The sequence below is a fragment of the Blastocystis hominis genome, assembly GCF_000151665.1.
Source record: "Blastocystis hominis, Singapore isolate B (sub-type 7) whole genome shotgun sequence assembly, scaffold_16".
NCBI lineage: Eukaryota > Bigyra > Opalinata > Blastocystidae > Blastocystis > Blastocystis hominis.
In genome coordinates this window covers 329,342-398,814 of record NW_013171823.1, presented here as the reverse complement: position 1 = coordinate 398,814, position 69,473 = coordinate 329,342, and the positions used below count along the sequence as shown (strand labels likewise).

General features: G+C 53.1%; 10 protein-coding genes; 6 read left to right on the top strand and 4 right to left on the bottom strand.

Annotated features, from left to right (window-relative positions):
* GSBLH_T00002136001 (uncharacterized protein) overlaps positions 1-2,018 on the top strand; it is a gene marked incomplete at both ends in the record, with an annotated part of 2,539 nt that extends 521 nt beyond the window's left edge. Inside the window, 5 exons of the mRNA XM_013040660.1 lie at positions 1-492; positions 522-790; positions 818-968; positions 1,026-1,565; positions 1,599-2,018. The exon at positions 1-492 is cut by the window's left edge and continues 447 nt beyond it. Of these exons, the coding sequence (XP_012896114.1) occupies positions 1-492; positions 522-790; positions 818-968; positions 1,026-1,565; positions 1,599-2,018 (1,872 nt within the window). The remainder of the gene's footprint in view (positions 493-521; positions 791-817; positions 969-1,025; positions 1,566-1,598) is intronic.
* A 3,114-nt stretch (positions 2,019-5,132) lies between these two features.
* GSBLH_T00002135001 (uncharacterized protein) lies at positions 5,133-5,561 on the top strand (the record flags this gene model as incomplete). The annotated part of the gene is made up of 1 exon (XM_013040659.1): positions 5,133-5,561. One exon carries the CDS (start codon positions 5,133-5,135, stop codon positions 5,559-5,561), a length of 429 nt encoding a protein of 142 aa, XP_012896113.1.
* Positions 5,562-9,612: 4,051 nt separating this feature from the next.
* GSBLH_T00002134001 (uncharacterized protein) lies at positions 9,613-16,665 on the bottom strand (the record flags this gene model as incomplete). XM_013040658.1 has 5 exons in its annotated part: positions 9,613-10,042; positions 10,074-10,358; positions 10,392-15,703; positions 15,733-16,304; positions 16,337-16,665. The coding sequence occupies 5 exons, from the start codon at positions 16,663-16,665 to the stop codon at positions 9,632-9,634; spliced, it is 6,909 nt and encodes a 2,302-aa protein (XP_012896112.1). The 3' UTR covers positions 9,613-9,631.
* Positions 16,666-18,284: 1,619 nt separating this feature from the next.
* On the top strand, positions 18,285-19,818 carry GSBLH_T00002133001 (uncharacterized protein; the record flags this gene model as incomplete). XM_013040657.1 has 9 exons in its annotated part: positions 18,285-18,338; positions 18,367-18,439; positions 18,471-18,620; positions 18,649-18,725; positions 18,756-18,952; positions 18,983-19,286; positions 19,317-19,574; positions 19,610-19,682; positions 19,715-19,818. The coding sequence occupies exons 2-9, from the start codon at positions 18,370-18,372 to the stop codon at positions 19,816-19,818; spliced, it is 1,233 nt and encodes a 410-aa protein (XP_012896111.1). The 5' UTR covers positions 18,285-18,338; positions 18,367-18,369.
* A 218-nt stretch (positions 19,819-20,036) lies between these two features.
* GSBLH_T00006389001 (uncharacterized protein) lies at positions 20,037-21,314 on the bottom strand (the record flags this gene model as incomplete). Its single annotated transcript, XM_013040656.1, has 7 exons — positions 20,037-20,359; positions 20,391-20,512; positions 20,541-20,782; positions 20,811-20,987; positions 21,018-21,137; positions 21,169-21,235; positions 21,256-21,314. 7 exons carry the CDS (start codon positions 21,312-21,314, stop codon positions 20,037-20,039), a joined length of 1,110 nt encoding a protein of 369 aa, XP_012896110.1.
* A 985-nt stretch (positions 21,315-22,299) lies between these two features.
* On the bottom strand, positions 22,300-22,941 carry GSBLH_T00002132001 (uncharacterized protein; the record flags this gene model as incomplete). Its single annotated transcript, XM_013040655.1, has 3 exons — positions 22,300-22,411; positions 22,443-22,651; positions 22,681-22,941. 3 exons carry the CDS (start codon positions 22,939-22,941, stop codon positions 22,300-22,302), a joined length of 582 nt encoding a protein of 193 aa, XP_012896109.1.
* Positions 22,942-25,537: 2,596 nt separating this feature from the next.
* On the top strand, positions 25,538-27,527 carry GSBLH_T00002130001 (uncharacterized protein; the record flags this gene model as incomplete). The annotated part of the gene is made up of 3 exons (XM_013040654.1): positions 25,538-26,680; positions 26,752-27,018; positions 27,051-27,527. 3 exons carry the CDS (start codon positions 25,538-25,540, stop codon positions 27,525-27,527), a joined length of 1,887 nt encoding a protein of 628 aa, XP_012896108.1.
* Positions 27,528-28,573: 1,046 nt separating this feature from the next.
* Positions 28,574-58,312, top strand: GSBLH_T00002129001 (uncharacterized protein; the record flags this gene model as incomplete). XM_013040653.1 has 1 exon in its annotated part: positions 28,574-58,312. The coding sequence occupies one exon, from the start codon at positions 28,574-28,576 to the stop codon at positions 58,247-58,249; it is 29,676 nt and encodes a 9,891-aa protein (XP_012896107.1). The 3' UTR covers positions 58,250-58,312.
* Positions 58,313-62,361: 4,049 nt separating this feature from the next.
* GSBLH_T00002128001 (uncharacterized protein) lies at positions 62,362-62,785 on the top strand (the record flags this gene model as incomplete). The annotated part of the gene is made up of 2 exons (XM_013040652.1): positions 62,362-62,591; positions 62,620-62,785. 2 exons carry the CDS (start codon positions 62,362-62,364, stop codon positions 62,783-62,785), a joined length of 396 nt encoding a protein of 131 aa, XP_012896106.1.
* Positions 62,786-66,294: 3,509 nt separating this feature from the next.
* GSBLH_T00002127001 (uncharacterized protein) lies at positions 66,295-68,124 on the bottom strand (the record flags this gene model as incomplete). The annotated part of the gene is made up of 1 exon (XM_013040651.1): positions 66,295-68,124. The coding sequence occupies one exon, from the start codon at positions 68,122-68,124 to the stop codon at positions 66,295-66,297; it is 1,830 nt and encodes a 609-aa protein (XP_012896105.1).
* Between the last annotated feature and the right edge of the window lie 1,349 nt (positions 68,125-69,473).

The following is a 69,473-nucleotide window of genomic DNA, read 5'->3' as shown; positions in this document are numbered from 1 at the left end:
CAGCTGCGCCCCTACCAAGTGGAAGGCGTGAACTGGATGCTGTGGAACTGGTTCAACAACCGAAACAGTATTCTCGCGGACGAAATGGGGCTCGGCAAAACCGTGCAGAGCACGTTGTTTATCCAGCAAATCCTGCATCGCTACAAGACGAAGCCTCCCTTCCTCATCGTGGCTCCGCTCTCCACCCTGCCGCACTGGGAGGCGGAGATCGCGCGCTGGACCGATCTGCACGTGGTCGTCTTCCACGGCCGCGTCGAATCGCGCCGAATCATCAAGCAGTACGAGTGGAAGTCGCAGGAGGGCGAGTTCGACATCCTCTTAACCACCTTCCAGATCTGCATCGCGGAGGCCGCAGCGCTCTCGTCGATTTCATGGGCAGGTTTGGTGGTGGACGAGGCGCATCGGCTGAAGGGGAAGAACAACAAGCTCGGCGACGTGCTCAAGAAAATCGACTTCGGCTGCAAGCTGCTGCTCACCGGCACGCCGCTGCAGGTAGGCGAGGAGGGCGGAGTCGAGCGCAGAACAACACGGAGGAGCTCTGGATCCTCCTCAACTTCCTCCAGCCGGAGCGGTTCCACGACGCCGAGCAGTTCCAGGCCGATTTCGGCGACATGAAGGTGGCGGCGCAGCTGGAGAAGCTGCACACGCTGCTGAAGCCGCTGATGCTGCGACGAATGAAGGAGGACGTGGAGAAGTCGCTGAAGCCGAAGGAGGAAACGGTGATCAACGTGGAGATGACGGCGATGCAGAAGAAGTTCTACCGCGCGGTGTACGACCACAACACGAGCGTGTTGTAGGAGCGCAGGAGCGGAGTGAGGCGTAGCGTCAGCACGGACAGCAAAAACCTGCCTTCGCTGATGAACATCACCATGGAGCTGCGGAAATGCTGCAATCACCCCTTCCTGATCCGCGGCGCGGAGTCCACCGTCATCGAGGAGATCTGTGCGGTGTACCCCTTTCGATCAAGCGTAGACGCGCTGGAGAAGATCGAGCGCCCTGCCGTGCTGCCGCTCTCTGTGCAGGAGCTCGCGCCCGAGCTCGCTTTGAAGTACATCACCTACGCGAGCGGGAAGATGGTGGTGCTGGACAAGCTGCTCCCCAAGCTGCGCGCCCAAGGCCACCGCGTGCTGCTGTTCAGCCAGATGGTGAACATGCTGAACATCATCCAGGACTATCTCTCCATGAAGGGCTATCCCTTCGAACGCATCGACGGCGGCGTTAAAATCAGCGATCGCCAGGCCGCCATCGATCGCTTCTCCACGCCGGGAAGCGACCGCTTCATCTTTCTGATCTGCACGCGCGCCGGCGGCGTGGGCATCAATTTAACCGCGGCGGACACGGTGATCATTTACGACTCGGACTGGAATCCGCAGAACGACATCCAGGCGCAGGCGCGGTGCCATCGCATCGGGCAGGACAAGGCAGTGAAGGTGTACCGCCTGATCACGAACCGGACGTACGAAATGGAGATGTTCCAGAAGGCGAACATGAAGCTGGGTCTGGACAAAGCCGTGTTGAACCCGCTGAAGCAGAACATCAAAACGGACGGGCAAGTGGAGATGAGCGTAGTGTGCAGCGGATGGATGGATAGGATGTAGAAACTGAGCAAGAAAGACGTCGAGACGTTGCTGAAGTACGGAGCGTATGATTTGTTCAAAGAGGAACGCGAAGGGCGATCCGAGGAGCGAAGCAATGCGTTCTGCGAGGCGGATATCGAGCAGATTCTGGAGAAGAACGCGAAGGTGATCACGATCGATTCGCAGGGCGGGTCATCGTTCAGCAAAGCGTCGTTCATCACGGACACGTCGGACGAGATCGATATCGATGACCCGAATTTCTGGACGAAGATCGTGGGGCTGAAGGACCATTCGCAGGACGTCATGGGTCCTCGCGTCCGAAAGAAGGTGGAATACAAGGAGGTGGGCGACGGAGAAGATCTAGTGGAGGGCGGATTTGAGGATGAGAACGAGTGGAACAAAACGGATCGCGATATGCTGGTGAAGCAGGTATCTCTTTGACGTTCTCTGCATTCGTAGCTCTTGGTGTTCGGTTGGGGCCACTGGGAGGCGATCAACGGCAACGAGCGGCTTCAGAAGCACTCGGTCGGGTCCATCCGACTGCTCGCTGCGGCCATCATCGGGCAGCTGGCGCGCCTCTGCGAGCTGGTGAAGACCGAGGATGTGAACAAGAAGCTGTTTCTATCGGCGGTGAAGAGCGCGCAGCAAGGGAAGGAAGCGGTCACGCGACTCGCGGAGACGTTTACGATCTGCAAAGTGCTGCTGGATGAGAGCGAAGAGGACGCCTGGCTGCTGCCCCACCGCTATCCGATGTTGGTTCGCGACAATACCTGGGTGCTGAAGATGATGCGCGTCTGCAGCCGCTATCTGAAGCATTTCTCGTTCCTCCTGCAGCTCTCGCGCAGCGTGGTGAACTTCAAGATCCAGCTGGGCCAGCCGGTCGCGTTCCCGAAGCTGCGGCGCGCGGTGCTGCCCGTGGCGTGGTGGGGAATGGAGGAGGACCGTGACGTGCTGCTGGGCGTGCTGCGGCATGGCTGGGGCAACTGGAAGGCGATCTGCGAGGACGCGGAGCTGTGCTTCCATCGCCAGGGCGTGGCCTATGCGGGACACGCGATGGAGGAGGAAGAAGGCTTCGGCGAAGAAGCCGACGGCGAAGCCATGGAGATCGAGCCCTCGCCCAAGGACTCCCAAGAGAAGTCCCCGACCACCCCCATCGAGAAGCCCTCCAGCGGGTCTGTTGACAAATCTCCTGGTGCATCTGTTGACAAATCCCTCCCTGCGTCTACCGACAAATCCCTCTCTGCATCACAGGAAAAGCTGTTTCCCTCGCCTTCCATCCTCATGAAGCGCGTTCGCCGGCTCGTCGACGCGATGGAGGTCGCTGTGTCCAAGGGTCTCCACCTCCAATCGCTCGACTACTCCCAGCCCGCGCCCGCTGCTTCGCCGAAACGCCCCAAGAAGACGGCGGCCACGTTCATGGGGCAGTGGATCGTGAAAGAGTCCAAAGCGCTACGCAACGCGATTCTCCGCTGGGGCCTTCCCGTGCCCCCCTTGCCCGCAGATTCAGGACTGCTCCTTCTTTCCTCCGGCACGGGCGTGACGCCCCAAATGGTCGAAGAGGAAAAGCAGTTCACGTTCATCGCCGACGTGGTCGATTCGCTCATTTCGGAGGTCATCACGCTCCTCGGCGAGCGTCCTTCGTCCTCTCCCTTCCCTTCTTCTTCTTCTTCTTGTTCTTGCTCCTCTCCTTCGCTTTCCCTGCCCTTACCGACCGACGCTTCCGCTTCTGCCCCGTCCAGCCGCTTAGTGGCGTCGCCCTTTCCGTACCACCACTGTCCTGCCTGCGCGCGCCGCGATCCCGCCGCGTACTGTCCCTTCTGCGACCTCTACATCGGCTACCGCGTGCTGAAGGTGGAGAGCCAGCTGCTCTACAAGACCTACGAGGAGGTCCAGCAGCTTGCGCGGTACTTGGAGACGCACGCCCGCACGATCTCGGACATCTCGAAGGAGGCGAAGAGCGCCGCCGACCCCGCGGGGAAGCCGGAGAAGCCCTCGAAAACGAACGAGAACGACGTGATCCTGCCCTCCACGATCTACGCGCAGCGCCTTCTCGGCCGCGTCCAGCTCTTCTACGACCTCGAGCAGCTCGTCTGGCGCAAGGACGCGGGCGTGCTGCGCGCGTTTCTGAAGCGCTGGCAGACCTCCGGGATGCACCACCAGGACAACGTTCCCCGCGGGTGGTCGCCGCCCATCCACGACGCGTACTTGTTCCTGGGCGTGTACCGCTGGGGCGTCGTGGACTGGGAGACCGTCTGGCGCGACCCGGAATTGCCCTTCTACATCGCCGACGCCGACGAGCACAAGCGAAAAACCAAGCGGAGGAAGAAGGACGAGGACGGTCCCGAGCCCGCCGCCGAGCTGCCGCCCGAACCCGCCGCCGAAAAGGGCGCTTCGCCGTACTCGCTGGAAGACGCGCAGCGGCTGAAAAGCGCGAACGTGTCGCGGCAGGAGCTGGTGTCGGGGCTGTCGTCGCTGTACGTGCTGAAGCGGATCAACGCGATGCTCCGGTTCTTCAAGCAGAACCAGTCCTACGCCGTGCTCACGTCCATCAACCAGCTGCCCACCGAGGTCGGCGTGCTCGTCTCCAACCAGTCGCGCCGCGTCGCCGTCACCTTCGCGCGCCGCCGCCGCCTTCTCCCCATCCGCGTCCACCTCGTCCAGGAAGTCTTCTGGAAGCGCAACCAGTACCTTCCCGTCAGTTCCCGCCTCCCTCACGCCGCGCCTCCGGTCGACTTCGTTCCCTACCCGCTGCCTCCGCCCTGGCTCGCCGCGCTCCGCCCCGGCTCCGCTCCCTTCCCGCCCGCCGCGCTCGTCTATCTCTCCGGCGCCTCTCCCGCGCCCTCCGCTTTCTCCGGGCTCGCCGAGCTCGTCGGACGCTCCGTCCCCTTCCCCGCCTTCCCCGCCGCGCGCACAGCCCCGCGGGACGCCGAGCCGCTCTTCGCGAAGAGCCGGGAGTTCCTGCGGTCGGTGCAGCTGCCGCTGCAGGTGCACGGCGCGACGGTGGTGAGCCTGGGCCGCATCGTGACGCAGTTCCCGACGTACCACAACAAGAACTACATCTGGCCGGTGGGGTTTAAGTAGGCGTGGCGCAGCCAGGCGACGCGTAGGTCCGTCAAGCTCTTCGCTTCCTTCAAGGATCCCTCGCGTCGCGTTCTCTACACCTCCGAGATCCTCGACGGCGGGCCCGAGGTCCGGTTCCACGGTTTTTCTCATCGCTAGGGTCCCATCTTCCGCGTCACCGCCGAGGACGCCCCCGAAACTCCGATCGCGACGCAGAGCGCGACGGCGAGCTGGCAGCAAGTGCTGGAACTGGTGCGGCAGGCGCAGCACGCGACGCGCGGCAGTTATTCGATCAGCGGACCGGATTGCTTCGGCCTGTCGGCGCTGGAAGTGGCGCGGTGCATCGAGGGGCTGGAGGGCGCGGAGCTCTGCACGGAGTACGTCAGTCGGAGGAGAAGCAAGGCCGGGAGAGGCGAGGCCGAGGCCACGTTCGGAAGGGACGGGCGCGCAGCGACGGCAGCCCCCGCGGGGACGGTGGTGCCCTTGGGATCGGTGATGCCCATGGCCCAAATGAATCAAATGAATCAAATGAACTCGATGAATCAAATGAATCAAATGAATCAAATGAATCAAATGAATCAAATGAATCAAATGAACCAAATGAATCAAATGAATCAAATGAACCAAATGAATCAAATGAATCAAATGAATCAAATGAATCAAATGAATCAAATGAGTCAAATGAGTCAAATGAGTCAAATGAATCAAATGAATCAAATGAACCATATAAACCATATAAATCAAATGAATCATATAAACCATATGACACAAATGGCACAAATGGCCTCAATGGTCCCCACTGCACAAATTCCCCAAATGGCTCCTATGCCTGCGGTAACCCCTCCAGTGCCAGTAGCCTCGGTAGCTTCGGTAACAGAAAGTCAGGGGAATGAGGAGGACCCTTATATTAACTTTTCTATTTGACCTGTTTGTTAGAATCATGCTGTCGCTCGTCCTTGCGCTTCGTTCCATTCTCGTGTTGTCTCTTCTCCTATTTATTGATGAGCTGATTATCTACATTGGAAACTTGCTCGAGGAGAACGACAACTGGAACTGGAATTTCAATCGGGGACTTCCCAGTACATATAGACCAGATTCTCACCATCAATTTCAGAATAAACAAAATAAAAGATTGCAAGTCTGTGATTTTTGCCTATTCTTCACTTTAGATTTCGATCGATGTGGCAACGGAGATTAAAGGGAGTAGTTCGTTTTCCGAATCAGGAGTAAACCCAATACCAGTGACTTTGACTGAAATCAGCGATAACGGCAATTATTCCAAGTCCTATTTTATTTCTATTCCAGACTTGGACCCTGGAAGAATTCCGTGTGCTCCAAATCAAAGAGGACAACTTTCACTCGGAGAAAGGAAGACAGCAGTGGTATTTCGACTTCAGTCCTATTCGGTGGAGCAAATCGAAGCCACTCTCGATAGCTTCGTCTCTGTTTTGCGCTCTCCCTCCTCTCGCGTCTACTTTCACTTGTGCCTTTTTGAATGGCCGCGTTCCAAACCCACTTTTCCCCTTTCCAAATGGAACTCCCAGCTAGAAACCCCCATCCAACTCTTCTCCTCATCCCTCTCTGAAGAGCTCTCGACCCACGCCATCGAGCAGGTCGTGTTCGTTTCGAATTCTTGCATTTTTTCGCCCGACGTTTTCGAATTCTTTGCGGCTGCTTCTTTTCTTCTTTGGAACGATTTGTCTGTGTACGTGGCGGAGGCCTGGACGCCTTTGGCTGCGTTCCGCTTTGCTCCTTCGTTATGTTTTGCAGTAAACACGTTTTTAATCACTAGACAAAGCGATGCGCGTCGATGTCCCTGCGGGTTCCGTTTTTCTGGTGGCAACGCGTTTGATTAGAGAAAACAGTCGCCTTTACAATGAATTGGGAGCAAGCGAATGGATTTCCCATCCCCAAGTTCGGATGGGGAGATACTGTATAACGCCTCAAGTATCGAGAGTCCGCCTGCTGCAGAGCAAACGACTTCCGTTTGGGATTCAAACAGTGCCGAATGTGCGTGTTTCGAATCAGTACGTGCCTTTTCTCGAAATGGACCTTCGATGTCTGTACCAGGTGAATTACGAGAACAAAATGGCGGATGAAATAAGAAGAGCTCGAACGATTGATAATGTTGCGGATATTATCGAAGGACCAGAGGGATCGATTTTCAAAGTCATCTACAACGCGCAGCAACCCCTTGAATTGTTGGTCCATCGTCTTGGAATTGAACCGCTGGCTATAGGAGGCAGTTTTCCATGGGTGTATAGGGGTGTGGCGCATTTTGAGATAGAAGGAATCAAATTGTATCTTACCTGTAAAAACTTATTTCCGTGTGACGATCATCTTTTTAGTATGTGAAGTCTGTTTGATTGTAAACAATTTTTCCACGGGAATTACAAAGAGAAAACTGCCTTTCTCTCCAACAACTAAATTCGAAAAGGACATTTTGCTATACGACTGTGAATACCTCAATTACTGAAGGCTAGATGAGTGTCAACTCGGGTTCAGAAAACGATCTGAGCTCAAATGATAGTTCCTCATCCGTTGAATCAAAAAAGCCGCTGAGAAATGGGAGTAGAATCGAATGAGATATTTAACGAATAGGTATTGAGATATCTGATGATGAAGTGCTAAAGTCTGAAAACTGGGTGTCATCTCTAGCATTTCCGATCTCTACAATGTATGGATCCCATTCCTATTTTACTTTAATAGGCGTGGTGCTAATTCCATAGCCAGCCCTTCTCTCCGCAATGCTATGATCATTCGTGGAATAATTGATAACGAGCCTGCATCTTCCGTGTGTATCCATTGCAAAGAAAACCCAGTCGAGCCAGGACATCGTATTATGTCTTTATATTCACTACTTTGTAGAAGTTTGCTTTGATTGTATGTATTCGGCATTCCGCCACGACAGTCTTCCCTATCCCTATCACTATTGTGGCTTTTGCCGCGACTTTCACTTCATTGGCTATTTTTTGAATTTTGAAACGCACACACTCAAACTCAATTGTGTTCGGAACACTTCCCACAACCCACACTTCCCCTTTTCCATCCACCCCGTTTCCCCCATTTCCCTCCCCACAGACGACATCCAAAAACACCCCCATTTCTTGCGGTATTCCACGTTTCCACGTTTCAAAATAGATTCAAACGCCCTTCGGCGCTTGCCCAGCTGAAAGAAAATGGAATTCTCTCCGAACGAAACGGTCGCTGCGCGCACTGCAGAGCGAAACTCCCGCCCAATCCCGAGAACTCCAGTAATTCCGGGGTTTTTCTGTCATTCCATTAGAATTCTGTCGACGATGTCGATCGATGTGGATTTTTTCGTGCCCTCAAAAACCGAATTCCCTGCCGAATTCGAAACGAATTCGACTTTCCAATAAAGCAAAAACCGCCAATCGAAACGCACCCTCCGATTTCTCCGATTCCAAAAATACCTCCGATTTCTCCGATTCCAAAAATACCTCCGATTTTTCGGACTCCACAAATACCTCCGATTATTCAGATTCCACAAATACCTCCGATTTTTCGGACTCCAAAAATCCCCCCTATTTCTATCGCTGGTGTCCCACGTGCGAGACGTTTCATTCATTGGATTGGTTTTTCAATCCGGATTTTCGCTGCTTTGACATCGAATGTTTTCGCCGCTCAGAACCGCGGGTCGGGCTGCGCTTTCGCGAGGTCCCTCAGGCATCGCTGCCCCGCGATTCTCGCGTTCTCTTCGCCCACATGCGCCAGTTCTATCATAAAAAATCGCGGTTTTTCTCCCGGTTGGTGCGGAACGAAATGCCCGGCGCTTCGTCCGCTGATTCCAATTGTTGTTGTTTGTGCCAAAAACCAATCGATCCACCCAATGACCCCACGCTAGACGCCTCGCCTCGTTCGCAATTGGGACCGCCATAATCAATAGGGACATGTCCCGATTGTTACAGTCGATGGATCCTAATTAAGTCCCTCCCGATCCCCATCAAGTTCTGTGCGTTTTGTCACATGTTCCACCCCTATTTGTACAAATCCCCGCGGAATCTTGAGCCGTAGCCACTTCTTCGATCTGGAAGCCAATCAATTTCAATCGCTGTGCACCGAATCTCTCGTGAATGAGGCGATGCGCCGAGGCATTCTCCCTTGTTTCGATCGAAGTTCGATTTCATGTAGGCTTCCCTCGCGTGGTTTCTCCCACGCCGCCCTCTTTTGAGGAATCCAAAGTGGTTTCCACGGAGAAATCGCTGAATCGCTGTCGAAGTCCCGAGGCGTTTCACATGCGGCTAAAATTCGAGAGAGGGAAATGCGCGCATTGCGGTCGATTGCTTCTGCAGGAGTTTGAAAAGGAGGGGAAAAGCGGCTGCGAGCGCTGGATTTGCGCGTTCTGCCGCTCGCAGTGGTTCGAAACGGATGAATCGAAGTGCTATCGATTCTGCAAGGCGTGCAACACGTTTCATTTGTCTCTGTAGGGAAGGGGAAGCGAGTGGAGCGTAGTTATTTCTATGATGCTGCGTTGAAAAAGTTCGAGGAACAGTGTTTGCCTTCGTTGTTCAACGAGGTGAAGCGCAGACAGAGAGAGCGCGACATCGAAAAGCCGATGTTGCTATCCGAGGAAAACGTGCAGAACCTGCCGTCTTCGGTTGGGATGGAGCGCGGTTGTGAGGTATAGGAATTGCTGTCGGTTGTCTGCTCGAAGCTTCGTATCGAGAATCCTCATGAACGTTGTTTGGCTGGAATTTTTATCTCGTGTATCATTGAACAAGTCTGGAGTTCGTTATAACTTGGGCGTTCGCTTTTGTTGGGTTGTTTGTTGAAGAATCGTGCGATGAGGCGAGGGGATAATGAAGAGTAGGAGAGATCGTGGCAACTGTTCTTTCCATTCCATTGCTCATTCCCCACATTCTCATCCAATTCTTTCCTTCCCACCACCCTCCTTTTTCTCCATTTCCTTTTCCTCCTTTTTCTCCCCTCGCTCCTTTCTTCCAACAAACAATCCACATGCTGCAATTCTCTTCTTAGACACTCGCCTTCTTGCTCTTTCGCTTCGGGCGATACTCCTCTTCGCTCTCTTCCTCCGACGAATACCTTCTCTGCTGCTGCTGCTGCTGCTGCCTCTTCTTCTTCGGACGATAATCGTCCTCGTCCTCATCGCTCTCTCCGTCCGACACCACCGGCGATCTCCGCTCCGTGTGATTGTACGACCCGTACGTCGTGCCCACGTTGCCCGCGGGGATGTAGCTCTCGCCGCGGAGCTGCTTGAGGCCTCCGGCCTTCTTGGGGGATCGTCGGATGTGGATGTAGAAGAAGGCGAGGGCTCCGAACATGCAGAGGAAGATGACCAGCAGGATGATCAGCACCACCACCACGGCGTTCATCGACGAATACTTCTTCACGCGGAACGAATTCACGTCCAGCGAGCAGCTCACCTACGCCTCACCGTCCCTCTGTGCGTCCCACGCTCGCGAACGAACCGCCCAGCTTCTTCAGCGCGTTGCCGTAGGTCTTCTTCGTGTTCACGTAGCTCTCCAGCTCGCTGCGCACCGTGTCCACGTTCGCCGACTCCGTTTCCACGCGGAACGACACGATCACGCCCGTCGCCAGCACCGACACTTCGCCTCCGCCCACCGACTGCACCACCACCTGCGCCGAGCCCACGCCCAGCGCCTGCACGCCCTCCACCAGCAGCACGCGCATCATTTCCTGCTCGTACGCGCCCACCGACGCGGCGGTGATTCCTGCGAACTACCATCATCAAGCCTCCTCGTCGACACCTACCTGAATCTCGAAGCGGATGAACGACTTGCCCTCGCCCGGCTTGGCCTTCTCGGGGTTCGCGATGCACATCGACGCGTCCGCATCCTTCCACGCGGGGTTCCGGTCCGTCTTCTCGCCGCACACGCGCGTCCGCACGCCGCTCTGTCCGTCGCACAGCAGATACGCGGTCTTCCCGCGCTCCGTCTCCGGCCAGCCGCCGTTGGCGCTGCACACCGGCATGATCACCACGATGCTGAGCGTCGTCTGGCCCTCCGCGTCCTGGTTCGTCGCGCGCACCGTGTACTGCGTCTGCGCGCTCGCTTCTGTGGGCGTGCCCGAGATGATACCCGTCGTCGCCGCCAGGGAGAGTCCCGCGGGGAGAGCGGGGGTGATGGAGAAGGAGTCGATGCGGTACTGGCGCGTGGGCTCCATGGGAGTGATGGCCTCGTCCTTGTACGCCGTGATGCTCGAGCGGTAGGAGATCACCGGCTGGCGGTACTTGCACGTGTCCTGCACCGCGCCCCACACCGCCGAGCTGCCCGACAGCGAGCACGTGCGCGTCCGCTTGCCCTCCATGTTGGTGGGGTCCGCGCAGGGCAGCTCCAGCGTGTTGCCCTGCTCCGTCTCGGTCCACTCGCCGTCCGTGGCGCACTTCAGCGTGTCCACGGTGATCGTGATCGTCGTCGTGCCCGAGTTGTCCTCGTTCGACGCCGTGATCGTGTACACCGTCACCGGCATCGACGCCGTCGGCGTGCCCGAGATCACGCCCGTCCCCGTGTTCAGCGTCACGCCGCTCGGCAGCGCCTTGTCCGCCGACCAGCTCGTCACACGGCCCTGCACCGTCGGCGTCTGCGACGCCATCGCCACGCCCTTGAAGAGGCTCAGCGCGGGGTTCGGGTAGGAAATCACCGGCGCCGCGTACACGCACGTGTTCACCGCGGTCTCCCAGGCGGGCGGGTTGGCGTTGGAGCACTGGCGGTACCACTCGCCCACCTTGTCCGCGCCGCAGCTCTTCCAGGCCTTCTCGCCGCGGTCGGTCTCGGGCCAGTCGCCGTCGACGGGGCAGGTGAGACTGGTGATGTAGATGGTGAGCTGCGTGGTGTCGGAGCCGGCCGGGTTCGTGATGGTGATGTTGTACACAGTGCCCTGAACGTTCTTCTCCGAGGGAGCGCCGCTGATGATACCCGTCGTCGGCTGGAAGTAGAGTCCGGCGGGCAGCGAGGGCGTGATCTGGATGCTCTGGATCTCCGCGCCGAAGAGCGTCGGCTTGATGATGCTCATCTCCACGTTCTTCTCCAGGGTCACGTTCGTCACGGGGTAGGTGATCGTGGGAGGCAGCAGCACGCAGTTGTTGATGACCGGGCCCCACGTGGGAGGCGAGGTCGCCAGGCACTCGCGCGTCATGTTACCCGTGTAGTACAGCGGGTTCGAGCAGTTCCGCGTTGCCGTGCTGCCCGCCACGATCGGCGTCCAGCCGCCCGCCACGTCCGCGGCGCACGTGGCGCCCGACGACACCACGGAGATGCTGATCGCCGTGGAGATCGAACCCGCCGTGTTGCGGCCCGTGATCGTGTAGTAGTAGGCGCGCGTCTCGTTGTGCGCCATGCCCGTGATCGCGCCCGTCGCGCTGTTCAGCGACAGACCGGAGGGCAGCTGCGGCGAGCTGGAGAACGTGCAGGCCACGCAGATCGCGGTGGGCTTCAGAGGCGAGGAGATCTCCAGGCCCACGGTCAGGTCGTAGGACATCTGCGGGTAGGCCAGGTACGACGGAGCCACCGGCGAGCAGAAGTTCTCGATCGGACCGAACTCCAGGCTCGACTGGCAGAGACGGCGGCGGTAGCCCGTGTAGCCCGACGGGCAGGAGCCGAACGAGTAGCTGTTGACCAGCGCGGGCTCGAAGACCAGGTCGCCCTCGCAGACCTTCGAGTAGTCCAGAGGCGTGTGGAACAGACTGAACTCGTTGAGGTACAGACCCGTCTTGCAGGAAATGTCGCCCGAGTTGCGGCAGCTGGTCACGCGCAGACGGTACTGGTTGAAATTGGACGTGGCCATGAACTCGCGCGTGATGATCGAACCGCCGAACCCCGCCATGATGTCGGTCATGTAGTCCACCATCGTCCACGTGACGCCGTTGTTGCTTCCCTCCAGAGCCCACTCCGACGGGAACTGGTTCACGCAGGCGCCGTAGAACGAGTACACGCGGTAGCTGTTGACCGCGTAGCGGCTGCCCAGCGGGTAGGTCCAGCGCACCTCGGCGGTCTCGCAGCGCGGACCCGAGATAAAGTAGGTGTTGTCGATGAAGTCAAAGGCCTTGAGGTAGTTGTGGTTGTCCGAGGTCATGATGTCCGAAGACGGCGTTCCCTCCAGCATCGCGGAGGTCGTGTTGTAGGAGAGGTGCAGCGTCGCGTAGAAGTTGTTCTTCACGCGCGTGTTGCTCCAGCCGTGGATCTCGATCGCGAAGTGGTTCGTGCCCTCCTGCAGAAGCGACGACACCGTCGTGGCCGAGCCCGAGACTATCTGGGGCGTCAGGAACTGCGAGGAGGCCAGGGTCTGCGAGGTCGGCGTGCCGGACGGCATGTTCACGCGGTGGACTTCGTGCCCGTTGATGTACACGATCGCTCCCGCATTCACGCGCACGCGGTACATCACGGCGTTCACGTCCGTCAGACTCGACACCGTGAACGTGCTGCGATAGTACTGCGCCGTGCTGCCCGTCAGATCCTCGAAGACGCCGTCGTTGCTCTGCTTCCAGGCGGCATCCGAGAACTCGGGCGCGGCCCAGTTCGCGTCGGTCACTGCGTCGTACGTGTACTTCCAGGCCGAGGACGGACGCACCTGGTAGAACGGATAGACCGTGGTGGTGGTCAGAGCGAGCTTGCTGCTGTGGAACACCGAGGTGCGGTCCTCCGTCAGCAGGTCCACGTAGTACATGCCCCAGTTGGACTCGCCGCCCATCTCGATGTTGATCAAGCCGGGCTCCGTACAGATCGGGTAGTACATCTCCTCATACATGGGCATCGAGGGCACCTCCAGCAGCACCTCCGCGCCCTTCGTCACCTTCACCGACATCTTGGGGCCCAGCGCGCCCGTGTCCGCCACGTACACATAGAACGGCACCTTCGGCGACGAGCAGATATCGATTATGAGATTCAGCTGGAAGTTCTCCGTCTGTCCGTTCACGTTGTTCGTCAGCGTGTAGCTGGTGGTCGCACCCACCGTGGCGACCGTCGGCGTACCCGCGATCCGACCCGTGTACTTGTCCAGCGACAGGCCGCTGGGCAGCGCGGGACTCACGGTCACTTCGCCCACCGACGCCAGCGTGGTGAGCACGGGGAAGGGAAGGTTCTTGTAGCCCTTGACGGTCGTGAACTGGTAGGCAAACGGCTGCGTCGGGATCAGCGCGGTGGAGTAGAGCTCCAGCTCGGAGACGGCGAACGCGTTGGTGGGATAAATGTTGCGGTTGGCCTTCATCACCAGACGGTACATGTTGTAGGCCTCCGTGGTCTCGGCCGAGAAGCACAGACGCTGCGAACGCTTCGTGAAGCGCACGTTCTTGCGCGTGTCCAGCACCGTCCAGTTGGCAATGTTCACGTCGCTGTTCGAGGCCACGAAATCCCACTCCGTCGGATCGAAGCCCGAGGTGTCCGGATTGCAGGTCACGCAGTAGTAGTTGATCAGGCGGCGCGCATCGTCGCGGTATCTGATGCCGACCCACTGCTGGTCCGTCGAGCTTGTGCGAGGGATCAGCGTGTACGAGTCCCAGTCACTATCCGCAATGCGGTCCACCGGATAGCTGCCGCTGCTCCGGCTGCTCTCCGTGGTCACCTCCTCCGTGTAGGAAATGCTCTGCGAGGACACGGTCAGGTAGACCGAGACGTCGAAGTCCGCGGTCAGATTGCCCATCGCGTTCACCACGTCGAAGGCGATGGTGTTCGACCCGGTCAGCAGATCGGCGATCGCGCCCGTGAACGAGTGCCAGTAGGGCGACACCGAGCCTCCGGTGATGGACGTCGTGGCGGACAGCGTCTCGTTCTCCATGTTCAGCAAGTAGCGCTCCTTTCCGTTCACGTACATCCGAACACCCGCTCGGCAGAAGAAACGCACTTCGTAGGCGTCGAAATCGGTCACGTTCTCGGGGGCCATGAACGTGGTGAACGCGTACCACTGACGACGATCAATCAGAGGAGCCGTGTTCGCTGCGACCCAATTCGCGTCGCCCTGGAACGCAGTGTCCGTCACCCAGTTCTCGCGGAACTCGGATCCCTTATAGATCTTGATCGAATCGCTTCCCGGGGAGACCAGGAAGTCCGTATTGATGTCCACCTCATACGTATCGCTATCCGTGACCATCGCATGGCCCAAGTGGTAGGAAATGTCCTTGGTGTACAGCGTGATGTCCACGTACGACCCCTTCACCCACGCATCGCCCATCGAGTCGCTCAGCGTCAACTTGCACATCGTTCGCGGCACGCACATGCGGCTCACCTGCATGAGCTCGCCGTCCAGACCCTCGCCCGAGAACTCCGACTGGTCGTCGCAGGACAATCTCCACGACTCTCGATCCGACCCGGGCTGGTTGTACTTCACGATATCAATGCGCGTGTGCAGGTCGTCGTTGCAGTTCGTGAACCACAGCTTCAGCACCGCCGTTCCCTGCGTTCCGGACACCGAGTCCGTCGCCGTGACCGTGTAGTCGCTCAGCGCCTCCGTCGTCTCCGTCGTCGACCCGCTGATTTCTCCCGAGTCCGCGTCGATCGTGATGCCGGCGGGCAGCGCCGGATTGATCGCGAAGTTCAGATATCCGCTCGACTGCGGCTTGATCGAGAAGCCCTCCGTGATGGCCGCCATGTACGTGAACTCCGTCGTTTCGTAGGTCAGTCCGCTCTCCAGCAGCTCGCCCTCCGACGCGTAGATCGCGAACTCCGACAGCTGGGCGATCGACTCCGTCGCGCCGCGCACTTTGATGATCACGAGGCGAAGCATGTTGTAGGACACGCGGTTCGACTTCACCATGAACGTGGCCGTCTGGCGGCGGCCCGAGAACACGTAGTTCGACTGGTAGTCGATGCGGTTCCACGTCAAGCCGTCCTTCGATCCCTCCAAGCGCCACGTGGTCGGGTCGCGTTCGGGGTACGAGCCCGACGAGGTGAGCGAGTAGGTGTTGAACCACTCGTGGCGACGGTAGTTGAACGTGTAGGTCACTTGGATCAGCGGCTCGATCGGCGCCGACCACTCCGTGCTGGGGTTGTTATCGAAGAGGTTGTCCACGGGCAGACCCGAAGGCGAGGTCGACGCGGTCGTCGCCACGCCGTCGTACAGCCGATAGTCGTTGTCTATTCTCGACGCTCCTCCATGCTCCTACTCTGCTGGTGGGGCAGCAGGTACGCCTTGAAATCGTCCGCGTAGGGGTTCGTCTGGTTGTAGTCCTTGTGGATCTCGATGGCGATCAGCACCGAGGCTCCGCTCAGGTACTGCGTTCGGCTGCCGATAAAGCGCATGTAGTTCGAGGTCGAGTCCAGCTGGGTCACCTGCGTGTTGGAGTTCACCGGGCCGATGGGCAGGTTCTTGCGCATCACTTCCTGGCCGTTGATGTAGGCAACCACGCCCTCGCGACTGAATACGCCCAGCTCGAAGCTGTGGTACCCGTCCCACATGGGCGGAACCGTCACCGACAGAGCGTAGTAGCGAGTGTTCGAGCTCACTTGAGGGAAGCTGCCCGGCGCGTAGGCCGTCCAGGACGGATTGACGGAATGGTACCAGTCCGCCGTCGACTGCGCCGTGCTCGTGTATCTCCAGGAGTCCTTGGGAGAGATTGTGTATGTGGGGTCGAAAAGAATCTCAGAACGGCTCTTGCCTTCCAAACGACTGTGGAGGACATCGATCTTGTCCATTTCAATGTAGAAGTAGGATCCGTCATTCCATCCAGACGATGACCTATCGTTTCACACATCCCGACCGAACAATACGTATCACTCAGAATAATCGTATGCGACGTGGGGAGGATGCACAGATCAATCACTGACTCCAGGTAAGCGCTATTTCGTCCGGTTTCAGTGTGGATCTTTTCTCCATTGCTCTGGAATCCGCGATAGATCTCCATCTTCTCGTCTACCGGATTTGCTCCATAGATGCGGTGGATTGTGATTCCCACTTGCCCTTCATCGCAAGCTAGTGAAAAGACTAGGATATTAACCCGTTTTGCAGCCCAGTACCTGTAAAGAGAAGCAATAAGCAATACACTATTTGCATTTCCTTTAATAATTGTCTCAATCCAGAATAATGGGTTCGCATCCATTTCTCTATTTCATGAACCACATTCGCGGTTATTTCAAACAAATTTGCAAATCGTTTATTCTGTACACTTTCGATTTTGCAAGGATTCGCTATCACTTTTTAGAGCATCTACATGCAAAAAAATCGTTTAGAGAATTCCCTCCAACTTTCGAATCATCACTTTCGTCTTTGAATCTGATGAACAGCTTGCACACATATCGTTGTAACAAATGCAATAATAATATTGATGGCACTTGCTATAAGACGTACTCTCATTCACCTATAGTCACTTCCAGGAGCTGTTTCCATTTGTTTTGTGTATCTATTTGGCATTTGAGTAATTGTATAGGAGCGGTGCAAGTGAGGAGACGATCTAATGTGTAGATGTGGTGTTGATTGTTTCGAGCAGGTAGTGTCCGTGCGCCAGTGGATACTGCATTAGACGCTGACATGTCCTATCTGCAATACAGATGTTTCCGGAGAGTAGGAGAAATCGACTATGCTGCTCTTTCCAGAGATTCCATTGTTGAGCTCCGTTTTCACTCTTCCTTCACACAGTCCACGCAGATGCAGCTCACTTCCATTCTCTACGAAAACCCGCTCGCAGATATCCATCGCATTGACCCATCGTCAGTTCCATCACTCCATCGCTCGCAGAGGTCCGATTCGCTCTCCGCTTCTTCTACGTATCCACGCCTCCTTCCCTGCACTCTCTAGACACAGCTCCTCTTCGAGAACTCGTCCGATGTGAGCCTTCTGCCCTCCTCCCACACAGCACACCGCGAAAACGCGCATGGAAGAGGAGTACAAACGTCGCGAGCTCCGCCTCCGTCCCTCCCCGCTTTCCTTCTCACTCCTAGAGAACGAATCCGCCGAAGTACGCGCGCCTCTCCGCTCTCTCCTAGCTCCAACAACTCGCCAGCCAGCTCGAGAAGAACGTCAGCTCGCTCTCCCTGGAGCTCGACGACGCGCGAGCCAAGATCCAAGCCCTCCAGCAGGAGTGTGCCGAGGCGCAGCAGCAGAAAGCGAAGATGGAGTCGCTCTACCTCTCTCTCAAGAAACAGCAGAAGCAAACGCCGCTCGAGGACCCGCAGCCACAGCCGCTCAGCGCACTCTTTCCTCCGGTAGGCTTGGAGACGGGCTGGGAAGTAGACGCAGGGCGCCAAGACGACGCGGACAGCGCAGAGCGGAGAGGAGGGAAGTCGATTCAAGGGAGTGCTGATCCCGGTAGGGAATGGGGGGTGGAGGTGTTGAGAAGCCTCTGAAGCGGCCGAATACGCCGGGATTGTTCGCGAGCGTATCGAAGAAGGGAGTAATAAGGAAGATTCAGTCGTGAGAGTCATGGAGGAGAAGCTTGGTGGTTTCTGTTTGTTTAAAGCAAAGAATAGAACAGAACAGAACCCAATAGACTTGGATTTTTTCTTAAATAATACAGCTAACAACTCTTTAAGCCATCTTTTTTCTAGACATCCATTCTCACCGTTTTTCTTTTCATAAAACTCTATTATTTTCACCGGAGTGTTCTGACACTTGAAAAGGAGTGTCCAGTTTATTACAAAGTCTAACAGGGTAATAATAATAATAAACAGTGGTTTCTTTTCTTTTCCTTTTTTTATTAATTAATTAATGCCATTATCACAAGAGGAAATAATAGGATTGTTTGAAAATGACGTTATGTCTAGTGATCCTCAAGCGGTAAGCTTTTCAGCTTTTACTGATGTAGGGAATGGAGGTCGTAAAGGATCTGCGTAATACCGTAAATCAGAGCTACTTATTTCTGAAGTCCTATTCGAAGTGTTTGGGGTCTTTCTTTATGTATTATTATAGCTATCCTGGGAAACATGGAATCGGCAAAAATTGGTGTTACTCTTCAAATAGTTTATGGAAATGACTGCAAAAAAATAAATGGAGCACTACTCATTTCCATCCGATGTCTTTATCAGAAAAGACCATACCTTTTTCTTGATACTGAGAACGGTCGACATAATGCCTGGCTATAATCTAGATATTGTTAAAGCAAGCAGAAATATCTTGACTGCACAAGGAATAGCCAACACTCCAAAGTTTAAATCTTGGGGTCCTGTAATAATGTGCTGGTTGCTTTCCATATAGGGATCTACTTTGCTTCTAGCTGTAAGCGAATTAATAAAGACGTTACAAGCGCAAATTAGCCAACTAGGAAAGGATTCCACTCCATCCTCAGCCAAAATCGATAATGCCACTCTGCGGGAGGTTACAAAAGTCGGTTGGAATGAGCTAAGAATAATGGAATACCTTGGCAAAGGAAGCTACGGTACTGTCTACAAAGCGTAGAGCCGTTTCTTCGTCTCAACGCTTAGAACATATCAGGACAAAACAGTGGCGGTCAAAGTGATCGAGCGTCAAGTAGACCTGAAATATTTGGATCGGGAGATGCGCATTCAGTTCGCCTGCGACCATCCCAACATTCTGAAACTCTACGGAGTGTCGAAGACCCCGCATGGGGAGACCGCTTTTATCCTCGAATACGCCGAGACGACATACTTCGAGCTCATCAAGCGGGGAGTTCACTTATCGAACCACGAGAAGTTCACGATCATCCGCGAACTGGCGGATGCGTTGCTTTATATTCATAGACATGGCTTCATTCATCGCGATTTGAAGGTGGGAGCGCGCTATTCTTCTCATTTCCAGGCCGAAAACATTCTCATTTCCAATAATCATATCAAGATCGGCGACTTTGGGTTCGCTCGCGAGCTAAAATCCGTGGAAAACATCCACATCACTCCGCTGGGAACGCCCGTGATGTGTTCATCATGGAGGGTTTTGACGTGTAGCATCGCTCCCGAACTTTTACTGGACGTGCCAGTGACAAATAAAGTGGACGTTTATTCTTTTGGTTCAGTGCTGAACGAGATCATGTCGGACAGAATCAATTATTGGGATTTGAATGTAACTCGAGAGAAGGTAAACACATATATGGATAGGGGATTCATCCACAGTTTTTTCAAATGGTGATAAACGGAATGCGTCCGGAGATTGCGACGAGCACGCCCATCGGTAGCATTGAAGGCGATTTTCTTAGGGAATAGAGGTCCGAATGCTGATTGAGGATTGCTGGAAGGAGAGTGCGTTCCGTCCGTCTATGGAGAATGTGTGGATTCGAATCAATCAGTGGAATCCCGATTCATGGTAGAGGAATTGTTTGTTGAACACAGTCGTTGTGTGGATGGGTAAATGAATGAGTGATTCATTCATAGATTCATTCATTCAATTCATTTATCCAATCATACAAATATCCCATTTCTTTCTCCCTCATCCTCATCTTTCCATTCTCTCATTCTCACTATTTTTCCCCTTCCATTCTCTTCCGACTTTTTCAAACAAACACACCCATACATTCCCCCTAAATGACTAAAACAGAATGACTCCCCGTTCCTCGCACGAGTGAAGCACAGGCGTGGACAATACACATCCCTTCACTCCGATCCGTGCGAGCTTCTTGCATCGCTGCAGTCTGCGGATCGATTCATCGGTCAGCTTCCCGCACCACATCACGTTCACCTCCTTCAGCTTTGATTCCGACTTCTCTCCGATGCACGCGAAACTTTTATCCGTGATGTTGCAGCAAAACGCCACAGAAAGCAACCGAAGCGACAACCCACTCAGCAAACATGTGACTCCCAGATCCGTGATCGAGTTGTTATCCAGAATAATCGACTGCAGTCTCGGCGTATCTACAACATCACACCTCTCTTCGACCGATACACAAAGCACAGTGACACAGCGTCGCGTCGGTGAGTTGCGCCGAGTTGCTGATATCCAAATGCTGCAGTTGGGGACAACGCTGTAACACGCCTTTGAATCCCTCGTCCGTAATGGAAGTGTGTCTACGTCCCAGAAACACCGCGGAACTACGCGATCTGAAGCGAAACCAGGAACTCGCAGCGACTTTGAAGCTGTCGAAGCACCACATCGTTCACAGCAGGGACGTAGCTGACGTTTAGCTCTGTGTAGAACAGCGAGAGCAGCTTCAGCAAGGCGTCCTGGGTGACGTGGCGGCAGTAGGAAATGTCCAGCGACCGAAGCTTCCGGCAGTTCTTCACCACGCTCACCACAAATTCACCAGAAAGCTGGGAACAGCGAGAGAGACACAGTTTCTACGTTCAATTCGCAGCGAAACCATACGCGAAGAGAAACCAGGGCGTGCAGTCCATAGAAGAGGGAACAAGAGGAGGTAAACGGCACGTCTGTTATGAGAAAACAGCCTTTCAGAGATAACACCTCCAGCTTCCAGCAATTCTGAAGGATTGACTGCAGACTATCGTTCGACAATTGCCTGCATCCATCAAGAACTAGAACAACCTGCAAATCAATCCAAATTCATGCCCCAACAAGGTTTTTACAGTAAAAACTGATCTGACACAACAAAGAGTTGGGAAGATGGTCACATCCAGTGAGATTCAAGTGATAGCATATGCTTGGCAAAAATTGGAACAAAATACCCTGAGACAACTACAAATCACCAATCCAAACTCAGCTCCACCTTTCTTTCCTTTATGAACATGTCAACTATGTATTCTATCACGTCAATATTGGCTCTAGTGGACATTCTAGGAACAACTCTGCCTACGAATGAAGCTGCATGATTATTTTGGATCGGTATCTCCTGTCGTCCCATTTGGAAACCATTTGCTTGGCACAGTATTCCAAAAGGCTATCACACTGCTTCTCCCCCGAATTCTGCATTGACTTAATAGTCTACTCTATTTAGTACAGCATGCACCCCTCGTGGAAAGGAATTAGAGTTGCAGCATTTGGCAAAAATCGCCCAAAGTTTTGGAATCACAAAAATATTCAAGTGTCATTGTATATATTTGTCGAAATGGAGGAGTTTTATGTAGATCATATTCACAGTAGAGCGACTCAAGTATGAATCGTCTCGTTTGTATGTACGGTACGTTGCTCGAAGTAATGCTTATGTATCTTATGAATTCATGTCTAGAAGCACCCAATTTTAACGAAATCTGTTTCTTCCATGCTCATTGGAGGTGCAGGAGATATAGCAGCGCAATATTTAATTCGTGATCGTATATATATATCGTCTGTTTTCGTTATAATCAATTAGGATCCAAAGAGTTTAGAATTGATTGGTATAGAACGTTTCGAATTTGCGTAATAATCGTTTGTTTGTATGAGTGCTGTAGTGTATGAATTTCGGATATGGATTTTTGTCACACTTTTGGTTTGCTCGTAGTCCGCTTCTTATCTAGGTACAACGCATTGGACGGGATGGTAAAGTCTACGGGAACTGCGCGCGTGGTCAGGAAAATGATAATTGATCAATTTGTGTTCGTGCCTTGCTGCCAAATCCTCTTCTTTTCGGGGAATTCCATCCTGGAAAATCCTTCAGACCAGCCTAGAGCTGCTATAGAGAAGCTACGCGGGTGCTTGCCTACCTCGCTCGCCGTACGGGATGTCTGCCCTACTGATGAGTTAGACGAACTATGCCGTTTGGCCGGCTTTGCAGCTGATCAACTTCCGCTATGTACCATTGAATTACCAAGTGCTCTATCTGAGCGTGGGACTTTTCTTCTGGAACATTTTCCTCTCTCATATGGCGAATCGAAAGGAAAAGTCAAAGCGATCCTCTTCTCTTTGTTAACAAACAGAGAAATCACAGAACCCACGAAGGCTTCGTCTTGCTGAAGAAACACCCCATTCCTTCCTTCCCTTCCTCACTTTGGCGCCGTTCACACAACATGTTGACACTGATTTCGCCTTGCTTCCTGCGAGTTACACACACACACACACGACTACTCCGACGATTGATTCTCACTCATCGCGTCGATCAAATCACTCACCAATCCCACTGCTTGCGGAGCAGCAGCTTTCACACACTTTCTCCACTCCTTTTCGTAAGCCTCCATCGCGGCTTCGTCTTCCACAATTCGATCCACGAGACCGATTCGCAGCGCATCGGTCGCTCCGATCCTTTCTGGAATCATCATCGTTCGTCTGGTTCGAATCTCCTCGCTCTCTCCTACTTGCACTGAACGGCGCCGATTCGGTTCAAAACAAAGGGCGAAACGACTGCTGGAATGATGCCCAAACGCGTTTCGGAAAAGAGGAACCAGCTGCTCGGTGTTGCAACGACGTTTTTGGAAGTGGAGCACAAACCAACTCCTCCACCAATACAACCTCCCTTTACAAAGCAAAGTGTGGGGATTCGCAGACGATCGCACTTCAGTAACATCGTTCTCAACTTCATACTGTCCGCAACGATTTCTTCTTTGCTCATGCTTGCAGTGTTCTTCATCCAAGACAAATCTGCGCCAGCACAAAAGTAATCACCCGCCGCCTTAATAACCAACCCACGAATATTCTTATCACTCTCCACTTCTGAAAACGCTGATGTCAGTTCTCGAATCGTGATATCTGAAAACGCGTTTTTCTTCTGAGGGCGATTCAACGTTAGCGACGCTATGTTGCTACTGTCCACCTATTTTAACATGAGAGAGAAGAGAAAACGGTCAAAATAATATGCTCGTACGACACAGTGCTCAATTGTCTGCTTAGAGGGATTACCATTTTAGAAAGCAGTCTATTTGCATGATATAAAGAATTCATCATTTTGTCTAAAGTATTTTGTACACTATTGTTTCGACCGGTCTATTCTCATGCCAAAGAACGGACTAAACCCGGAGCAAGCCTATAGAAAGCAGAAAAAGAGACAAGTTTGTTCAATAGTACTCTAAAAACATAGGCATACGAAAAAGCTGAGCGAGACCGTTCAAAGAGGCGCAAAGAGTTGTCCAAGACGTTGGATGTGCACAAGATACGCAATCGAGTTTGGTTTTGATGATGTCTACTTTCCATAGTTAAGCGAGATAGAAAAGGAGGAAGCAGCCGGTCGAATGACGATAGGCATGCGTCAAGAGAAATCCAATGTCTGTTGAGTGTTTTGCGTACTATTTGTAGTTAATGGCGCAATTAAAATCCGTATCTAAGAAAACTCCTCAAACAGATTATGCTTTTATGAAAAAAGTTCCGTATGGGACCTTGTTTTGCTAATGAGTAGAATAAACAAGTCTCGTCTGTCTCCAATGGATATAGAGAAGGCAATGGAGAATCAGCGAAAGATGGAAGAGCCACTAAAGCAAGAAGCAGCTTCGGCATATGGCGTTCCTCCTCCTCCTCCTCCTCCCCCTCCTGTTTCTAATGCTAGCGCTTCAACTGACTCAGCTCCTGCTCCTGCTCCTGCTCCTTCCGAGCCCAAACCGCACATTCCCATCTATAATCCCATGGCGAAACGATCAACTCCCGTCAATGCGGGAACGATGGATCTTCCTTCCTCGTTGATTCCCAATTCTGTAAAGAAACAAGTCAAAGAGAAGCCGGTCATCTATAACCCGTTCCTTTCCTCATTACCTGTGTCTAATAAAGCAGAGTCGGATAGCAAGAAGGAGGAGGAAAAGGAGGAGGAGGAAAAGATCAATGTCCCTGGACCTCAGTTGCGTTTCACGCTTGTTCCCTATGGAACTGATCAATCGGATGAGGATGAGGAGGATGACAAGGACAACAATTCTTCTTCTTCTTCTTCTTCTTCGAGTGATGAAGGTAATGAAAAACCAACGAATTTGGTCGGAACTGAAGAACAAAAGAAGGAGGTGGATGAAAAAGAAGATGCTTTCAACCAGTTTATGAAGGAAATTAGCTCTATGTAAACAACACTACATTAATTGTTCAAACAAACATAAAGAATAATACCAAAAACATACACAACTACTACAGGGAAATAACTGTAAAATGGGGAATGGGAATATGTGAGGAGTTTTCCAATAATATCCTTACAGAAACAACCTCAAACAGACACAAGCCTTCTGGCTAATACTACAAAACCAGAATCTGAGTCAAAACCTGTGTCTACAAGGCGCAGGAGAAGGACACTGAAAAAAACCTCACCCCAAACCACACACTTCACACTGATGACTGGTTAGATACGAATCTACAACACCGTAAGAACTATGCTCGGAAAAAGAGTTTGCTCAGTAGGATGTGAGTATATCCACACGAACGTTCGGAAACACCATTAAACCTTCATCATTCAAACAAAGGAAATATCAGAGATTGTTCATACGATCCACACAACACCTTTCAGACAGGGATAACTTTGTGCATCATTTCTATTTCCTTTCACAGTACACTCAGGTAATGAGATTTAATCCACACGATCCTTTCAGACAGGGATAACTTCCTCATCAGGGTGTACAAACCTTCAACAAGACACTTTGACTTACCTAACTAAGAGTACACAAAAGATCCGAAGATTTCGATGGACTGAAAAGTTTTTTGAGAAACCAAAATGAATGGTAAAGAGCGACCAATCTGATTGGCTTGGGATCCCCTTCTTTTCACACCGTGCCTCATCGCTTGCCAGATAGATAGAGGGACAGACTTGGTAATATTGAACAAGGTACCTTAAGGCAGAAGTTTCTGATTTACTAGAAATGTCAGAAGGTGAGCCAATTAGTCAGGAACCGGGGAATGTGGAGGAAAATATGGAAACCCATGAGCCAACAAACGATAAAGAGACCACTGATATTCCCGGAGTGATGCGAGCGCGTGATAGTTTTAAGGTGTACGTATCCAATTTAAATAATTTCATGTCGCAAAAGGAAGCACTGCAGCTTTTTAAAGATCGTAATATTTCTGGCATAAAGTGCTCTGCTTTCGAGTTTGTTTATCTGTAGATCAGTAAAGAAGCAGAGAGGAAAGACGTTTGCATTTATCGTTTTCAATAGCGTTGAGGAAAGAGACGCTGGAAAAAGTGCGATTGAGAAAATGGTAGTGGCTGGAAAGCGCTTAACTTGCAAAGACGTAGGAACCGGAAGTGATTTTGAGCCTAGGCGAACATGCAAAAGAAGCGTTCAAGCCAGAAGCGAAAGGGGGAGGAAGATAATGGTGGTGAGAATGTGAAGCGTGTAAAGGAAGAGAAGGAAGAGTCGATAGAGAGTAGGTTTAGTTGGGATACGTGGTTTTATCTTGCTGTAGATAAGACAACGAACGATATTGTGGCTCCTTGGTGGAATGTGCCTTACGAAGAGCAAACGTCTCGAAAGGAGAAAGAGATGCGCCAAGTGTTAAAGCGCTGCAACAGACGAATCAACCGAAAGGACCATGAGAAGGAGAAGAAGAAGAAGACAGGCCGCGCTGGCACGGTCGACCAGCCGTGTCGTGATTTTATGAGCAAGGGAAGCTGCATGTATGGAGATCGCTGCAAATACATTCATCTTACGCTGGACGAATATGAAGAACGCTTGAAGAAGGAGCAGGAAGCGAAAGAAAAAACGGTTGAAGAAACAACCGAATCGAAAATGACTGAAGAAACCACCGAATCGAAAACGGTGGAGGAAACCACCGAATCGAAAACGGTGGAGGAAACCACCGAATCGAAAATGACGGAGGAAAAAACAAGCCAGGAGGCTTGCGCGAATGCTGCTAAGGAGAACTCTCCCACCTCATCCGAACAGCCCGCAAAAGAAGCTTCGGACAGCGAGGACTACGAGAAGGCGGACGAGGACGAAGGACAAATCTGCTCCATGCTACCCATTCTGACGCACTCGAAAGTCGAAGGCTACCGCAATAAATGCACCTTCACCATCGGAAAAGATCGAAACGGCGCGCCGTGCATCGGATTCCGCATGGGCAGCTTCATTAACGGCAACGTGATCATCGGCCCCATCGAGTATGCTCGCTCTCCCTTCCTCACCTTCAGCGACGTCGTCGTCGTCTCTCCGCTGATGAAGCAGGTCGTCAAGCGCGTGGAAGCCTTCATCGTCTCGAAGTCGTACCAAACGTACGACATGTGCCAGCATCTCGGATTCTGGAGATCGCTCCTGCTCCGCTACTCCGAGCGAACCAACCAGCTTTTGATTCTCGTCGTTGTGGGCAATCCCTACGAGCGATCGCTCCCGAAGGCGCAGGAAGCGCTCGCCAAACTCACCGACGCGACGCGGAGCGAAATCGACGGCGTGATGAAGGAGTTGCTCGCGTTTGTTGCCGCCGAAGTCTCCTGCATCGCTTCCTTCAACTATCAAATGTAGCTCTTCGCTCTCCACTTTGAGAGTTCTCTTTTAGATTCACCGGACTCTCCATGCCTGGCTCTGATTGTCCCATCGTCACGCTGAAAGGCGAGCCCTTCATCGAAGAGCGGCTCTTCGATCTCTCCTTCCGCGTGTCTCCCTACGCGTTCTTCCAGGTCAACACGCCGGTCGCGGAAGTGCTCTACAAGAACATCGGCGACTGGCTTTCTCTCCACGAGAACACGCTCCTCCTCGATGTGTGCTGCGGAACGGGAACTATTGGACTCTGCCTTGCGAGCCGCGTCAAATTCGTGCGGTTAGGAGCGATTTCTGATGGTTGTAGCTCATCGGCGTGGACATCGAGGCTTCGGCGATCGAGGATGCCCGGCTGAATGCAGAGGCGAATGGAATTAAAAACTGCGAGTTCATCTGCTCTCCCGCAGAGAAAGTGATGGCTGATTTGCTGAAGCGAGAAGACATCCGACGTTTGGATGGTTCGGTTGCATTAGTGGTAGAGTATGACCATATCGTCGTGATTGTGGACCCTCCACGAAGTGGTTTGCACAAGGATATCATTCCTGCTTGTCGAAAATGCACGGCAATAACCGAACTAATCTACGTATCGTGTAACCCGACGGGCTCGTTTGTCGAAAATACAGGTAGTTTGTGTGTCGAGCATTTTGATTTCGTAGTTACTCTGTGTTGCCAGCCCAATCGCCGGTTACCAGGCGACCCGTTTGTAGCCATAAAATCTCAGCCAGTGGACTTGTTCCCTTTTACGGAACATTGCGAATTGATGACCTTATTTGCACACATGTAAATGAGAGCTTGAGTTTCGCTTGCTTGTTTTATACATTTTAAAATGATGGCGGAAGAGTGTTGCCATCTTGAACTGTGTCTCGGTGTCGTAAACGTGTGGAATCCACCAGAAAAACAAAAATCATCGAGATTTCGACAGCGGATCCTTTCGAAATGATGGAATTAACGATAGCCACAATCTCTTTGAATGGTAAAAAACGGGATTGTTTTATGAAGTGTAAAAGTAGGGCCTATTTTTCGATTTGTTTTGTCCGTTCAGTGATCAAATGGGAAAAAGGGCCTTGATAATCATAAGTTATGAATTACTATACATGCGAAATGTAATCCAGTTTTGGTTTGTCACTAATATAGTGTATGTAGGTAGCTTATTTCGTCATCTTGGTTCTTTTGCTCATATGCGATGTAGATTATTGTATTTCTACATGGAAGCTATCGATTCTGATGATTATTCTGTCGGAGGTGCTGCTCCGAGAGGAAGAGAAGAGGGAACCGACGCTAGAAACATTGAGTCCAATGAAGAGATCAAAAGTATTAGTTTTGTTTCGCTGAAGTTAATCTTAGGTATAGACTATTCAAAGCAAATGGAAGAGTCTGTGAGCAAGTTAAAGTCACCAATTACAGACGGAAAAATCCAGTTAGAAGGGTGTAAGGTTCTGGATCGACTTTCCGCGTCTCGTGAGTGTTTGAAGGTTTGCGGTTATCCTTAGCGGAAAGCATTCGTTTTTTCTGCGATATGGATGTTATTCCTGTACTCATTCGGACCATGCGCGCAAGAAATCGAGATCCTGAGTTTCAGACTTCGGCTACGAGTATTCTAAGAAGCATTGCAGGAGATGGTAGGAATGGAAGGCATGCGCTGAAGATTAGAAACTGTTCGGGAGTTGGTGTTTTCGAATAATGGCATTGAGAACATCGCGAAGGCCATGCTCAACTTCCCTGCTCGAGAGGACATTCAAGAGAACTCTTGTTTTTGCCTTCAATTCTTTATTGGGTCCGGTAGGCGGCTGTGTGTGCGGAGGGTGATGTACAGAAGAAGCGGTTACTCGCATGGTGCGTTCGAACTGCTTCGATTTGATCTGCCAATGCATGAGCAGGTATCAGAACAACGTGGAGCTGCAGACTGCTGCTATGCTGCTCCTCTGTGTGATCGCGAATCTTGATTCGACCAAGAAATCAGCGCTGTTTTCGCGTGATGTCGTCAGCAGAGCCATCCAGAACTGTGTGGATCGGGCTCCTGAACCACTGCTGGCCGCATCCATGACAATGATCGATTTCATGGCGAACCGGGAGGAGTGCATCAAGATGCTACTGGCTCATCACGTGCTGCAGGTCTTGCTGGACGCGATGGAGGCGTATGACAACCTGGAGATCGAGCTGCACGGCACGGGAATCATGGCGACGCTGGCGAATCTGGAGCCTTCGTCTCACCAGCTGCTGATTGAAGTGGAAAGTTATGCGACAATGATTACGATGATTAACAAGCGCGACAAAGTGAAGGCGATTCGCGACTCCTGTTTCAGCTACTTCGAAGCAATCTTCCAAGACAAGGACCACGCCTTGGAGCTTTGCAACAAGGGAATCCTGCCCTTTTTCGTGAGCGGAATCGAGAACCGTCGCAACGAGAAGCTGTTGTCGTATCTGAACGTGCTGGCCGCCGTGTTCCAGCACGAGATGTCGAAGAAGATCATTGCGAACTGCGGTATTTTGGACAAGCTGCTGGCGGTTCTTCGCAACAACACGGAGAACGGAGAGGTCATTACTGTGGGTTTGCATCTTCTGAACAACGTGATGCTGACGAGCAGCATCATTCCTGCGGTCGTTCAGATGGATTACCTGTCCGCGTTGATCTGGTGCGCGCAGAACTACGGACACAGTGAGGAGGTTTGCTTGCAGGTCGTGAACGCGATGGTGCGTCTCTCCACATGTGCGTCGGTGCGTGTGCAGATGATCGCCTCGCATTGCGTGGAGACTGTGTTTGGAATGACGGATCTGTTCCGCGACAACAGGGAGTTCCCCGGACTGGCTTGCCAGCTGTTTTCGAACCTGGCCGAGAATACTTCGATCCGCGAGCGTCTGGGAGGAGCCGGCCTCTTCGACTTTTTGCTGGAGCTGCTGATCGATCATATGGAGGAGGTGGATGTGACGCGAACCGTGCTGACTCTGGTGAAGCAGCAGGCCGAAGCGACGGACAAGAACCACAAGAAGTTTGCGACGGCGGAGATGCTGCAGAAGTTGTGCGAGGTGATTCTCCACAAGGATCAGACCAACTCCCTCATGGCCTGCGATCTGGTGTCGAACGCCTTGCTGTGGAACAAGTCGCTTGGCACGGTGCTGGAGCAGAAGGACATCCACGAGCTGATTCAGGCGCTGGTGATTTGTGTGGACGACGAGAACGGAACGCAGGTGCTGCTGCGCTTCCTCCAGGCGATCGGAACTCGCTGCGCGCCTTCGATCGAGAGTTTCTTGCTGCTGCTGTTCGCGGTGATGAACAGCAAGCATCTGACGGACCAGGGCCAGCAGTCGATCTTGGACGTGCTCCGCACGGTGATCTACAACGAGATGTACAAGCAGGTGATGATGATGGGCCCGTTCCTCGCCCAGTTCTTCGCGATCGTGGAGCGGTGGAAGGCCACTCCTTCCCGTCTCGCAGAGCTGCTTTCTCTCAACCAGGCGGTGCTGACGGACAAGAGCTGCACCTCGACGCTCATCAACTGCAGTGGAATCCCCCTGTTCTGCGGCCTGCTCAAGGATTTCAACGACGAACAGCTGCTGACGCCGGTGGTCTGCATCTTGGCTGCCTCGCTGAACGCGAAGAACGCGGTCCCGATTTTCCTGAACCACAAATGTCTGGACCGTGTGAGCGAGGTGATGAAGAGCTTCACCGAGAACCAGGAACTGCAGGCTGCCTGCTGCGAGGTGCTGCTGAACGTCGCCAACACGCGCGGCGGCGTGACGAGCGTGATGCAGTCCAAGTGCTACGAGCCGGCGATCGCGAATCTGGAGCACAGTTCGCAGGAGTATCTGGAGATCTGCTGCCATCTCCTGAACTTGCTGGCGCGCGACGAAGTGAACAACTACAAGCTCATTGAGGCGCACGTGGCCGAAGCGCTGCTGCGCGTGCTTTCGGAGCAGATCCCGGACGAGGTGGCCGAGCCCGCTCTTGGCTGCATCAAGTCGTTGATTTCGAATCCTGACCACATGCCGAAGTTTACGGAGGAGCAGAATCTGGAGATCTTGTGCAACTCGTTCACCCAGATTCGTGGCCAGGCCCATTTTATGCTCTGCGATGTGTTGATGATGGTTTTGGGAAGCGTGGAGATGTTCCCGGAGCCGCTGCCCGAGTCGATCGCGAGCACCATTATCTCTCTGACGGCGGAGAAGGCGGTGGACGTGAGCACGATGCGTGCGATGGTGGAGATTCTGAAGAAGGTGAGCGCTACGGTGGATAGCCGCGCCGTGATGCTGAACTGCGGCTTTGTGGATATGGTGTTCGCTATGATCGGCAATCTCATCGCCAATCGCGATTTGGTGTTGCTGTACCTGAACACCCTGGTGCCCTACTACGAGGACGAGCTGTTCGCGTCGATGGTGGTCGGATGCACGGACGCGAAGGTGCTCAACCGCGTGATGGCGCAGAACACCGCGCTGCCTCCCATCCAGAGCGCGTGCATCAAGGTTTTCCTGGCCATCACCGCGTTCATCCCGGAGAGCGTTCTGCAGCTGCACGCTACGGCTGCCTGCGTCCGCTGCATCCAGCTGTGCATTTCGGACGACCACATCGTGCTGGACGGCTGCCACACGCTGCGTAACATGGTCGCGGATACGGTGATGGAGACGGCGATGGAGAGCCGAAAGGCTGTGGTGAGCAATGGTGGACTGGACGCTCTCTACACGACGCTGCAGCGCTATCCCAAGAACGCGGAGATCGTGAGCGTGGTGCTGCGCACGCTGCAGTACCTTGCGGACGGGTCGTCGGATGTGAATCTGATCGCCTCTGCCGCCTATCTGAAGACGCTGATGCTCGTGTACAGCAACTTCAGCAACAACAGCGACGTGACGACCTTGTTCGTGCAGCTGATCTGCAACCTCTCCGCCATCGAGAGTTGCAAGTCGGCGATCATTCAGAGCGGCGTGATCGCGAAGGTCGTCGCCTCGACCCAGGCCTTCCCGGAGGCGCACGAGTTGCTGTTTGCGGTGGCCGGTTCGATCAGCTATCTGTCCATGAAGGGCTTGGCGGTGTGCGAGTCCTTCCACAAGTTTGAGGCGGAGTCCGTTTTGGTGGCCACGTTGAAGGCGGAGGATGTGCCTGCGGAGACGGCGATCCTGGTGGCTTCGATCTTCCCGCTGTTCTTCCAGATCAAGACGGTTTCGGAGTGGTTCGAGCAGCAGGGAGGTATCGACGCGCTGCTGAACACTGCGCAGCGCTTCCCCGAGGACGTGGAGCTGTACGGCCAGTTCATGGGCTGTCTGTGCACACTGACGAACGTGATTTCGCTGCGTCCCAAGCTGGCTCGCGCCGATGTGCTGGACTTCGCGCTGGCGGGCGAGCGACTGTGCGGCTCGGAGGAGGAGTTCGTGATCTACGGCGCCGTTCTGTTCTCGATCGTGGTGGAGAACCACGCCTGGATTGTGGAGAAGCACGAGGCGTTCTTCGAGGAGATGGCCAACGTGCTGCTGACGTTCCAGGAGAGTCGCAACGTGGCGATTACTGTTTCGGAGCTGTGTCTCTCCGCGATGGACTATCTGTGGAGCCATGGCGTGGAGTACTACATGAGCGGCACGGCTGCGGAGGCTGCGGTGTTCTTCATCCAGAACTTCATGAGCGACAAGCAAGTGGTGACGGACTGCTGCAGTCTGCTGAAGCACTGCGAGGTGCTTGCGGATGAGATGCAGCAGAACGTGATTCGCACGAGTCTGATGGTGTTCGATGCGTACTCGAAGGACTCGAAGATCAACTTCGCTTGCGCCGACATGCTGCTCAACCTGTCGCAGTACCCGAACGCGACGGTGAAGATGCTGCGCTTGGAGGTGTACAATGCGCTGATGAAGTCGATGAACACGTTCAGCAACAATATGGAGCACGTGAAGGTGATTCTGAGCGTGCTGATTGTGATGCTCAACGACCACTCGGTCCCGAACAAGTTCGTGACGCTGTCCAACACCAAGATTCTCTATCGCGTGTCCGGAGACTACCGCGAGAAGCCTCTCATTCTGACTCTGGTGGCGCGCGTGGTGGAGGCTGTGGCTCCCCAGAGCGCTTTGGAGTTGGTGGACACCGGCTTCGTGGGCATTCTGCTCCATGGAGTCAAGCGTTCGGAGGATAGCGAGTGTATCGTTGCCTGCTGCGACGCGCTCTCGGCCATGTCGTACTGCCCTCAGTGCCTGAGCATTCTGAGTCAGCAGCGCTGCTCGCAGGAGTTGATGACGATCCTTCAGAAGTATCAGGATGACGCGAAAGTGACCTCGGCTGCCCTGGGATTGCTGCTCGCCATCTGCCAGAGCAAGGAGTCGGTGCGTGAGATGAGTGTGAGCCACTTTGTGCGGGAGTTGTGGGTTGTGATGACGCGTTTCTTGGCGGATGCCCATATTGTTGGCTTGTGCTCGTCGGTGATGAACGCTCTGGCTCGTGGTGAGATGAGCTCTCTGCAGGAGCTGATGGATTGCTTCGACCGCGAGGTCTATTGCGACGCGCTGAACCGGCATGCTGCCAGCGAGGAGGCGGTCGCCGGACTTCTGAGCGTGCTGTCTCTGCACATCGAGCGCATGAACAGACAGCCGTTGAGCCCTGCGTTGGACCTCGTGCAGTTCTCTGTGAACGCCCTGAAGCAGTTCCCGGACAGTCTTCCTGTCTGCACTGCTTCCTTCGAGTTGCTGGAGGCTTGTCTGCGCGTGTTGAAGCTCAAGTCGATCTTGGACGAGGCCAGCACGCTCTTCGCCTCTGCGTCGCACAGTGCGGAACAGCTCGTGCTTATGTCGCATCACGAGAATCCTCTGGAGACGCCCATCGTGAAGGTATCGAGTCCGGAGGTGCAGCTGCTGATCATCATTCTGCGCTTCATGAAGTGCATCGTGCCCCAGGTGGAAGAGTGCGAGCTGTGCAAGGATCTGGTCAGCCACTTCGTGGACGCGCTGAATGCATACCGCGTGAAGGAGGTTATGGTTGTGGCGATGGACGTGCTGTCGCTGATGACTCGGTATGATTGCGTGGACACGATGTGGGAGAAGGACGTGCTGACCGTGGTTCTGAGGTACTATATGAAGTACACGGAGTCCTCGTTCATCTACTCTGCGTGCATTGTGATGCGCATGTTCTCGGAGGAGAAGAGCTACGCGGATTCCCTGCTGAACAACGAGGTTCCGACCGCGATTCTGTCCATCATGAAGAAGTACGAGAAGGAGCTGCCGATCGTTCATTGCTGCGTGTGCATCATCGGCAATCTGCTTCGCTCCGTACTGATTATGGAGGTCCAGCTGGAGGAGATTTTGAAGATCGCGACCCGCGTGGTGCATAGCGACTGCGAGGACGAGGAGATCATCATCGACATTTTGAAAATGTTTGGCAACGCTCACGGTTACGCGTCGTTGGTGAAGGATCAAAACGTGGTGACGACGATTCTGGTTCTGGTCGATAAGTATATGAAGAATCCTCGAATCATCGAGGCGGCGCTGGACGCTTTGGATCGGAACACTTGCGTGATCGACAGCCACTTGCAGCTGACGGGCAACAACGGAGTGGCGAAGCTGCGACAGGTTGCGGAGACGTACAAGACGAAGCGCGACTCGATCCATCTCTACGCTGGAGCCTTGAAGGTGATCGACAACCTGGCTCGCTATGGAAGCGAGGGCGTGACGTTCACTCTGGTTAACACACCGGTGGTGAGCCTTGTGCTTGAAGCGTTGGACGTGCTGCACTCGCGGGAAGAGTACTTGGTGTATGCGTTGTCGTTGGTGAACTGCTTGGTGGAGCGCGACACGGCCAATGCTTTCAAGAAGGACCTGGTGAGCAAGAAGACGGTGGACTGTGGCTTGTTCGTGGTGCGGAACTACTCGAGTGACGAGATCGTTTACTGCGCGAGCCGCTTGCTGCTGACGGCGCTGAAGGAGTCGAAGTGGGAGGCTGCGATTCTGAGCATGGAGGTCCTTCAGCGATTGGCGGAGTTGCTGCAGGGAGCGATTCCGAGCAGCATGAAGGTGTGTTCGATCCTGATTGACTTCCTGGTGTTCTTCTGCGCCGAGCCGACGAAGAAGCCGTACGTGGATCGCGTGGACATCGCCACGCCTGCGAACAACTGCTTGATGCGCTACTACCAGGATCAGCCCTTGGTGGAGAAGTGTCTGCATCTGCTGTCGCTGCTTTCGCTGCTGCCCATCAGCATGGACCAGGTGGTTTCTTCGATGAAGGAGTACACTTCCTCCGCTCCCGCGCAGCTGAGTGGCTGCACGCTTCTGATCACCTACGTCGACGCGGACGCTGCGAACGCGGACGCTCTCCTGAATCTGGGAGCCATTCCTGTGGTGGTTTACGCGGCGGATCGTTTCTTCGACGATTCGAAGATCCAGAAGAAGAGCTTGCTGCTGCTGTCGAAGCTGGCTTCGCGGCCGAGCTGTGTGAAGAGCTTGATCGAGAGCTCGGCTCCCGAGGTGTGCATCCGATCGGTGATGCGCTTCGACAAGGAGAAGGAGATTGTGCGCTGCGCTACGCATGTGCTGGCGTGCTGCAGCAACGACGAGAACCAGTTCGTGGCGAGCAGTGGAAGCCTGGAGCGTCTCATCAAGGCAATTCTGCAGCACAAGGACAGCAACGATATCATGCTGGACGGCTGCCGCTTCATCACGAGCTGCGCGAAGGACACGCATCTGGGTCACGGCTTGATCGACGTTGGCATCATTGAGTTCTTGACGCGCATTCTGGATACGGAGGGCCGCGACACGGCGCTGGAAGAGTCTTCTCTGAAGGCGCTGTACGAACTGACGAAGATTCCGGCTGGACGCGAGAAGATGAGCGAGGACGAGACGCTCTCGCTGTTCTTGCCGTTCTACCGCAGCAGTCGTCCCGACCATCACTTGGAGCTGTGCAGCAGCATTCTGGAGAACGTGACGGAGGTGAAGGCCTCGCACGTGATGGTGATGGACAAGCGTTATCTGCAGACGGTGGTGGCGAATCTGGAGGCGAACCTGGGCTCGCAGTCGCTGTGCATGCACCACATCCACATTCTGGAGAACCTGTCGGCGAATGAGGACAACCTGGACGAGCTTTCGCGAACGCGAGCGCTGCCCCTGTGCGTGAGCAGCATGGACAGCTTTAAGAACGAGGAGGAGATCATCAAGAGAGCGACTGGCTTTATCGAGAACATGGTGAAGAAGGACTCGAACATCGAGGTTCTGAAGGAGGCGACGGGCGTGAAGATCGAGTTCGATGCGCTTCAGCGGTACACGAAGAACGTGGTGATTTCTCTCCACATTCTCCGTACGCTGCTTGCCGTCGCGCGTGCGGGCAACTTCGATTCGATCGAGAACGTGCCTTCGTGCTCGGGCCCGATCTACAGCGCGCTCAAGGACCATGTCGACCAGAGCGAGATCTTCGCTGCCTGCGCGGAGTTGCTGGAGCAGTTGATGCACTCCCCGAACCAGCGACAGGCGCTGCTGAGTACCCAGACCATGATGGGCTTGATGGCGCTGATTCCTCGTCTGCGCAAGCGACAGGCGGATGCGTGCAAGGTGCTGCGGCTGGTGCTGACGCTTCTGGACTTCTACAACTTGGCCGAGCTGCCGGAGATCAATCTGGAGCCGTTCTTCTTGGAGCTGGCCTTGTATGCGAGCGAGGAAGACATCCAGAGCCGCATCGTGAAGTGGATCAGCGAGGCGTCCCAGCGTGAAGAGATCGCAGCCCAGTTCGCGAGCGAGGGTTGCGTGCCGTTGCTGATTCGCGACCTGGAGCAGTACTGTGACAAGCTGGAGATTTCTCTGGATGCGTTCCATGCATTGATTCTGATTCTGAAGACGGAGAAGTCGATGGTGAGTCTGGTGACGAACAATGGAATCGCCGTGGTGATCAACTCGATGAAGGCGTTCAAGGAGGACACGGAGATGATGTCTTTGGGATACCACATTCTGTCCGTCGTGTGCTTCAAGAACGAGTATTGCGCGATTGCTTTGGAGAAGGACGTGATGAGTCTCATTGACTTCACGGAGCAGGACTATATGAGCGAGAAGGACCTGATTGGTCATTGCCTGCGTTTCTGCAACCGGATGGCGCAGAGTGTGGAGATCGCATCGGCGATGACGACCACCTCCTGCGTAGGGATTGTGTTTGAGGCGCTTCGTCGTTACTCGGACGACGAGGTTATTATGAACGAGTGCGTAATGTGTCTGATTAAGCTGCTGGAGGCCAAGCTGGACGTCCGGGAGATTATGAACGCTGGCGTGCTGATCAGCATTGTGGAGGCGATGCAGAATTTCACGGAGTCCGATCTGCCCGAGAACGTGTGCCTGTTCCTAGTGTACTTGCTGAAGGACAAGGACGCGCGCCAGCAGCTGATCGAGCAGAACCTGACGGAGTTCCTGATCAGCGACATGCTGGAGGCGAGAGACAACTGGTCGCTGCTGGCCGCCGTCTGCAAGACGCTGGAGGCGTTGTGCGAGGACAAGGGCTCGCTGGAGATCATGAAGACGAAGCACGTGGATGAGATCTGCGACTCCAAGCTGCACGAGTACCAGAAGTACCCGGAGTTTATCCAGGCGTGCGCTTGCTTCCTGTGCGCCTACTTGAAGAAGCAGAGCGAGAGTGAGAGTGAGAGCGAAGATGCCGCCGAGTTGAACACTCTGTACAACCTGGAGTTCTTCAACTTTGTCTCGAAGCTGCTGGACGACTCGCATGTGAAGCGGAACGAGCCGGTGGTGGTGAGTTTGCTCGCGCTGTTGGAGGTGCTTCTGGAGTCGGCGCAGCCCACGGAGTCCATCCCGTCGTTCTACAAGACCATGCTGCCGGAGATCATTTGCAGTCTGCTGAAGGGCTACGCCACGTACCCGGGCACTTCCGAGAGCTGCTGGGAGCTGCTGGACCACTTCACGAAGACCGAGGAGGATGTGGAGAGCCTGGCGCGTCTGAACCACATGGACGACATGCTGGAGAACATGCACGTGAACGCGAGCAACAAGAAGGTGCTGGAGCGTGCCCTTCCTCTGATCCACCGGATCGCCAGCAAGAATATCGTGACGGAGTCGCTTCCGAACGTGGACATTCTGCACACACTGCTGATGATTATGCGGAAGTACCCGGAGGATGTGGACATGCAGGTTTCTTGCTACACGGTGATTGCGTGCATGATCGGAAGCGTGGCGCCGCCGGCGGAGGACGAGGACGCGGAGAACGATCTGGACGACGATGACGTGGCGGAGGAGAAGCGTCGTCGCCGCGAGGCACGGGAGCTGGAGGAGAAGAAGATGAGCAAGAAGTACCGCGCTTCGAAGAGACGCGAGGAGACGCCCGAGGAGAAGATGGAGAAGGATAGACAGGCGGTGCTGAAGGAGCTGACCTCGATGGAGTCGGTGAATGTGCTGGCGAACGCGATGAAGCACTTCAGCGACAACAAGGACTTGCTGATTTGCGCCTGCAAGGTGTTCAAGTGCATCTGCGAGAACTCGGAGGAGGGCCGTCGCTTCGCTGGCGTGAGCGGCGTGGTCATTCCGTTCTTCAACGCGCTGAAGGAGGAAGAGGAGGAGTCTCCCGACGAGGATTTGCTGCTGCAGCACGTGCTGGACGTGCTCTCGGAGTTGGTGAAGGCGTCGACGGTGAAGGCGGTGCTCCATCAGCTGCATCCCGCCGTGCTGCTTGTGAGCGTGCTGGAGAGATACAGCGACAATCTGCTGCTGACTCGCTTCATGCTGCGCATGATGATGGAGCTGAGCTCTTCGTCGGAGCTGCGCGATGACTTTGTGGAGAGTCCGGGTCTGCACGTGGTGATTCCTCTGCTGAGCAAGTACAACAGCGACGCGTACGTGCAGCACATCACGGCGAAGTATCTGTTCAACTTGATGCCGGGTCGCGACGTGGGCAAGCAATTCATTCTGAACAAGGGTATTTCGACGATCGTCACCTCGCTGGGCACCTACATGCGCAAGCGCAAGCTGATGAAGGCCTTCTGCGAAGTGCTGTTCTCGCTGGTGATTAACTACCCGGAGGGCGCGCACCAGGTCGCGGTGGAGGCCACATCGGTGCTTCTGAAGTGCATCAACCGCAACCAGAAGAAGGTGGAGTTGCTGGAGCCGCCTCTGCGCTTGCTGACTTGCCTGCTGCAGGAGCCGAAGAATGTGTACGACGCGAATAAGGTTCTGATGGCGTGCATGGACGTGGTGTACGAGCACAACGACAACATGGAGGTGCTTCCTCGCGTGCTGCAGATCGCGATCTTGGTGCTGCGGAGCGGCCTCGTGACCATTGACTTTATCGAGTCGAACACGTTGAAGTTCATGTGCCAGCTGTGCGAGCTGTACGCGAAGATGCCGGAGGTGCTGGGCTATCTGCTGGGCGTGGTGTTCATGATCGCGAAGTTGAGCCACAACAACCTGGAGCGCTTGGAGGACTTCCATCTGTGCGAGCTGGCGATGAACACGCAGAAGGCGTACGCGAAGTCGGAGCTGGTGCAGCAGTACTCGAGCGGCATTCTGTATCTGTACGCGGACGTGGAGGAGTACCAGGCGATGATGGTGGACCGAAAGGTGATTGGCGATCTTCTGAACGCGATGTACCACTTCTCGGACAAGCACGATCTGGTGCGGTACTGTCTGGAAGGCTGCTCGTGCCTGGTGGATCTTGCGCCGTGCTTGACGCTGTTCTTGGAGCGCTGCGGTGTGAGCATCGTGCTGAAGTGCATGCTGGCGTTCTCCGAGGACATTAACGTGATCATGACGGTGCTGCGTCTCTGCTACATGGCGTTCCTGCAGGATGCGACCCAGGTGGAGCAGATGGCGCACGAGCAGTTGCTGGAGCCGGTGGTGTACGCCTTGAAGAATTTGACGGATGATAAGGACGTGGCTTCGGTGCTGCAGATCCTCCAGGTGATTTGCGGCAACAAGGACTGCTGCGAAGTGGCGCTGAAGCTGCCGTTCCTGAGCGTGTTCATGGACATCCACAGCGCGTTCACGGAGGATATTCTGATCAACGAGAAGATTCTGGGCATTATGTGGTACATGGCGGACTGCGAAGCGATGCGCGACGTGCTGTTCTCGGACAAGAACTTCGACTTGATTCCGATGTTGATGAACGACTTCAAGCGCGAGAAGAACGTCCAGCTGTCGAACTGCAAGCTTCTCTACAAGCTGTCTTGCCGCTACGACATGAAGGAGCCGCTGTGCGAGAAGGAGATCACGAACAATTTGCTGGAGGTCGTGGACGTGTTCCCGAAGGACTACGACATTCTGCGTCCCGCTCTTCGCGCGATCAGCAATCTGCTGAACAAGGACATGCTCAAGCACATCAACGTGTCGGAGCTGCTGAACACGACTTGCGCGGTGCTGAAGTATTACTCGCGCCGCACAAAGTTCGTCCTGGAAGTGCTGGATCTGGTGGTGAATCTGGCGAAGAGTCTCACGCCGGAAACGCCGATTCGCGTGAAGGAGATGCTGGACCACATGTTCGTGATCATGAGCAGCATGCACGAGAACGTGGACGTTGTGGTGAAGTTGCTGCTGGTGATTGAGATGATGATTCCGGCCGATCCGAAGGGCCAGGAGCTGGCCGAGGAGAAGGTGCTGCAGAAGGTGCTACATGTGAGCCGAGAGTACGAGAAGAACGGCGACGTGCAGGTGGGTGTGTACCGTGTGATCAACGCCCTGCTCGATATCCCGCTGTTCGTCCCGAAGATCGTGAAGGAGCTGAACTCGTTGATGCGGTGCATGGACCGGTTCCCGCAGAAGAAGGAGGTGCAGACGGTGTGCGTGGAGGTTCTGACGAAGCTGTGCGCCAGCCCGAAGGTGCTGAGCACGATGGGCACGCAGGAGATCGACGTGCTGGACACCTTACTGCAGCGCTTCCCCTACGACAAGGCGCTGGTGCTGGCCACCATCCGCTGCATCAACTGCCTGCTGACGGTGGAGGAGCTGTACGACTACTTCGTGCAGAAGAAGAACGGCGTGGCGCACATCTTCTCGGTGATGAAGTCGTTCAAGGACAGGGACCTGCTGCTGGCCGCGCTGCAGATCATCGAGAAGCTGCTGTCGAAGGACCAGGCGCAGGTGCAGCGCCTGCTGGTGGAGTACTGCGACATTTTGCTGGTGATGGTGTCTGCCTGCTCCGAGGACCCCGAGCTGCTGGAGTCGATCGGCAAGCGGCTCTGCGATATTCGCCAGGACATTCACAACAAGCTGGTGAGCTACGTGGAGGACATCAGCGCGATGGCTGTGCACTTCGCGGAGAACGAGATGGTCGTGAAGTACCTGTACTCTCTGCTGTCGGAAGCGGCCACGGAGCGCGACATGGAGTTGCTGAAGCTGATGCACGACAAGGGCGTGACCCAGGCGACGATCAAGTCGATGACGCTGTACAGCACGAGCAAGTCTCTGGTGAAGAGCGCGGCGGGCTTGATGGCTGCCTTGGTGGCTTACGAGGAGGCGGCGCGCGAGTTCGCAACCGACGAGACGATTCTCATGCTGAACCGCATCTGCCAGGACAATTTGCAGAAGCCCGAGATCACGGTGAACGTGATCAGCGTGCTGATCAAGCTGGCGGAGAACAAGGAGTGCGCGAAGGTGATGAATGACAACCGAATCATCCAGACCACGGCGCAGACCTTGAATCAGTGCAGCGACAATGCGGAGTTGGTGGTGAACTGCCTGTATCTGCTGAACAATCTCTCCGCGCACAACAACTATGTGGCGTTCTCGGAGACGCATCTGATCTATAACTGCGCGCAGTTGCTGGAGCAGAATGCGGGTCTCACGATGGACAGCGCCGTGAGGACGATGGACAGCGAGCGCGCGGTGGAGATCGTGACGCTGTCGCTGAAGCTGCTATGCGCGATGCTGCCCATTGACGAGCACCGCGAGCAGTACCACGACGCGGGTCTGGTGCCGCTGACGAAGGACATTCTCCGTCGCTCGTTCAACTACAACGAGGTGTGCAACTACGCGGCGCTGCTGCTGCGCGAGATGGCGGTGGACGAGAAGACCTTGCAGGAGATCTTCGACAACAGCGGACTGGACTCGATTCTGGAGGCGATGCAGAACTATCCGGACATGCTGCAGTGCCAGATCACGGGCTGCGTGTTCCTGTCGCTGATGCTGCATCATCGCAAGGTGCATCGCGATTTGGTGGAGCGCGATGTGGTGGTGCTGGTGATCGAGGCGCTTCGCCATCACCCAGACAACAGCCAGCTGTGCACGGAGGCGATGAACTGCATGAAGCTGCTCACGAACGACCGGCGTGTGATCGAGACGCTGATCAAGGAGGACGCGATGACGGTGTTTGTGAACTGCATGTCGCACTTCCTGAACGATGCGAAGGCGCTGCTGACGATTAGCGACGTGGTGAAGGCGTGCATCGAAGTCTCGCCGGTGCTGCACGAGCACTTCGCGAAGAAGGGAGGCGTGGAGCAGTGCTTGGGCGCGTTCGCGGAGAACGGCGACAATGTGGACGTGCTGCGTCCGATGGGCACGGTGCTGCTGGGCGTGACGAAGTACGACGAGGCCAAGAAGGCGATCGTGAGCAAGGGAGGCATTCGTCTGTTCTGCGAGACGCTGCGCAAGTACCTGGATCTCGCCAATCGGGACGAGCTGGTGTGCCGTCGCTGCCTGCAGGTCATGTGCCGCATTGCGGAGTGCGCGGACTACCGCGTCGACATGGTGAACGAGGAGTTGATCACGCTCTGCGTGTCTTCGGTGAGCATCTTCGAGAAGGTCCCCGATGTGATGGTGGCGAGCTTCATGCTGATCTCGTACCTGTGCTCTACGAAGGAGGGCGCGGACAGCGCGCTGAGCGAGAGCGACCTGCTGCCTCTGCTGAAGGAGCGCATGGAGGGCTACTTGACGGACGCGGAGGTGGAAGCGGCCGGATTCGCGGCGCTGACCAGCATGCTGCAGGACAAGCGGAACGGCGAGGAAGTGACCGCGAGCTGCATGCATCTGGAGCTGCTGCCTCTGCTGCAGACGGTGATCAAGACGAACGACAAGAATGCGGCGATGATGCGCAGCGCGTGCGGCTGCTTCGGCGCGTTCTCTGCTTGGCCGGCGGCCGGTGAGATTCTGGGCTCGCAGGAGTGGATGTCGCTGCTGGTGACCATCATGCACCAGTTGGACGACCCGGAGGACGCGATCTGCTTCGCGGAGATGTTCACGCTGATCTGCCGCAACGTGAAGACGGCGGACACGATCCGTTCGCGTCTGAACAACAGCATTGCGGACCGTCTTGGCGAGTTCCAGGCGGATGAGAAGGTGATCTTCAAGCTGTTCGTGCTGCTGGAGGTGCTGAGCGACCGCGAGACGTGCAGCGGCAAGGGCGCGAAGGATTTGTATGACCACAGTGTGTACAAGAAGCTGAAGAAGCCGTTCAAGTCGGTCTCGTGGGAGACGATGATTCCCATCTGCGGCGTCCTGCGCAACTTCTTCGACCTGCCGGACAGCGACAACTACTGCAACTACCTGATCAAGAACGACTACATCTCCGTGCTGCTGAACGCGGTGCGAAGCCACCTCGAGGTGGAGCAGTTCCTGACCGCGGCGTTCTCTGTGCTGGAGCTGATCGTGCGCTCCGTGGATGGCTGCGGCACCTTCCTGGCGCTGCGCGGCGTCCCGGAGATCACCGAGCTGGTGTGCAGCCACAAGGACAACGAGGCTCTGTGCGCGGCGGGTCTGCGCGTGCTGGCTTCGTGCTCTCTGGACAAGTCGAGCTTCAAGGAGCTGGTGGACAAGGGCATCATCGACATCGTGCTTCAGCACATCGACACGGCGGGACCGCAGCTGCTGGCGGTGCTGCTGGAGATCGTGAAGAACATGACAGGCGACGAGGAGTACGCGCAGAAGATCGAGGACGCGGGCATCGTGGAGCACTTCTCTGCGATCTTCGACCGCTACGGCGAGACGGAGGAGGTGATGGCGGGTCTGTCGGGCGCGTGCATGCACATGTGCTACAGCGAGAAGAGCAAGACGATCTTCCTGAACGACGAGGTGGTGAGCAAGCTGCTGAAGGTGATGGCGATCCACTCCGCTTCGCGCGACATTCAGTACTTCGGCTCGTCGACGATCGTCTCGATGATGACGTTCTCGGAGATCTGCGCGATGCTGATGGAGAGCGGCATTCTCTCGATCCTGATCCCCGCGATCTCGCTGCTGGCGGAGAACGCGGCCGCGCAGACGGTGCTGTTCGACATTCTGCAGCGCCTGCTGGCCGCGGAGGGCTGCGAGTTCACCGCGGAGTCGTTCAACGATTACCACTTCCTGGTGGCGGTGGGCAAGGCGCTGGATGCGCACAGCGAGGACGAGAGCATCGTGATTCCGGTGCTGACGACGCTGGTGGAGGTGGAGCGACGCGTGAAGAACTACTACGCGGTGGTGGAGGACATCAGCTTCTTCAAGGCGTTCTCCAAGTGCTACCGAGCGGATCTGTCGAGCGACGCGGTGGTGGATCTGATGCTGCAGCTGCTGCTCCTGTTCAACACGGCTTCGATGGAGATGGCGCAGATGATGCTGGAGGGCGACGTGCTGTACATGGCGATGTCGCTTCTGAACATCACGAAGGACAACACGGAGGTGATGGAGCGCGCGTTGCTGTTCGTGGACGCGATGTGCAAGTTCATGGAGTGCTGCCAGTACGTGGTGATGAATGCGCAGGGCGTGCCGACGCTGCTGCACGTCTTCCGCTTGCTGAACAGAGCCGACAAGCTGCCGACGGTGCTGTCCGTGTTCATGAGTCTGACGCAGTACCGCGATCTGTTCGAGTACTACGCTGTGGAGGAGGTGATGTCGACGGCCCAGTCGTGCTTGACCACGTACGAGGACGAGCCTGTGATTCTGTACGAGAGCATGATCATCCTGGGCAACCTGGCTGTGGTGCAGAAGCAGGCGGAGATGCTGGTGGCTCGCGGAATCGTGAGCCGTGTGATGGAGATCGTGAATCGCTTCCACGCGGAGCACGATGTGATGCTGGCCTCGGTCTATCTGCTGCAGTTCGTGTGCAAGAGCAAGGTGGCCTGCGAGCAGATGATGAAGCTGGACAGCATTCCGAAGCTGCTCGCGTATTACCAGAGCGACTATTTGGATGACGAGGAGATCACGTGCAATTTGCTGGCGTGCATGAATGTGCTGTGCGAGGAGGATCCCTTGCTGGAGATCTATTTGGGCACGAATGGCTGCGAGGTGACTCTGCAGGCTTTGGACCGCTTCAAGGAGAGCTACCGCGTGGTGTTCTACTGCGTGAGCATCATCATCCAGATCTACACCAACAATAAGGACGGCGAGCAGTACGCGAGTCTGTACGAGGAGGACCGCATCAAGATGTACTACGACTTCCTGGCCACGTTCGCCTCGAAGACGCGCGTGGTGGTGGTTCTGCTGCAGCTCCTGACGCTGCTGGGCGAGGACGAGACGATTTCGGACATGCTGATCGAGTGGGGCATTTCGGAGACGATCTGCGCCGGCTTCGAGCAGTACCAGGCGAAGCCGACGGTGCTGGCGGTGATGCTGGATCTGGCGGCGGTGCTGGCTGCGTGGGACAGAAACAAGCAGAAGATGCTGGGGGATGACATGGTGAACCTGGCGCTGGACTGCCTGGCGAACAACAGCGAGAACCAGAAGGTGGTGACCTCGAATCTGCTGTTCCACGTGCAGATGGCGCGCTCGAAGCTGTGCTCTTCTGCGTACTACTCGACGGACTGCGTGAACCTGACGCTGAGCCTGCTGCCGATGTACCAGACCGTGGAGGAGGTGTGCGAGCCGGCGCTGTCGCTGCTGCTGTGCCTGACGGCGATGGACCCGCGTCTGGAGCGCTACAACAGTGACGAGGCGCTGAAGGAGATTCTGGACGTGCTGCAGATGAACGAGAAGAGCGAGCGCCTGCAGACGCGCGGCTGCCAGTTGCTGCAGATGCTGTCGAGCAACCTGAGCATCTGCGGCCGTCTGGTGCGTCTGAACGCGGTGACGCTGCTGTGCAACGACGTGAACCTGTTCACGGCGAAGAGAGAGATCCAGGTGTGCGGCAACAGCGCGCTGTACGCTCTGACGTGCGAGGAGGGAAGCGTGTCGACGATGCTGAACCTGGGCGTGATCTACACGCATATGGCTGTGCTGAACAGCTTCGCGAAGGACCACGACGTGCAGAACGCGGTGATGCACGTGGAGGCGGTGCTGTGCGACATCCCGATGGGCTGCACGCTGTTCTTCAACGAGAACGGCCTGCTGAAGGTGTTCGCGGCGATGAACGAGTTCACGCACGACGCGGAGTTGCTGTCCTCGTGCTGCGACATTATCGCGCACTGCCTGCAGCTGATCCCACAGGACGATACGTTCCCTGTGCTGCTGCACAACAACTGCATGATGCTGGTGCTGAACATTCTGGACAATCTGCACACGGATGTGAGTCTGCAGAACTCGGCGTTGGCGGTGATTCGCGAGATGGTGCTGCAGCCTGAGTACCAGACGCAGTTCATGGACTACCAGGGTCCGGAAGTGCTGGAGCGCAGCATCTACAACGAGCACATGCTGGACACTGCGGTGATGAGCATCATGTCGATCATCCACAGCCTGACGCAGTCGGAGAAGATGTGCAAGAAGCTGCTGCGCGTGGAGCTGATGAACAACCTCATCGACGTGATCAACATGTTCAGCGGCAACAAGCGCGTGAACAAGGACGCGGCGAAGATGTGGGAGATGGCCACGCGCAACAAGGAGCTGGCGGAGCTGCTGCTGGACACGCAGGTGATTCCGCAGCTGGTGCGCATCATGAACATTTACCAGAAGACCTACGTGCAGACGCCGCTGATGAAGTCCTATTTGCACCTGCTGAGCACGCAGGAGAAGAAGGCGGCGCTGCTGATGATCGAGAGCTCTGTGATCAAGGCCTGCGCCTACTCGCTGAAGATGTTCGCGATGTCGGCGGATGTGGTGCGACCGTGCGTGGAGGTGCTGATCACCCTGATCAAGTACCCGGAGGCGTACGAGCCCATCCTGAACGTGCCCTTGCTGCCGGATCTGATCGCGGTGATCGGCCAGGAGGGCCAGAACGAGCAGCTGCAGAGTCGCTGCGTGGTGCTGCTGAAGAAGATGATGTTCCTGGCGGGCTCTCGCCTGTCGCTGCGCTCGGTGTCGGATATTCGCGTGTTGGTGGGCGTGATCCGCACGACGCTGAAGAGCGACCGCAAGATTTTGAACAAGTGTCTGCGCATTGTGGCGCGCTCGCTGACGCTGGTGAATCTGTACGAGAAGATCAGCTCCTCGGAGCTGCCGGAGGCGATCTGCGACGTGATGCTGCACATCAACGAGGAGAAGACGCAGGGTCTGTGCATGGAGATCATGGCGCTGCTGGTGAAGAACAGCGACGAGACCGTGGAGGTGTTCATGCGTCGCGACGTGATTTCGATCCTGGTGGACAATCTGCGCGTGTACGCGGACAACAAGACGATGAGCCAGAACTGCTGCATGGCGTTCGCCTTCCTGACGAAGCACGAGGAGGTGGTGACGTACATCGCGATGATGAGCGTGTCGAAGCTGATTATGGACTCGATGCGTCGCGATCGCTCGGTGCGCCACGTGATGTACTGCGCGCAGTGCATCGCGAACATCTCCGCGAACGAGAACTGCTGCAAGGAGCTGATCGAGAACGAGGCGGTGCAGGAGCTGCTGTCGCTGTGCTCGAGCTACATCTCGGAGGAGGACACGCTGAGCGCGATCACGTACGCGCTGTATTGCCTGTCGCTGGACGAGCGCTCGCACGCGGTGTTCGGCGCGAACCACTGCGTGGAGGTGTTCACGGACGTGATGACCACGTGGATCAAGCGCCCGAACGACGAGATTCTCTGCAACATCTTCTCGACGGTGTTCAACCTGTACAAGGTGCGGAGCGTGCTGACGGCGCTGAAGAACGGCGTGCTGCTGGAGCTGATCATCAAGGTGGTGAACAGCAACCTGTCCAAGAACCTGGCGAAGGCCTTCACGCTGCTGTGCAGCCGATTGGCGGAGGACGCGGAGCTGCGTCCGGTGCTGGTGCGCTGCCAGGCGGTGATGCCGATCCTGAAGTGCATCCGCGACTTCCAGCGCGGCCGCACGATCAACAGCAAGGGCTTCGCTGCGCTGAACCTGCTGGGTCGCCAGGAGGAGGTGATGCAGGAGCTGCTGGAGAAGTACGCCCTGAAGACCAAGCAGGTGGAGCACGTGAAGGATGTGGACGTGTCGGACGTGGTGATCAAGGTGATCGTGGAGAACGGCTACGAGAACACGGTGCTGCGCAGCGGCCTGGCGGCTCTGGAGTCGTTCCTGCCGTTCGATGAGGACGGGCGCCAGCTCTACTCGCACGATGCGACGACGGTGGTGATCCAGAGTCTGGGCAAGCTCTACGAGGAGAAGGAGACGCAGGTGCTGACGCTGCGCGTGCTGAAGGTGGCGCTGCGCGTGCCCGAGACTGCCGACAGCTTCGAGCGCGAGGACGGAATCAAGCTGCTGCTGCAGGTGGTGGCGACGTTCTACGACTCGGTGGAGCTGCAGCTGGAGGCCATGGAGGTGATCGGCGAGCTGGCGATGACCGAGGAGCTGCAGAGCATTCTGTTCGAGAACCAGGCGCTGAACTATTTGGTGCACGCGCTGGCGAACTTCGGCGAGGAGCCGACGGTGCTGCTGCCCGCGGAGGTGGCCATCCAGGAGATGTGCGCGTACGAGCCGGTGTGCCAGACGCTGTTCGACCTGGGAGCGGTGAGCATGCTGGTGAGCACGCTGGAGAAGTACCCGAAGAACGCGGAGCTGATGCTGGTGACGTGCAACATTCTGAACATTTGCGCGCAGAACGCGAACTTCGTGCCCACGGTGTCCAAGTTCAAGATCGTGGAGCTGGTGCTGAAGTGCATCGTGGCGATGCGCGAGCAGGCGGAGGTTTTGTGCGCGCTGCTGCTGACGCTGTTCTACCTGGTGGATCTGAGCGAGGAGCTGGCGAAGGTGTTCCAGAGCAAGCGCGGTCCGGAGCAGGTGAGCGAGACGTGGAGTCTGTGGGAGAGCAAGATGAACGTGGAGGAGGAGCCGGAGAACGCGTCGGACATCAGCAGCGTGATCTACTACGTGCTGCACTGCATCACGGCGTACGCGGGCGATGTGGCGATCATTCCTCGGCTGATGAGTCTGCACTACGTGGAGCGCATCGCCGTGGCGATGGAGCTCTTCGACAACGACAAGGCCGTGCTGCGCGAGGCGCTGATCGCCCTGGCGCGCATGGGAACGGCGAGCGAGGCCCCGAAGAGAGTGATGCTGGAGAAGAACGTCGTCATGCTGACCATCCTGGCGATGGGCAGCTTCCTGGACCAGAAGCGTCTGCTGGTGGCGGGCGCGATGGTGCTGAAGCTGCTGTACAGCGAGGAGCAGCGCGAGAAGATGGAGAACTCCAACCTGGTGTCGACGTGCGTGCAGGCGCTGGCTCGCCACGGCTCGTTCCGCGAGATGGTGAAGACGATGAGCGAGCTGCTGCTGGAGCTGGTGAACGAGGTCACGTACCCGCAGTTCAAGGAGCAGAAGGCGCTGAACGTGCTGATGGACTGCCTGGCGGTGCATGTGGAGGACGAGGAGTGCTGCATCGCGCTGCTGCGCTTGGTGGTGGCGGTGCTGTTCACGGCCGTGGCGCAGGGCGAGGGCGTGTCGACGCGCATCGTGGAAACGGCGGTGTTTATCATGAACAACTACACGGATTCGGAGGAAGTGCAGAAGCTGGGCATCGAGCTGCTGGAGGCGTTCGTGACGCAGGAAGGCGACATGATGGCGTTCCTGGAGCTGGGCGGACTGGACGTGGTGGTGCGCGCCATGCGCAACGACTCCGAGTACATCCGCTCTTCGTGCTGCAAGCTTCTGTTCGCGGCGTCGAAGACCGCGGTGGTGCGCGATGCAATCGTGCAGGTGGACGGCGTGGCGATGCTGATGCTGGCGATGAAGGAGCATCCCAAGTGCGCGCCCATCCACCAGTACGCTTCGGCGGCTCTGGCGAACATGGTGGCGACGCACGAGGTCTGCATGCAGGTGGCGGATCCTCCCGAGCTGGAGCTTGACGGCCTGAAGCTGCTGTTCACCTCGCTGAAGACGTTCAAGACCGTGTGCGAGGTGGAGGAGTCGCTGACGCAGGTGCTGGACCGTCTGCTGGAGTCGGAGGAGGAGCTGCGCAAGCGCTTCTGCGCGCTGCATCCGCTGGAGGTGCTGCAGGAGGTGCTGGGCAACTTCAAGGAGAGCGAGGACGTGGCGTACAACGTGTGCGGCATCCTGAGCTCGCTGGCCGCGGATGTGGCGAGCCGCGTGGGCCGTCACAACCGCGCGCTGCTGCAGCTGGTGGACGAGTGCATGGAGATCCATCAGGAGAAGGCGCGGGCCGAGTCGCACATCGTGAAGGTGGTGGCGACGTTCGGCACGGACGCGAACTGCCTGGCGTTCTTCGTGGAGAAGGACACGTACCGCCTGATCCGCGACGTGCTGAACGCGTTCCAGAAGGAGAAGGACGTGGTGGCGGTGTCGATCCGCGCGCTGCTGGTGTTCACGTCGGAGGCTCGCTGTCTGGAGAGTCTGGAGGAGGCGGACATCCTGACGCTGTGCAGCAGCATCATGTATCTGTACCACAACGATGGCGCCATCATGGCGGACGTGTGCAAGCTGCTGCTGGCGTTCACGGTCCAGGACGACTGGGTGGTGAAGATGGCGCAGCTGGACTTGGTGATCAAGGTGGTGCTGGTGCTGAGCCGCCTGAGCGAGCATCGCGACGCGGTGCTGAGCGCTGTGCACCTGCTCCGCGGAATGAACAAGCCGGTGATCAAGGACAAGTTCAAGGACACGAACGTGGTGACCAAGCTGGTCGAGTGCTCGAGCAAGTATCTGCTGGATCTGGAGGCGCTGCTGGAGATTCTGCTGCTGCTGGAGGACATGAGCGAGTACGACCCGACGCGCCTGGCGCTGGGCGAGGTGGTGGCGTACCTGGTGAAGGCGATGCGCAGCTACAGCAACAACCGCGAGCTGCAGCGCGTGAGCTGCGTGCTCCTGGCGCATGTGAGCGAGAACCAGGACAACTGGAGCTCGCTGCTGAAGGGCGAGTGCATCGAGACGGCGGTGGTGGCGTCCAAGAACTTCATCAACGACGCGGAGATCCAGCACTACGCGCTGGAGTTCTTCTCGCGGACGGCGACGGACAAGGATTGCCGCGAGTCGATCCGCACGCACGGAGGCATCGCGTGCGTGCTGGAGGTGATGACGAACAACCCGACGGTGAAGCACGTGCAGCAGTACGGAGCGCTGACGCTGAACGAGCTGGTGCGCGAGGAGAACGGCGCGTACATGATGAGCGAGTGCAACATGAACGTGCTGTTTGCGGATTACGTGGACTACAAGGACGACGACGACGTGATCACGCCGGTGGTGGGCGTCTTCGCTCTGTTCTCGCGCGTCCTGAGTCTGAACAACGGCGACCGCCTGCTGGATCGCCGCTTCCAGGAGCAGCTGATCGAGCTGCTGCGTGAGCGCCGTGCGAACGTGAAGCTGCAGAGCAACATCTACTTGCTGGTCGAGAACCTGGCGCAGGACGACGACAGCAAGGACTACTTCAAGGACGAGGTGCCGGAGCTGGCGATCGCGTCTCTGCGCGAGGAGCTGGAGAAGAACCAGCGCAAGAGCATGACGCCCGCGGAGCTGGCGGTGTCGAAGGAGATGATCACGCACCTGAGCGAGGCGATCCGCTGCTTGGTGCGGAACATCATCGTGAAGGAGGTGGTGAACGAGACCATGCTGGAGCTGCTGGGCCAGACGCTGCGCGTGTACGACGATAGCAACCCGTGCGTGCTGGCGCTGCTGCGTCTGTACGAGGTGCTGGTGAAGGAGAAGGACTACATCGCGCTGATCGTCGACCAGGGCATTCTGACCAAGTTCTTCGACCTGTACAAGACGTGCATCCGCAGCTGGATGATCGAGAAGAGTCTGCTGAAGATCTTCCGCCGCATCGCGAACTCGGAGGCGGCGCTGGGCGAGAACATCATCAACAAGGGCGTGATCGAGGACGCCTCGCTGCTGATCCAGGGATACGCCTACCGCGATCTGCTGATCAAGCAGGCGATGCTGTGCTTCCAGGAGCTGCTGGATCTGCCCATCGCCTTCAGCCACTTCATCAACTCGGACGTGGTGTCGTATGTGGTGCAGCTGCTGCCGATCCACGTGCGCGACCGCGACGTCATGGGCCAGGAGCTGGACACGCACAACCTGCTGGACCAGATCACCAAGACCCTGATTAAGCTGGCGCGTCCCGAGGTGGCGGACAAGTTCGTGAGCAGCGAGGCGGTGCCGGAGGTGCTGGACGTGATGAAGAAGTACGAGAGCGAGGAGAACGTGCAGGAGCTGTGCATGCAGCTGCTGGGCAAGCTGGTGTGGATAATCGACGGCTTCGCGGACGACGAGGCGCGCCAGATCGTCGACCGCGTGCTGATCGCGCGCAGCACGTTCAGCGCGAGCGAAGCGATCGCGGAGTTCTCGGCGGTGGTCTACAACTACTTCTCGCAGCACGAGAGCCACCGCTGGAAGATCAAGCAGCCGGAGGTGATCGTGCTGCTGATCGGCTCGATCCAGATGCAGGTGAACGAGAACACGGTGGTCCACGCGAGCCAGGCGCTGGCCGCTCTCACCGACCAGGAGGAAATGGTGAGCGTGTTCTGCGACAACGACGGCATTAGCGTCGCGCTGGAGGCGCTGGACGTCTTCTCGGACAGCCGACTGGTGTGTCTGAACCTGTTCCGCATGATGTGCGTGGTGCTGTCGGACCGCGACAAGACGCACATCATGCTGGTGACGCTGTCGGACCACGTGGGCAACATCACGCCGCCGTTCCAGAAGCTGACCGACGATCTGGAGGTGATGCTGGCGGGCGTGAATCTGCTGGCGCTCTGCTTCGCGGACAGCGAGTGGTCGAGCGTCCTGGCGGAGCAGGAGCTGCCGCCCTTGGTGCTGGACGTGATGACGCAGTTCATCGATAACGCCGAGGTGGCCACGCCGTGCTTGACGGTGTTGGCGTGCGCCGCGGAGGACTCGGAGTGCGTCGAAGACTTGATCAAGATCGACGTGTATCAGAAGACGGTGGACGTGATGGAGAAGCACAAGCTGAATCGCACGGTGAGCCGAGGCGTGATGAAGCTGCTGCACCATCTGATGGACAGCACGGAGGAAGAGGACGCGGGAGAGGCGATGAAGCCTCTGGAGCGTCAGGTGGTGGTGGACATGGTGGTGGACATCACGAGCGCCTACATCGACGACACGGAGCTGGTGACGCACGCGGTGAACGTGCTGGCGGACATGGCGCTGAACAAGCAGGTGGCGCCGTATCTACACAACGCCAGCGCGTTCAAGACGATCGCGGACGTGATCGGGCGGTACAAGGACAACGCGACGATCCTGAGCACGGTGCTGCGTCTGCTGGGCAAGGAGTACATGGACCTGATCGACTACAACTGCGCGCTGCGCATGGAGGCCAACTTCCTGGCGGTGTACGCGGACCTGCTGGAGGTGTACATGGAGGAGGAAGAGACGGTGAAGGCGGTGCTGGATCTGGCGCTCGCGATGACGTGCTACGTGGAGGCCTGCAAGGACGCGTTCCCGCACTTCGTGCCCGTGGTGCTGCAGGTGGCGCGCAGGTACGACACCAAGCAGGAGATGATCGAGCTGGTGGCGCACGTGCTGTTCGATGTGAGCAAGAACGCGGCGATGGTGGGCCAGCTGTACGACGTGAAGGTGGTGCCGTTCCTGATGCAGCACCTGGGCCGCTATGAGGACATCAGCGAGAACGTGGTGCGCTATCTGGTGTGCGCGCTGTCGTACATCATGGTGGACGACGAGAGCAACCGCTTCCAGTTCGAGGACGGCCTGTCGTGGCAGGATTCGTGGAAGCTGGTGTTCAAGATCCTGCGGCAGTTCTACACCAACGGCAAGATTGGCGCTGCGTGCGCGTATCTGGCCTCTTCGCTGACGTCTTCGGACGAGGGCGTGGAGCTGCTGGACAGCGAGAAGGTGTGGGACGACGTGTACAACGCGACGCGCAGCGAAGGCGCGGTGGAGGGCACGTTCATGGGAAGCTTCACGTTCTGCTACCTCCTGCTGAAGAAGGAGATCGGTCACAAGATTCTGAACCATGACGACTGCCTGAGCATGGCGTCGCAGGGCATGACCCGCTACCCGGAGAGCGTGCCGCTGCAGTTGAAGGGCGCGAAGCTGCTGCGCGAGTACTCGCTGTTCGAAGAGACGGTGGACCTGATGCGAAAGAACAACGCGATCGAGGCGCTGGTGGCGGCGCTGGGCGTGAAGTCGAACGAGGTGTACACGAACGCGTTCACCGCGCTGCGCAACATGTGCACGAACTGCCAGGAAGTGTACGTGCTGGACGCGACCTCGGTACCCACGGTGAACGATGCGATGTGCGAGGCGCAGTTCCACAAGAACGTGATGGGCGAGATCAGCAACTTCCTGCAGCTGGGCGTGAAGGAGGTGGACGTCGTGGAGAACGTGATGGAGCTGATCGTGTGTCTGTCCGCGTCGAAGAGCCAGGCGGTGACGCTGGAGGTGCGGAAGACGATCGGCCTGATGGCGGTCTACTGGCGAAACTGCATCGACAACCTGCAGATCTGCGTGCTGCTGAGCTCGGCGTTCGCGCTGCTGAGCAACGAGGACCGCTTCCGCGAGGAGATGTACAAGGAGAACGTGCTGGAGATCGTGTTCCAGCAGCTGGGCATGCACGAGTGGGACCACAAGGGCGTCTTGGCGGTGATGCGTCTGCTGGCGCACATGACCAACCACAGCGACGCGAGCCGGTACATCGTGGAGAACGGCCTGAAGCACCTGATGGAGGTGCTGAACAAGCACGTCGAGAACATCGCGGTGTCGCGCGTGGGCTGCACGATCCTGAACTCGCTGCTGGAGCACTCGGAGTACCGCAACGCGCTGCTGGAGGCGAAGATCATCGACTACTACAAGACCTTGATGGAGAAGTACCTGTCCGACAACACCATCCTGATGAAGACCCTGCAGATGCTGAAGCAGTTCACCTCGCCTGCGGACATCAAGCTGCTGGTCGACGGCGGCATGGTGGAGGTGGTGATCGACATTCTGGGCAACCAGGCCAAGCGGTACTACTACGACACCATCAAGGAGTGCACCGACGCGCTGATCGTGTTCACCAAGCACCCCGATGGCCGCGCTGCGATTCTGAAGAGCAGCGTCTTCCAGACGGTGTTCGAGGTGCTGCCGCGGTGCATCAACCAGCTTAGCAACGAGCAGGTCGCCGAGGCGTTCTCCAAGCTGCTGGATCTGCTGCTGGAGGTGGTGGGCGAGGACGGCAAGGGCGTGGCGCCTCTGTTGAACGACAAGGGCGTGAGCCAGCTGGTGGATCTGCTGGAGAAGTTCCCGACCCCCGAGACAGTGACGCAGATTCTGCAACTTCTGCTGCGCGTGGTGGAGAACGAGCAGTCGTACGAGTCCTTCTGGGAGGAGCAGGTGATGACCATGCTGGTGAAGTGCTTCGAGGAGGAGAAGTACGAGGCTCCGCAGATGGTGATCCTGCTGGAGATCCTGCTGACGCTGCTGAAGACGGTCCAGGTTGCCAAGGCCTCCTTCCTGAAGAAGACGCGCGTCGTCCAGTCGCTGCTGGAGGTGATTAAGCGTCTGGGTTCGGACGAGCAGGTGGCGACGAACGCGCTGGAGAGCTTGGATCTGCTGATGCCCGTGGTGCAGAACGAGGCAAAAGAACAAGAAGCGGCAGCGGAAGCGGAGGAGGAAGAGGAGGAGAGTAAGAAGACGACTCTGGAGGTGAAGGAGCTGAGCCTGCTGCTGGGCGAGGCGGCGAAGGAGCTGAGCGTGCATCACAAGGCGAGCAACAAGATCGCGGTGAGTCTGGCGACGCTGCTGAGCAAGATGCTGGGCAAGCTGCGACTGATGTACCACAAACACCTCCACCGCTTCTACCCGAGCGACTCGAAGGGCATTTTGGAGGGTCTGCGCGATATGCTGGATGCGCAGTACAGCAACAAGACCACGATCCACAGCATCACAGAGGTGATCACGACCCTGTGCAACCGAAAGGAGGACGCCAGCACGTCGGCCGAGGTGGGCATCATCTCGGTGCTGTTCAAGTGCATGAAGACCGAGCTCAAGGAGGTCTTCAGCGACTGTTGCAAGGCGCTCTACCGCCTGGTGCGCAACTGCCCGGCGTCGCGCTCCCAGTTCGTGGGCGCCAACTCGCCGCGCGCGATCTACGACGGTCTGCTGCGCTACTCGGAGTCGGAGGAGGTCGTGAGCCCTGCGTGCTCGCTGCTCTACCTTCTGCTGGATGTGGACGGCAAGGCCAGCAAGATCGGCAAGGCTGGCAGAGCTGGCAGAGCTGGCAGAGCTGGCAAGGGAAAGGCAGAGAAGAAGGAGGAGGAGGAGCCTGCGGAGCTGGTGGAGCTGGACGTGCTGGAGCTGTCGGACATCCCGAAGATGTGCGAGCTGATGGACAACAGCTGGAAGAAGAAGTCGGACGGCTCGGAGTGGCAGCGCGAAGTGCGCGTGAAGGTACTGAACATGTGCCTGCTCGGGTTCGTGGCGCTGGGCACCAAGCCGGGCGCCGACGAGAAGGTGATGAAGAAGCTGGGCGCGGACGACGTGACCAAGCAGGTGGTGAAGACGTTCGAGCTGAAGAGCGAGACGCACACGTGCCTGGCGCTGAAGGTCCTGGCGCTGAGCTCGCGAACGGACAAGGGCCGACGGTCGATCCTCCGCGCCAACGGCATGGAGAAGATGCTGGAGGCGTTCGGTCCCTTCGTGGGCAACAAGGAGCACTGCGTGAACCTGCTGGAGGCGCTGTACAACCTGGTGGAGCTGCGCGAGCCGGTCAAGACGCTGGAGAAGTTCGGCCTGAGCCTGATCTTGGCGGCGATGCTGAACCATCTGGAGGAAGAGGAGCTGCAGGAGTTCGCGTTGCGCATCATCCACAGTCTGCGCGATCTCCCGAACCTGAGCGAGCTGGTGCGCGAAGACGGCGGCTTGAACGTGCTGATGGAGGTGTGGGACACGTACACGTACACGGACCCCAATCTGGAGGTCGTGGGTCTGTGCGCGCTGGTGATGCTGGACATCGTGAAGGACAACCCGCAGCTCCTCGATGCGGAGCTCCTGAGCGACTGCGAAAAGAACGCCAACTACCTGCTGTACTCCAGCGAGAATCCGGACGTGCAGGCCGCGATGTACAAGCTGCTCGGCGTGCTGTCGGAGCTCCCGCAGGTGCGTAGCGATCTGCTGAACGACGATGTGGACTACTTGCAGAAGGTGAAGGACATGATCACGAGCCCGGAGAATCCTCCGGAGTTGGTTTCCAACGCGATCGTGATGCTGATGCACCTGCTGGAGGACCCGTCGGTGGAGGAGAGCGAGGAAGGAAGCGATCTGGTGCAGATGGTGGCGAGCGCGCTGGTCCGCATGCTGGACGCGTCGAAGACCAACGCGGCGGCGAACATCGACGAGGTGTGCACGACGTGCATGAAGGCGCTGGGCGAGCTGCTGGAGAAGTATCCGAATTGCGACCTGATGGAGACCGGCGTGTACGAGCTGCTCTGCAAGATGATGGCGAGCGAGCTGTGCAACGTGGCGGTGGCCGCGAGCTGCCTGCAGATTCTGCAGAGCGAGAAGGATCTGCGGGTCATGCAGGAGCTGGGCGACGAGAACATGATCGATGCGGTGGTGGCGATGATGAAGCGCTTCCCGCAGAGCCGGCCGATCCAGAAGGACGCCATGGAGTGGCTGGAGCAGCTGTCGGAGATCGAGGCGAAGATCATGGACTTGAACAATGCGGCCACGGTGAACGCGGTGATCACGGCGATCCGCGCTTGCAAGCTGCAGAGCGCCGCGGTGAACACGGGCTGCAAGTTCCTGGTGAACGTGATGGACGCGCCGAGCGCGATGAACGCGATGAAGAAGCAGAAGCTGGGTCTCCTGCTGAAGGAGCTGCAAAGCTCCGGCAAAGTGGAGGAAAGCGAGGCAATGCAGAAGCTGGCGAGTGCGTTCCCGGCAGAGGAAGGCGAAGGCGAAGGCAGAGGCAGACATCGCACGAAGCATCGATCCCACAAAGGAAAGACACATCACCATCACAGTTCGAAGAAGGAGGAAGAAAAGAAGGAAGAAGAAGAAGAGAAGAAGGAGGAAGTGAAGGAAGAAAAGGAAGAGAAGGAGGAGGAAGAAAAGAAGGAGAAGAAACATCATAGATCGGGCCACGGTCATGGCCACAGTCATACTCACAGTCACAGTCACAGTCATAGTCATAGTCATGGCCACAGCCACGGTCATCGCCATGGGTCCGGAAAGGACGGAGAGAAGGAGAAGGAGAAGAAGAAGAGACATGAACACCGATCGGAAAAGGAAGGAGGAGAGAAGTCTCGAAGTCACAGTCGTCGATCGGGAAATCATCATCACTCAAGTCGTTCCAAATCGGAAAAGAGCGCTGAGAAGCCAAAGGGGAAGGCAGCACCCGCCCCTGAGGCCATCAATGACTCCGACTTCGACATGTAAAACGGCTTATCTTGTCGTTAAGTGGTTCTAACGATAGGATAGCGAGTACTCTGTTGCATAATTGAGGTGTTTGTTTCATTCATTCGTGAGAAAATTCAGCTTTCGTACGATTCTTGGCACGTGTCAAATGTGAATCACATGACTCAATATCATTCCTTCTATTGTCATATTTGTTTTATTGAATCTAGGCAAGGAAATATGAATCGTAGGTCTCGAATCTGTTAGAAATCATTCTTAGATCAAAGTAGAGAGATAATTATGTCGAGATACATGCTAAACGATTACATCGCTGGGGAGAAAGAAACTATTACCATTGATAATAAAACCTATGAACTCCAGCAATTCAAGGGAGACCATTCAAACGAGTATCTGTTGAGTGAGATAAAGGATGGTAAGGTTGAGGGTGAGTGTCGATTATTTAATCGTGGGATCCTTTCTTTGGCATGGACAGTAAAGGATGGCAATCGTGTAGGAAGGATAATCGAATATGATCAAGGAAAAGTGAAAAGGGCAGAGACTTGGGAATCGATTATGGATGAAGAAAAGAGAAGAATTGTGAATAATGACATGACAACAGTATTGATGACAATAACAATGATAAACAAAATGAAATGTCAAGAGATCGTAGTATATCGAGGAGGATTTGACAATCAACTAAATAGAGATGGACATGGAATTGAATATGATTCAAAGAATGGAAAAGAATCTATTGAAGGCTATTGGGAACATGATAAATTAATAAGTATTATAAGAGAGTTTGATGCAGCCCAAAATATAATGATCGAATATGCAAAGGGTGATAATATCAAGCCATGGAATCGAGTTCCTCTTTATATGGGAGGATACTACATAATAGATAATGTAATTAAACGACATGGGACAGGATATTTGATAAACATTAGAAGCGGAGTTGCAGTATGTGAAGTACAATATGATAAAGGAAAAGTAACCAAAGAAATCAACTTGTGCGATGGATGGTATAAGAGTATTCTGAATATGAACGCCCATTTTTTGACAAATAATGCAAACAACACTCAAGATACTGCATTAACCGTGGTTAATAATATCGAACAAACAATCACGTCGTCTACATTATTTGATGCGTTAACTCAAAACCTAACAAAAATGATTGTCAGCGACAACAGTTGCAACGATATGACCCAGTTCAAATTAAGCGATTATACCGAGTTAGAATCGATTACTATTGGAAATGATTGCTTTACCAAAGTGAATGCGTTTCAAATACAGAATCTAAAAAAGCTGAAAACTCTAAGTATAGGGGATAATAGTTTTTCCTCCAAAGAATGTTACTCTCATACAAATAAACCAAAAACCTTTGAAATTGTGGATTGCGAATCATTGAAATCGATATCAATTGGGAACAATAGTTTTATTGATTTTGCTGGGGGATTTAAAATGAACAACTTGCCTTCATTACAGTCTCTAATAATAGGAAGTATATACAGTAATTCTTATAACTTTCTATACTGTTCTTTTGCTATTCGAGGAACAAAGGGTTTTGCACATAATGGTATTCTAATGATATAGAATTCACAAATCTTCAAAGTATTTCGTTAGGGAAATATGCATTTCGATATGCTCCTATAATAGCAATAGAAAGTAGAGGGAAACTCGATTACAATAACAAAATAGATCTTCCTTCACTGAAGACAATCACACTTGGTGAAGGTGCATTTAATGGATCAGCGAGTGGAATATCAACTCAGTTGAAAATGAGAAGTATCACAGAAGGCAATAGTTAATATTTAGATTTACCAAGTTTATCAAAAATGTATTTGGACAAATATAACTTTTCAGAAATCCGAAAAATAGAATTGGAAAGTATCACTTACCTGACACTGAACACTTTATTCTAGATATTCCAAATCTCCGAACCATAGAAAATGCTAATTTCACCCCAAAAGTATCAGAGCTACGTATAATAAGTATAAATCGCATGCACAATAAACGAATAGACGTATCTACAGTGTTAGCTAATATCTTCGTATGAACACATGACTACAGGTCAGCCTGAAATGTGTTGAACCAATTGTTTGTTTCACAACATAATGCTAAAACACATAGTATACTAAAATGAATGAGTGACCAAAACGGTAAAAGTAGTTTATTCTATCAGAATCCAAATTACATCACAAGTACAAGCTAGTGGCATCCCAACACTACTCATGTTCATAAAAACGATTTACTTCAGCATACCACTTTAAAAATAATGATCATAAAACCACATTCAACAATCTGTATTACTTTGCAATTCATCAATGTGATGCGTGACAAAATAAGAACGACAAACCATAAATACAAATATACACAGAAAATGGATCAAAAACCATTCTTCCATCCAATACGATACCCTTTATACTCAAGTACATTATAAACATAATGAAAACAACAATCCACACAAAATAACAGTACGACATCCAAGAACAAGGACTAATGGACAAAAAACATTGGAATATACAAATAAGTATCATAAAAGCAATAATATAGGAATGCGCATGATAAAGAACACCATTAAAAGTACGGTACCAATGATCTCTTTTGTTCTTTTAAAAAAAGACAAGCTAGATCAATAACACGATGCAACAGTGCCAAAAAATTGAAAGGACAGCAAGGAATAGCTTTTTTATGAAACTACTACGAACAGAACGTACACCCGATAGAATGTAAGATTCAATTAAACCATAGATAGCCGAAGCCATTCAAAAAAATACATAACCCATCAGAGACCCCCGTGTTGTTCATTTCTTTTTAGTAATGATATGTTTTTCTATTAGTTTTGTGCTTCTCTATTTAAACCTTGTTTTTATTGTTATTCGAGAGCGTTCTTTTGTCTATAGTGATTCTATGGAATATACTCTGAATATTCCTTCAAGAATGTCTATGGCATCATTCAATAATACGAATGGCACAAAGGTGATGTCTATGTATCGCCAGGGAGCAATTAAGTCACCTCCGAGGATAGTTCAGTCTGTGAATAAGACAATTAAAATTCCTCGAAAGCGTAATCAGCGTGCTCATGGCAGATATGAATTTGTCTCGAAGACCTATGCCATAAGTGTGAATAATTTCCTAATGCAGAGAAGAGATTCTCAGCTACGTTCCTATGTAGAAAAAACATGTGCGAATGCTTCCTCATATCCACCCTGCTCATTTATGTCACAGGTCTCTAATACTCTTAAAAGAAGGAAGAGGAGTAATGTTTTTACCCATTTTAACTCTTTGCGATATACTCCGACGGGTACTGTTTGTGAGGGATGCAGGGCAATCATGCATCCCAAATTCTTGTTCAAAACTGCCGTAAATGGTCTGCTCATTCGTAAATTTATTGGCAACACCGAAACAAACGAAATCTACACTGTACAGAATCGTACCGTTTTGTGATGATATGTGTGATGAATAGCTTATTACCCGCCTGAGGGAAGCGCAGAATACAACGTTACTGCCGTCTATTCGATCTTTGGCCTCAATCGTCTTTTTACCATTCCCGAGCTTCTCTACCGTTTTCACGGGTATTCTCCACTTCCTTTCTCTCACACTCCACAGAAACATTATTATTGTCATTATGGGAACGTTAAGTATCGAATCCGAATGTCTCTCGTACATTCGCAATCATTACCTTCCGTCGCGTCTCACCATTTTGCTCTATCTCGTCGGCCCTTCCCGATACGAATACGGTCATTACCCCATGAACGCCATGCGCTCGTTCGGAATCAGCAACGTCAAAACTTCGCACTACATCGTCATGGACATCGATCTCCACGTGACCAGTAAAAATCCTCCAATGAATTCCACACAGCGAACACACTCTACGAGTTAACGCATCTCCCGCGATACCTCTACGAAGCCGATGATGTGCTCGTGATCCTCCCGATCTTCTTCACTCCTCGCTTACTGCGCTATTGCAGCAGCGTGGAGTCCTGCGCTTTTTTGTTTGTTTTATCAAAGTGTGTTTGAATAGAGCGAGCGCGGTTCAACCCGAAAACAAACAGCAATTATTGATGTGTGTGAATAGCCAGTTCTGCGCTTCTTCGAAGCACAAAATACGAACGCATGTACACGCGAGATGGAGGGGTGAGGAATAGTATTACGTGATGCCGGAGTGGTATTTCACGAGCACTCGAGTGTCGCGGATCAAATGTTTCATTACGGACATGATGGAGCCGTATGTGATGGTGAAACACACGCCGAAAACACCGTTGTTTGATAGCCGTTTTATGGATTATGGGTACGATAAAGTGGCACTAATCGAAGAATTCCGGCAGCGGAATTATAAAATGATGATTCTGAACAATGCGTTTGCGATGGATTATCCGCATCCGTTGTAGGAAATTGAGAATATTGTGAAGTAGTTCGAAATTTAAAACGGTGTACGCGCAAGAAGAGGTGCAGGGGAAGATGGAGAAAGTTTACAGGAGTATTTTGAGGAGGTTGGAGAGAGAGTATGGAGGAAAGCCACACTTTCCGATTTGTAAAAGGATACAGAAGAGCTATTATGAGCCAATACCAGATGAATAGACTGCTTGTTTGTTTTTTACGCTATTTGGATGTGGACAGTGTGGATTATTCTAGTAAATATTAAACTGAACCATGGGATACATGCATTAAAAGGAGAAGCATCACTATCCCTAATAGGATATGTATAATAGTATCATGATTGTATAATTAGATGATATAATCTACCAAAGAATTGCATAAAATGAGAGAGTGAACGGGACGTAACAAATAGGAAATAATCTCTGCAAAGTTGAATCTTCATTCCATTCTAGTTATCTGCATGTATGTGATGCATTTCATGTCGTAAGATAGCCCTACATGCAAAAAACGAATTACTATAGCAAAAAGTGGAATTCCTTACAATTTTCCACTTCACTATGAATATATGATCTATGATAACTATATAAAATACAAAAATACACCATTCACTGAATTACCTAAAAATCCTAAGAATAACAAGGATCCAACTATGATTGATTGACGGAGACATGATGTACTTTACAACTACAATAGAAATTAGGCAGTAGGACAACCCTAACCTCAAAAAAACAATACTTAAATTAACCCTATTTATTTCCCACCACGGTGTATATGAGCTTGTGCACTATATATTATTAATAGAATATATAACTGAAGATAGTGGGGAATGAATCATCTCCTGACTTTTGAAACGATTTTCAGTAGGACTTATGTGTACGTGTTTCATTATAGATACAACACCCTTTTTTCATAATTATGAAAGAATCGGCGAACCTATGCCATATATAAAGCATGGAAAGAATTATTATATGCAGCGCTATAGTGGAGAGCATGAGAATGAGTATACGTTAATAAATGAGCAGGAAATATGCCATTACCAAAATGGTTTATTACTGAATGTATGGAAACTCGAAAACGGTGAAGCAACTGGAGAGTATGAATCGTTCGGTAAGGGCTGCGCGAAATACTATGAAAGGTACAAACCAGGAAGAAAGAACACACAAATCCATGTTAAGAATAGTAAAGCAGGTTGCATAAAAGAAATAATTGACATGAATACTGAAATTGTGATATATCGTGGAGATCTTGATGGTGACTATCGAAGACTGGGTCGAGGAATCGAATTTGATAGTAGTACAGGTGAATTATTATTGGAAGGGACGTGGGCTGAAGATCAACTGATAAAAATAAGCCGTATTTTCAATGGTAAAGAAATGACTGAGTTCAATACTACTCAAGACAATTTGGATCCAGTATTGCGATTTCCAGAGTATTGCGGTGGATATTTGTACGATGAAGAAACGAATACTTGTTATCGAGATGGGATCGGATACACACTGGACACGAATGGTATAGCAATGATAAAGGGAGTGTGGGAAAAAGGAGTCGAAGTGAACACAACGATCCTGACAACTGGATGGTATAACACAAAAGAAAGTTGTTTGATGGCTGATCCGAACATCGAAAGCATAATAATCGCAGCCAATAAATACGAGAAGGAGAGCTATTTGGATCTAAGCAAATACAAGAAGGTAGCAACGATCGAGATAAAAGATCACAATTTTAGTAACACAGACCATTTCGATCTAAGCGGAATGAAGGAATTGACCTCATTGAAAATTGGAAACAATTGCTTCTATATAGATGACCGTATAAATCGAATGAATCGCACATTTACTATCGTGGATTGCAGTGAGTTGCGTTCGATTATAATTGGCGCACGCAGCTTTTTATACTATAGTGGTGGATTTGAATTGAATCAACTTCCTTCGTTGGAACTGATCCAAATTGGGAACAAAGAAGAAGATTCGTATAGTTTTTCCTACAGTAACTTAATATTGAAAGGCAAATCGTTTGGAATGGGGATGATGAGTAGATTTACCCAAATTGAAAACGGTCATATTGGGAAATCATGCATTTGAAACACAAGAATGTATTGAATTATCGAGTAGGAACGAATGTGGTGTGTTTCTTATTGAATAGATCTTCCTTGTCTGGAAACGCTAAGTCTTGGATGGGCAGCACTGTCAGGACTCAATAGTGGTTCATCATTAGTTATGAAAAGTAGAGAAGTGAGAATGGAACAAACGAATAGATCTTCCGAATCTGAAAACATTGACTTCCAAAGGGTTCAGTTTTCATTATATTCAATCAGTTGAGTTATTGAGTATCGAATCCTGAATGATGATAATAGAACAGACATTCCCAATCTCGAAACTGTGGATTTGAAAATACAGGAAGTCATTTCCGATCCATCTTATCCATTTTCGGAAGTAAAGAGAGCCAAAATGACTAGTAATGAAATGATGTGTTTGATAAACCGAAGATGTTTCTATTCATTTAACACAATATATACGAATATCTGACAAGCCGACGAGCAAACAAAGTCTCAAGTTCAGCCAGATAAAGATTAGCGCCAAAGAAGAACTCCTAAATATTCCTGATAATTCGTGTAATGACACACATATTTTTATCGATATAAACCAAATGGAAGTATTAAAAGAATTGACTATCGGTAAGAATTCATTTCAAGGTGTTGGTGATTTCGATATCCATGATCTAAATGAATTGATTGAAATATCAATCGGCTATCATTCATTTGTAACTAGTTGTAATCCAAACCCACATGGTTCATTCAATGTATCGAACTGTAAAAAACTGGAATCAATCAAATTAGACTCTTTTACTTTCTCTCATCATTCCGGTCCATTTACAATAGAGAATCTTCCTTCCTTGCGATATTTGGAAATCGGCAAGATAGGAAGTTATTCTCTAAATTTCTACTGGGCTTCATTTTGTGTTCGAGGTATTTGTATCGCAACGATTTGAACTAGATCTACCGAAACTTGAATCGATTGTATTAGGAAATGAAGCTTTCACATTATCTTCGCACACAGTATTTGATAGTATTTTATTGATGTATTGGAATTGAGTGTTTAGATTTGATCTCTTTGAAAAGGATCGAACTGGGAGAGAAAGCGTTGATGGGACCAGATAATGATAATTGTAGAGTTGAGTTAAAAGGTATAAACAAAGTAAAGGTACAATTGTAGACCTACCGAAACTGAGTAAACTCAAAGCAGGTCCAGATTGTTTCAAGGAATGCCGAGCTATAACGGTTTTGAATGTTCCATCGGTTGAAGTGGACATTGACAAGAATTCGTGCTTTAAGAAAGTGCTTTTTGTGTATATGTCCAATGCCAGTCCATCTCTAAATGAGTGTCTTCCTATCTAATGAGGAAAGAGTTGGTTGGTTGACTGGCTGAATAACTAGATAACTAGATAAATGAATGAATGATTGATATGTTCCAAACTGTATAGTAAAGAAAACGAATAATGATGAATAAACACTTAATGATAGATATAGTATAGATAGAATATGTGTTTGTTTGAATGAAGATGTATGATAACTTGTGAAGAATCATTCAAACTGAAATTGTGCTATATTGGAATATCGTATACCAAAGTGTGGAATCGAGATGAATGAATGAATGAATACTATATTATACTATACTATTCTATATATGTAAAACAAAGATTCGAAAGCAAAATCACGAAATACCAACAAAACGTTTATACTCGTTTACAGTGGTTTGAGTTACGATTTTGACAAAATTATCTCGATTTGCAGGTGTACTATCTACAATCTCTGTTCCCAAAGCATTCCGCATTCTTTTCATAGTTGTTACTATTTCAGCGACATTCACAGGCATAAACATAATTCGCAAGCTTCGAAATTTTCGAATATCATTATAAATACGTTCCCAAACATCCCTCAGCAATTCTCCATCTTTATTCTTATCTATTTTACAAAAATCAAAGTCTCCATGATTCGGATAATCGCCCACAATCAACATGAGATGATTATATTTTCGGAATGGTGGCTTTTTCATTTGTTCCAAAGCTCGAATCAATCCTCCTTGAATATCTTCACAATTGCTTCCACATCCAGCACCATCGGCACCACCGGTTGCTTTGAAGGAAGCTAATTTATTCTTCAAACGAGCAAAATCGCTTGTGATATATTCGTCTTGTTCTCCCACCATATTATCAGCATAGTCTTTAAACTGGACGACCTGACCAACAATGCCTCCTTCCGGAATTTCACAATCTGTCTCCAATTGTTTTATACTATCGATTATTCTTTCTATATTGTCTCTAGTTGCATTAATAAATCCGCCCATTGATCCTGTGGTATCTATTACGATACTCAAACAGAATCGCTTTTCTTTGACATCCGTGATTTCTCGCAATTCCATCATTTTCTTGTCAGGAAGAACTACTTCATCCATTTTGATTCCAGATACCAGTTTGTTATCCAATAATCGTTCTTCTTCAAATTCTTCGGTGTTACACAGCCAAACCGCAGCATTGCTGATCCAGCGTGCAGTTCCATCTTCTGTGAATTCCAAAAATAGCTTGGATGCAGCTGTATCAAGGATCATTCTGCCTTCTCTACTATCTTCTTGCTTCTCTCTCACCATAATTGAAGCATTTCCCTCGCTTTCCTTCGCAAATATCCGGAATCCGATTCTTTCAAATTCATGCTCATTCAACACGCATAGGGTTCTTCCTTCAAAGATTCGCTTGATACCAAAATCTAACTTGGATAACTTAGTGTAATCCATCGCTTTTCCTCCGATCGAAACGAAGTGACCAGGTGTGGGTACATTTTCTTTAGATCTTACCATAACATTTCCGCCCTTGATACTGTACTCTTTGTCGCCCACTGCTTCAAATCCATAGAATGTCTTGAAGTACAAATCAGCCTCATAAGTGAAAGGATAGTTCTCTAAGAACCAGAATACGCCACCTCCTCTTATGTTGAATTCATGAACGCAACTCACAAAAGCATCGGCATATTGATTGGCATCATTATCACACTCTTTTGCCATAATTCCATCTCCAGGAGAACAGGTTATGAATGTCATCCGATATCTGCCACTCATTAATTCCTTGATAGCGCTTTTGTAATCATAAGCAAAGGCAATCTTGAATCCTTTTCCAATAGGTTTTCCATCAATTTCATGACTCCCAAGTTTTAGAATAGGTGAAAAGGCTTTCCCATTCAACACCCTACCATTGCACAATACATCCTCCGTGATATATTCATCTATTGTTTTTCCTTTGTCATCCACTTCCTCTCGACACAAATAAAGAATGATAATCAAAATCGAATAGTGACCAAAAGCTCCATCCACTCCCAAATCATACTTACTGTCGTTTATATCGCCAATTACTTTAGCTTTACCTGTTCCATTTGCATCATCCGTTTCATCAACAAAACGGATTTGGCTTAATGTAGTTTCATAATAGCTACGAATACCGCATATTTCTTGAATTATGTTATTATAGGTTTGAGTAATCGGATCATTCGTCATTGCTTCACATATTTCTTTCTCTGGTACGGCATTTACATCCTTGTTCATGGTTGGAGTAGTTAGTGTGAAGAAAGTCTCAGACAATCGAATAGGATTTGAATTCCAAATCATCGTGGGGAACAAATCTTCAAATCCACACAAATACAATCCAAGTCCAACTCCAAGATAAGTTATTTCATTTCCGTTTACAATCGACTTGATCTCTTCTCTGGATTCATTACATAACACACCATTTGTTAACACCATCATTACAGATTGGAACGATCGAGCGTTACAGGTGCTACAAGCATAGCGAATACAATCTGGCAAGCAAGTATTTTGACAAGGAGACAATAATTGTTGATACAACGCAGCCACAATATTGCTTTCCCATAAATCCATCGATGAAATACCAGTAGCAACACGAATAATATCTCTAGATGCCACCCACAAATCAATGCAAGGTAGCTGCATATTGCTCAGATTTCGAAGGATTAAAAAGATTGTGATCAATGAATGAACTCGGTTCGTTTCACTGAATGCGATCGAAGAACAGTCAATCACAATACTTGCATTATAGCTTCGAATCTTCTCACTTCCAAGCTTCTTGAAAAACTTGCCATCTCCAATCTTGCTAACAACATACTTGATGTAGTTTGCCATATGAATCGATGTTCCTGAAGTGGATGCAACAAAGGCTGTCGACTTATTCGGAACGAACAGAGACATGTTCATTGCATCAAATAGATTTTCACCTTGAATAACGCTATTCAACTTCTTTAATACAGCAGAGCCACCTGTTGTTGTGGGATAAACAAGCAAATCCTCATCAGAAATATCAATCATTTTAGCTGAATTTGCACTTGATATTGTATTGATCGAAACTATGGATTTGTTCACTTTGAATATGACTTGCAGATTATCATAAAGATCTCGAGCATAATCGATCTGATTAATTATGTCCTTTGTCACATTCATGTTCACTTGTGTCGTATCATAGAACAGGTTGATAATGCTTGGATTTAATAGATTAACAATGTCTTCCACTCTTTCGATGGTGATTAGATTGTCATTGAATTTCGCGGTCAGCAAACTTTCAAGTAATGATTGATTTGATGCACTAAGTACCTCATCTTTATTTGTTCCTTTGACGCATAACAAAAACAACTTGGTATATGTTCTAAATATGTCTACTATTTTCTTGTTTTTCTCTGACAATAGCTGCTCACTGAATCCATCACTCACGATCACTGTTGGATCCTTCTCATCGAATTGCCCCTTAACTGTTAAAAGATCCAGTGGAGTCGATGGCATCTTTACCACTCCCTCTAAATCAAACAGCAAAGAGATAATTTCAACAATCGATCGAT